At 42.1% G+C, this 60,948-nt stretch overlaps 2 protein-coding genes across 3 annotated transcripts; both read left to right on the top strand.

The window, feature by feature from the left end:
• Positions 1-450: 450 nt before the first annotated feature.
• On the top strand, positions 451-33,257 carry LOC137290158 (monocarboxylate transporter 14-like). 2 transcript variants are annotated; one of them, XM_067820906.1, is made up of 7 exons: positions 451-723; positions 24,917-25,387; positions 25,983-26,126; positions 26,604-27,566; positions 30,527-30,706; positions 31,256-31,381; positions 31,676-33,257. In XM_067820906.1, exons 2-7 carry the CDS (start codon positions 25,117-25,119, stop codon positions 31,954-31,956), a joined length of 1,965 nt encoding a protein of 654 aa, XP_067677007.1. In that variant the 5' UTR covers positions 451-723; positions 24,917-25,116; the 3' UTR covers positions 31,957-33,257. The 2 variants fall into 2 exon arrangements, with proteins under 2 accessions (XP_067677007.1, XP_067677008.1); XM_067820907.1 differs by lacking the exon at positions 451-723 and adding an exon at positions 18,025-18,230 and having other exon boundaries at positions 31,676-33,256.
• Positions 33,258-38,289: 5,032 nt separating this feature from the next.
• LOC137290197 (tetraspanin-18-like) lies at positions 38,290-50,002 on the top strand. Its single transcript, XM_067820920.1, has 7 exons — positions 38,290-38,538; positions 40,635-40,886; positions 42,406-42,480; positions 43,667-43,774; positions 47,260-47,448; positions 48,557-48,640; positions 49,189-50,002. The coding sequence occupies exons 1-7, from the start codon at positions 38,479-38,481 to the stop codon at positions 49,255-49,257; spliced, it is 837 nt and encodes a 278-aa protein (XP_067677021.1). The 5' UTR covers positions 38,290-38,478; the 3' UTR covers positions 49,258-50,002.
• Positions 50,003-60,948: the final 10,946 nt, after the last annotated feature.

Genomic DNA, 60,948 nt, shown 5'->3' with positions numbered 1-60,948 from the left:
CGACCCTTGCTCCGCCTCAATGTACTGACAGATACCACTACTACGCAACGAGGAACTATATTCTGTATCTGAATAAATAGAGACAGAAAATAATTACCACGAGTAAGCTAGCAAAGGCATGAAATCAATGAAATGTGACGACATGAGGAAAATACATACAATTCAGGAATGCATTTAGCTCGCTTGAGCTGATATGATCAAGTTGTGTTATTCCGTAAGACAATCACGCCATGGTTATCGTTAGTTGTAAACATCAAATATTCATTTTACGTGGGTCCACAAACATATGTATCCAGCGGTCGCGAGTGCAAGATAATCATGTTGTCAACAAATGCGCCCTCTATTCAATAATATTCGCCCTATATACGAAATGTTCTTGTGTTGCGCAGGTGTAAAGTGAATCAACATCCTCGCTATACCGCACGATATAGCTACATCTCTCTGCGAGACATTGGCAGATAGTTTCTCTTTACTTGCACCACCACCTATTCGACACTACAACGAGACTGTGTAACCCACTGCTTACGCTTGACATGCCGACACTCCTGACCCCTTCTTCGATATACGGCGGTGCTGATAGTTGCTCTATAAATAACTATCCAGGTCAACTGGCTCTGCGCTTAGTCTCAATCAGCTGTTTGGCACAAAGACAGCTCCGATCTGTAGCAGAGGACTATCATGCCCAGATGCGCTTGAACTATAAACAAAAGACACAGACATAAGGTAAGGCTTGACCAGCACGTTTCTTATGTTGCCTATTTATATATTTTCCACCCAAAGCTGTTAGAATAAGATTTCCAGCGAGTTCATTGTTTCGTTGGCTTTGTTACGAAACATATTTCGACCTAGTCGGTTTGTTTTGATTTATGTTTCATAGAACTATGTGGGTGTCGAATAATATAGGAGTCAGGGTGTCCTTTGTCGCATGCAGACAGGATCACCTATGTATCTAAACAGGGTGCAGAATGCGTGTGCGTTCCTGGAAATCGTTTCCCGGGTCTCCCTCAGATGATGTCTTCATTTTCATCGCCGACCTCACTGAGAGGAATAAAGTACATGGGGTCTAAAGATCGTTTAATGCACTTTACACACGTCAGACTAAATATATTTCTGCATTACTTCAAGGGCTCGGTGTACGTGTTATTTTCTATTGCGTTTCTAGGGCGAGATGGGCGAGTGCATTATGGAACTGGGGGGAGGGGGTGTGCGCGCATGAGTAAGACTCGTGATGTCGGTCGATAGGCAGACCTGAACATATTGTCAGTAATATTGTCTTGTCGAGGTTGTATTTCTGGTATATAATACCATAGCTAGTAATCGGAGTAGTTGAGTAATGTTTGTGTCTGTGGGGATAATGATGTAGGTATGTGTCAGTTTGTTTTTATAATCATCTTGGAGTATCAAGTGCATGGTAGCCTGATTTTTATGAATGTTTACGTAATGCGTCACGGTGATAATATTTTGTATTACCGTTACGGAAATATTTTACAGGACTCAGCCAAAACATGTTTTTCTTCACGTGATATATTCACATCCTCGCTGAAGATGAGGAAACGTCACCCAACGTATATTATCAGGGCGACATTTGTCGCCCGCAGTGACCAAGGCAGTGTAGTTAGTACACATCGGTACTTATTCGGTGAGGGATTTACACGTTGTTCGCCTTTCATCCGGGTCACTCCTTGCTTTGTTCGAGGATAAATTTTATAACCTTTGGTACTAAGAGGTCAATTGCTACTTGTGGATTAGAACAGATGGTATTGTTTCCAGAGTATCGAAGTCACATTACTTTGTTAGAGAGACCAGCTACCGGAACATTGTCCCTGGTGTGGTGGAACACGATTGCTAAATCGACCAGGCTAATTCTTGGTCTTTGTATATGTATAACTGTGACAGTTAGTAAGGAGTTCCAGTTCGATGGGTGAATCTGGGGGAAATCTAGACTTGCTTCATTTAGCACTTTAGGTATTTCAGGAAGGCCTGGGCAGTAGGGAAAATGACGCTGCAGGAACTGTGAGACAGACTATGTATCGAGTTGCATGCTTAACGCAGGTTTTAAATGGAACTGGATGGTAAACAGAATTGCCAATATGTTACCAGCTGGATTAATGTTTCCCCAACCTCGTTTACCCGATTTGTGAATTAATGAATATCCTGTACATGATCCAAGCCATAGTCAATGTTAGTTTCAGTGTCAGTTCTCTGATTTTCTCTTACACTACAATCCACATGTTTAAGTATTTTTGGGGTCCTAGACTAACTTCGAGTCTCTGACATGAACATGTTTTCGGTCGGCTATTGGGATATTACACCCTTTGAAATTCTCTCTGGACGTCTGGCCGCAGACTACTAAATATTGCCCAGGACAATATTTAGATTATATGGCCTGTGTGACAAGTACGACATAGCGGTGTAATTCTGAACCAGTTCTCAATGTTTCTATTTTGGTACAAACAGGAACTGGAACTGTCAGTTGTATACACATGTGTCTCATATCACCTACAAACGGCAATGTTCAGGTCTTATCGAGGCATAATAATACATAATGTATATCATAATAAGCACTTTGAATTAAACATGTGGTTATAAAAATCCTGATTATAAATGTCACAGTGTTTGTCTGCCTAGCTGCTGCAACTGTCCTCCCTTCCCTCCCACAGATTCCCTCTCCCACTAACACAGGCTTCCGACCTTGGTAACTGGGATAATTATGACATTTATGACGACTGAATTTCCGATATGGACACGAGGACGCTGGATGCATGACAGGATGTGTGTGTTATATCATATTATGACACATAGGGGGATGGGATTGGGGTGGGTGGGGTGGCTGGGTAATGTGAACTGGTTATCATCAGTTTCACATCAGCTGCAACCTTGACGTTGAACGAAAATCGAGTTGTTAAACCAGCAGAGCCTTGAAACCAGCTGTCGAGACCTAAAACCAACTCTAGAACCTTGAAACCATCCGTATAGCTTGGAACCAGTTGTAGAGCCTTGAAACCAGCCGTAGAACATTGAATGAGTGAGTTTAGTGAACAACGCTGCACTCAGAAATCTTTTTGGCGGCGGCCTGTGAATAATGGAAACCACGCCAGAACATCCACTGAGCAATAGCATGAGCATTGATCTACGCGATTGGGACACTGTGTCAAGTGTTAATCAAGTCAGCGAACCTGACCACCCGATCCAGTTAGCTGTCTCTTACGGCAAGCATTGGTTATGAAGATCAATCCCAACCCGGATCTTCACGTTCCCGTAGAACTTTGAAACCAGCCCTGGGGCCATGAAACTATGTTGAAGCATTTTGACACTTGGTGTTAATCCGTGAAACGATATGAATGACCTTGACACAAGCTGTAGTCTTGATACAATCTAAAATGCCTTGACACCGGATGTTCAGCCTTGACACCAGCCGCTGAGAATCAAGATTCACGAAGCGTCCAGTACACTTCGACAGTCACCCGCCAGTGGTTAAATATGATATTCCAGGGTGGGTTTAGTTTAGAGGAACAGAACCCTAGATTCTTTTTGTGAGTGAGTGAGTTTAGTTTTACGCCGCACCCAGCAATATTCCAGCTACATGGCGGCGGTCTGTAAATAATGGAGTCTGGACTAGACAATCCTGTGATCAACCACATGAGCATCGGTCTGCGCAAATGGGAAAAGATGACATGTCAACCAAGTCAGCGAGCCTGACCACCCAATCCCGTTAGTCGCCTCTTACGACAAGCATAGTCGCCTTTTGTGGCAAGCATGGGTTGCTGAAGGCCTGTTCTACCCCGGGATCTTCACGGGTCCCAAATTCTTTGAAGATCACATCAAATAGCTTGGTTCGAAGAGCAGTATGTTTAGCAGGTTCTGTTTACCCATTTCCCGTCGATATCCCGATCCCTTTCGTCAGCTGTAGTCTCCACACACCCAAGTGTTTGGTATGTTAGCGACTGGGTGAGTGAGGATGGTTTTCCACCGCTTTTAGCAATATTCCAGCAATATCACGACTTGGGACACCAAACATGGGCTTCACTCATTACACTCAAGTTGGGAATCGAACCCGGGTCTTCAGCGTGACGTGCAAACGCTTTAATCACTAGGCTACCCCACCGTTCCGCGGTATAATAGCATTTCTTGCCTTACAATGTAAAACCTAATATAAAGCCTTTTCTTTAAGCACAAATACTTCCCATGCTTCACCGTTATCATATTCCAGTCACTAGACGTAAGCTAGAGGTGTGTAAATCTCTACATCTAAGGTTAGAGACAAGTTTACACTGTCAGCCTTGTAACTCCATGCATTAATCAGTCTTTTTGAAACTGCGTATTAGCTGAATATATCGGTCAGGCCGATCTAACCTGTTATCACTGGCGTTGTTTACAACAACCACGGTGTCGCTTGGCACATGTCGTTCATGTAGTCACTCCTATTCATTATTATGGGAAAGGAAATGTAATAGCTTCCTGTTGATATATTAATGGATTTTACAGATCTGTTTGGTATTTAACGCTGTAGCTAGCTGCATGGCGATCTGTACATAGAGGAGTCAGATCAAACCAGTGATCGATATTATGAGCAACCACCTACGCAATGACATACGTACAAACAGGCATATATTTGAACAGTCAGCCATGTGTGACTGATTGATTGATTGTTTAACAACGCACTCGGCAATATTCCAATTGTTTGTCATTGGTCATACAATATAGACTAAGACCTAGTCTCTGAATATATAAATGATTTTGATAGTAACAAACAAACCCAGTTTAATTGAAAAGGAGCGCTAGGGAGACCAGAGCCGAAATTTGAGGAAATCTAGACATGCTTCATTTAGGGTTTTCCCACTGCAGAGAAGGTTTATCATTATTCAAAATCATGTGGTTCAGGGACTGTGGGACAGACTACATACAATCCAGTGATCAACATCATGAGCATCACGATCTACAGAATTTGGGTACGATGTCATGTGTCAAACAAGACATCAAATCTGACTACCTGTCGGCTATATACGACATAGCGAGGATGTCACTGACTACAAGATTTATTTTCCAGTGAACAAGATTCATTCTCCAGTGAGCTATACCCCACTGTGGTCGTTGTAATCGTTTCTCAACATATCTAACTGATGCAAACTGCACGCAGGGTGTGGAGGTTGATGAGGAAGGGTGCTTAAGTGATGGGTATGGAGGCTTAGACCCGACGCTGTAAACGCCGAACGAGGATTAAGGCCTCGGGCGCGCATTGTTGACAGCAAGGGTAGTATGGGTAGAATGTTTGAAGACGGTGCTGTAGTCGAAGGGAAAAGAGACAAGGATAGGGCGTTGTAGGTGCCGTGTATAGAGTGAGTAAGTTTAGTTCTACGTCGCTCTTAACAATATTCCATTAATGACATTGTGAGGGACACCGGAAATAGGCTCCAAGAATTCTACCCACAGATTTACCCACATAAGTAGTACAAACGGACAAGAAGTTTGCTCTTCATGTTGACACGTGACGAAGGAAAAAAGAGGGACAGAGAGGGACAGAGAGGGAAGGGGGGCGGAGAGGGAAACAGAGTGACGCCGCCGCGTTGATAAGTATTTACGGGGTGGGAGTAGGTGAGAGACATGACTCCTGTCCTTGGTGTTTATCTGTATGGTATACTGGCAACTAGGGCCAACGCTCAGAAGTGCACCCACCCATGAAGGGTCAGCATGACACGTTTAAAAGGATCACGTGGATGGAGATTTGAGTTGGAAGTTGAGAACCTGATATATACCGTGCGTGAATACGTTTAAACATGCTGCATCATCAATGCGACATTTCTAGAGCAATGAGGGGAACCGGGTGTCACGGGACGGGTCCATCATGACTTTTTTTGGGTATGTTTCAGGTGTCCTAACCTAAACTGTTTTTATGATGTGACCTTGTGGTGAAGTGTTCGTTCGTCATGAAGATCCGGGTCCGATTCCATACATGGATCAGTCATGACTTTGATATGAATCTGCAAGGTATCTTGTTGTCTGATTTTAAACAATGGCCTTATGATTGAAGTGTTAGTTCGTCACGAGGATCCGAGTTCAGTTCTTCAACTATTTAATGTGTCTCCTTTTTATTATAATGATAGAAGTAAGACGCTTTATGGATGAAAACGTATGTATTTCGTATTAAATGTACATTCTCCCACCGTTGTCAGTCTAAAATCCTCTTGCATCTGTTTTATTACTAATCAACTTCTAAAATGCCATTCAGATGGTCATGACTGGATATTTAAATGCACTGCTTAAAATTATATTATTCCTTCACGTGTGTAGGGATATTTTATTCAGAATTATCGATATTCCTTGAATGTATCAAACCTAAAAGCCCTTACAAACAATTATCACATTGCATAAGACGTTAAAGATTATGACTCATATGACGACATGCATGCGTATGTATGTATGGCTGCTTGTACCAACCCTTAAGCTGGTTATACAGTGCCAGCTCAGTGAGATGCCATGTCGCAGTTAAGGATGAATACCCTACTCAGACACATTATACTGACTCCGAGCCGACCAGTCCTTGTTGTATGTACCTAGTAATGACGAACCCAAAGCAGGCACCGACAAGTACGTTGTTTTAAGGTCTTTCGGTATGACGCGGCCGGGAATCGAACACGCAACCTTCCACTCTCCTGATCGACACCACTATACACCACGGAGGCGGTTGACGAAGGTACGAGGCTACTACATTGTTATTGAACCGGCCAGCTGGTCCGATCACCGACAGCTGGCGTACGTTCCACAGACTATTCCAACACTCGAAAATCTATGACGAGATAGAGTCCCTGAACCTGTATTCTAACGTTGTTTACTTCAGAAATGAAGGTCATTCGACCCATGTATCACAAACATATATATAAACCACCGCACTCGGCAATATTCCAGCTATTTGTCATTGGTCTGTAAATATTCGAACCACTAATACATCTATCAACATCATGAGCTTCACGATCTACGCAATTGTGATACGATATATATATTCACATACACACACACACACACACACACACACACACACACACACACACACACATTATACTACATTCTTTTCATAGTTTGATAGTGACGGTCCCATTTAAATTTAAAAGGAGCCACAGGGAAACCCAAGATTGAACCTGAGGAAATCTAGACTTGCTTCATTTAGGACTTTAGCTTTGCAGAGAGGGTAGGGCAATAGTGAAAATAATGCGGTTCAAGGATTGGTAGACAGACTAGTTAATGATTTAGTACCAAACGAGAGAAAGTGAGTCAACACTTACACGGAAATACACGGAAGGTCGTTTAGTATCCTTTGTATATCTGCATGTACCTGTGTGACATAAGCTGTATCATCATCAGTTAACGTTACGCCACTCTGGAAATGCCGTGACGTCATGATAATTGGATTACGTCATTCCTTTCCGAGCAAACAGGTGAGCTTAATAGATCCACATACAAATAAACTCAATTAGTCGCATTCATTGTACACAAGTAACTGTGGTATTGTTAACCGCCCTTAACCGCCCTAAATTTTAACGATGAGGAAAAACTTCGAGTTGCAGTTTTTTAAGTTGAATAGGTATGGCACTATGTTGAGATAGAATTAAAAGATTAAATTTGTACGTTAAAACCCTTCCTTATCACATGAGGAATGTATATTCTGCTGATATCATTTGACGGGAATGAAATTTAAGAGGGGACACGGACGGAAGTCTTTCCACATATTTGCAAGTCATAATTGTTTCTAATTTTCCTAACACCCACACGCAATTGCACCAGGCTGTACCGGCAGTGCCATACACAAGATGATAAATAAAGCTACATCTTTATTCCACGTAACATAATACATGTAAAAAAGATTTTTGTTATCCGGCTATACTGGTGCATGCGTTGTTTTGACCGTTCCGTCGAGTTATTCGTGCCGGTTATGTCAGCGCTGATAGTTACGTGTGCACTCACTGACCCGCCTGGTCGATTACAGTCGCCTCCAGCGTTGAACACATATACATAACTGTGACACCCTCCATACGCAACAAGCATTTGACAACGACACTCACGCAAATGTATCAGGCGCCTATTTCAGTATGAGTAGATGTATTTCTGGAGCAACATCCTGTATCTGAAATGAATGCATGTTACTGAAACATGGTTCGTAAATTATAACCATGAAATATGGTGAGAAAGAGCCCAGAGACTTTCTTCATTTCCGTGTCGAACTATGGTAGTCTGGGCTTGATACATATTCTAGACTTGCATGAGTTTTAGTGGATATATATGGGTTCCAGGGTCTGTACGACAGGCTAATATAATTCTCTCTTTCATGATATTTTCAGTGACGATGGCTACTTGAGTCATACTTGAGTAAGACAGACCCGTCACCAAATGACATTATGGCTCGAGTCGTGAACCACGGATGAGCAACTCGTGATCATGAATGTGTTCTGCCTGATCCATTGTTAGTCAGCCATGCGTGGCCAGCTGTTTCCTCAGCGGGGATCATGTTTACTTTCATTTTTATGTAGTTCTTGTCAGTGTATAGACCAATGGATAGCGTCCAGCAGAGAGTACATAAACCTACATGGTCCCTGGGCTCAGCAAAGTGGAAGTCATCCTGCCTCGTCTTAACCTGTATGAGATCTACAGATTGGATACACAAGCACCTTTATGATGGGACAATTGGATCAGAGTTATATGGTAGTAGGATAGAAGGGGCGGTCAATGTATGTATTTATTTGGGTTATTTTTGTTTATTGCCGTACCCAGCAGTACTGCGGCTAAAGGACACGGTTGGTAAATAATGGAAATTGATAGCAGAAGCATCGGCCTGTGTAACCGGGATACGATGACAGGTATTGATCAAGTCAGCGAGTCTAATTATCTTGTCAGTTACCTCTTATGTCAATGTTAGCCGTATCTTGATACAAGCGTAGTCGCTGATTAAAGTGAGCATTATCGCTTCTTATGATGGCCACTGTCGCCCCCAACGACAAGCGTAGACGGTGCTTACGACAAGCATTGGCCCAAACAATACACATAAGGTCAGCAAAAGTATTGTCTGACAAATGACCGAAACAATAGCATTCAGGTCTGTAAAAGACAATGTCTGACAAGTGATCTGCACAACAGCGACCAGCTCTTTAAAGGCATCGTCTGACAAATGACCTAACCAATAGCTATCAGGTCTGTAAAAGACATCGTCTGACAAGTGACCTAAACAATAGCTATCAGGTCAGGAAAAGTCATAATCTCACAAATGACCAAAACAATAGCTATCAGGTCAGTTAAAGCCTTTGTATAACAAGTGATCCAAACGGTAATTCGGTCAGAAAACCCTACAGGTTTGAAGTTGTCGACATGAACATTTTCATTGGTTAATCACGTTTTGATTGTCAGGTGGCGACTGGTTCATTATGCTCAGCTGATAACCTAGATGACCGGTAATGAGTAGTACCGACTTATATCGATCAGTTTGCCGTTGTAAATTTCAAATATGTCAGCTGTCAGCTGGTCAGGTGACAGTGCAGCTATTCCTGTGCTATGCGTGGACTGTATAGGTCATGTGTCATGCTTATGGTATCGACGCTCCACTCATGAAATAAACAAAACGGTTTGAGTGGGGAAGGAATGACGCATCGACAGTTACAGTTTTTGCAGATTATCCTGCCAAGGGCAATCTCGCAAATTGTCAAAGAACGGTCACAATGTCTCTTCAGCGATGTACGTTCAACTTTCAGATTTTGTTAACCAGAAAAACCTGGCGTCACGGCTGTTTAATCGTTCATGTACCACTACGGAAATCTTGGTTTAATTCCCATCAAGGTCCCAATCTCAGTTGACCCCCGATGTATTAACAGAATACGTGTCAACCACAGCTAACACGCCCACTACGGTATCAGTCCAACCTTTCTCCAGGCTTGTAGTACGTGCTGGCTAACGGGATCGGGTGGCCAGGCTCGCTGACTTGTTTGACACGTGCCATCGGTTACCAGTTGCGCAGATCGACACTCATCACTGGACTGTCTTGCTCAGACTCGATTATTTACAGACCACCGCCATTTAGCTCGAATATTGCCGAGTGCGGCATAAAGCTAAACTCACTCACCCCTACCAGACAACAACAGATCTTTGAGGTATCAATAGAATGTGCCTCTTTTTACCAATGACTTGTATCGTGAATTCGCGTCTCGGATTCAGCGAGATTATCATTTATGATTTTCGCAAGATTCTGATTTTTCGCGTCACATCTCGTCAGGCCCACATCAAGCTGGTTTGTCTCACAGTGCATGAACCGCATTATTTTCCCTAGTGCCAAGCCTACCCTGCAATGCTAAAGTCCAAATTGAAGCAAACATATTCAGTGTCAGTACCGAGTGAGTATGGTTTTATATCACCGCTTTTAGCAATATTGCAGCAATATTACGGCGGGGAACACAAGGAATGGCCTTCACACAATGTTTCCATGTGGGGAATCGAACCCAGGTGTTATGCGTGACGAGCGAACACGTTAACCATTCAGCTACCCAACTGGCCCATCGATATCTTTAGACACTTTGATATAAGCGAATATTCCTGAAATATGTCCGACCCAGCTAACCTACTTGTGTCAATGAGTAGTGACAAATTATTCATTGCTGGCGAGTCTGTACCTCACACGGGAGTGTCGCACACTGACATCTTTATGTGAGAGGTGATATAAACGCTTGTTGACAAGGCTCTGTACTTTGCACCACTATAGATCTGTGGTGTTAGTCATCCAGACAATGCTTCACAGCTGCTGGGATGTGATGAACATCAACTCACAATACAACCGCTGGATGCTTCTAAACAAGTAGCAGTTGTAAATGTTAATTAGATTGTGTTGTGTTTAGAAGGTTATTCTTCTCTTGCAGAGTCTGGTTTTGTTTCACAGGTCGCTGCCACAACGCTAGACTAACGCTTAGTGTTTGAACATGTGTAATGTTGACAGTAATAAGTAATTCAGTTTAAACTGAAAAGGAGCCCCAGGGTTGGGAGATTCTAAACCTGAAGAAATCCAGACTGTGCTTCAAATAGGGCCTTAGAATTTTGGGAGGGCTAGGCATGGGAGACAATAACGTGGTTCAGTTGCTGTAAGACTAATTACAAGAGTTGGTTGTTTCTAAACAGGCAACCATGGATGTTAATTATTTCGTGCTTTGGGAGTTTATGATGTTCTACAGACTGCTGACACATAGCGGAAATAATCATGAGTGCTGCTGAACAAAACTGAGTTAAGTTTTACACCGCACTCAATATTCCAGGTATATGGCGGCGGTATGTAAAAATCGAGTCTGGGCGAGACAATCCGGTGATCGATGACATGAGCTAACATAAAACATAACTCACTCACCCGTGCATCGTTATGTCAGAATCATCGATCTGTCAGTGGGTTCGGTGTACCCAGCTTGTCAGCGTTCACTAGGTACAGTTCACTCTATTCTCTCTCACCATTTACTGACATTGTACTAGCTGGTTCGTTCCCACATATGGTGGTTACCCACCACACCTCCCCTCCTACCCCTCTTCCCGTCCCTCAATTTCTTCCACCGATATCATGTGCTTAATACTCTCCGAGAGTACCCTACTTCCGTCAGTAGATTACACATACCTCACATTTACACCACATCTACCTGTATTAATACCACACACTCTGACCTACATACGTGTACCTTGCTACCCGTCTTTGATCTAAGGTTCCGAGCTGTTGTGTCCACAGTGACATCGATTGGTGACAGGAGTCGACTACATTGAGTCAGTCTTTTAACGTTGTGGCGTGTCATTGCGCCCCGGTAAAGGAAATCAATGCTTGTACTTTTAGTCACTGATCTGTTCGACATCAAAGTGGTTATTTTCTAACCGCCACATATGCAATGATCTCTCATAGCGGAATGAAAGGTTTTGGTGTTCTTTAACTTTTTGGAGTGGTATGTAAAGAGCGCTAGGGTAGCGTGTCTGCGCAAGTATTTACAGACTGCCATCATATACTACACAAACGAGCAGCCAGCCATTGCGCGTCATTTTGTGTAACAGCAAACAAAATATACTTCAGTCATTTCATGAAATTTCATTTCATATACATGTGTTGGACAGGGGTTTGTGAGGTGTGACTGCTCTGCATGAACTAAGTGTGAAACAAACAGGTGTAAATGCTTCAAAGTCAGGCTGAAGTGCAACATTCGCTGCCACAATAGTTTTAACTGATACGATACTGCATATTACGTTGTTAAGTATAATTTCGTATTTCAAGCATATTGATTGTTGTTACAGTGAGTGAGTGAGTTAGTGAGTTTAGTTGTACGTCGCACTCAGCAATATTCCAGCTATATGGCGACGGTCTGTAAATAATCGAGTCTGGACCAGACAATCCAGTGATCAACAACATGAGCATCGATCTGCGCAATGGGGAACCGATGACATGTGTCAACCAAGTCAGCTAGTCTGACCACCCGATCCCGTTAGTCGCCTCTTACGACAAGCATAGTCACTTGTTGTTACACAAAATTACGCGAAATGGTTGACCCTCTTAGTTTTTTTCACGAAATGACTGATTTCATAAAGTGACTGTAACGTATATATCATATCTTGAATGTTATTGATTTAATGATCATTCAATCGATGCTACTACCCTGTTAACTATTCTTAAAGTAACACTCACACCCGCCCCATAATCACCGCCCATCTCCACCTCACTCCCAATCTCTGTGATATATGTTGACGCACTGTTTGGCAGACAAACGGACAGACAGGCAGACAGACAGGTTCATTATCATCTCACTCGTAGTACATATAAAATCATATATACTTCCATATGTACATGTACAATCTAAAGAAAATATGCTACGACCAGTCGCTCATCGATTGATGTGAGAGATCTTAATCATTATTAGAATAATGGCGATATATGTTTCGTATGTTAACTCTCATTTCCGACTGAGTTTGACGTTCTGTTGTTCTGCCTTGTTACCCAATGACAAACTACACCCAGTAATCATCAGCCCGTAATTAGTGAACATGCAATTACATCAGTCATACCGATCACATTGACGACTGTCCTGTTCAAACGTTGTGTACGCTGTTATAGCTCCGAGTGAGATGTTTATCTCTCACGGATTTGTTATAACACCACCTAGAGATGTATTGACAAGGAATCAGCTGGTGGCGTGTCACGTTACTTGAGGAGGACAATACACCGCGTTTGTTACTCTGCCCTTGTTACTCTGCCCTGGTGAAAAGGACAATATACCACGCGTGTGTTACTCTACTCTGGTAAACAGGACAATACACCTCGTGTGTGTTATTCTGTCCCGTTGAACAGGACAATACACGATGTGTGTTTTACACTGTGGCCGTGAACAAGACGATACACCACGTGTGTTACTCTGCCCAGACGAACACAACAATGCTCCACGCGTATGTTACTCTGTCCTGGTTACACAACAATACACCACATGTGTGGTACACTGTCCCGTTGAACACAATAATACAGCAAGTGTGTGTTACTCTGTCCTGGTAAACACCCTTGTCAGTGGCCATATTTACCTGGACAGTATGGTATATCACTACCTATCCCTCCTCTCTATCCCGACGCATGTGCAACTTGTGCAATCTCTTGTCGCAACCCCTCCTTATTCCATGCACTGTCAGTACCAGATGCATCCGAACTGTAAGTCTACACAAGTCCACCCTTGCTTGTCTACAGCTTGTCCCCTTTCTACACCCTGTCAGTGACAAGTGTCAGTACTGTAGACGGACAGTATGTTGCCTCTCATACCGCCTCACTACCCACGGTTCAGTGACCAGATACAACCGGACTGTATGTTATCAACATTGCCTGTCCCTATCATCTACAGCTTGTCCCCACTCCTCCCATTTCTACACCCAGTCAGTGACCAGATACAGCCGGACGGTAAGGATACGTCATCACCCACCCTCCTCCCTACCCACAGCGCATGTGCAGCTTGCCCCTCACCCCTCCCCGTCCAGCTGATGTAGGTAATATCTGAAACCACGTGCGCTGTCCCAGCTGATAGCCAGCTGACGGGTATCGTACACTTGTATGTCAAGGCTCCCGGGTCACCTCGAGCTCACTGATTGTACTAGGCTGTAAGTACCTGCTAAACAGGCCTCACATCTCGGGAATTAAGTTACAGGTAAGTGTCATTGTGTCGTTACAATCATAGATGCCTCCACCGACAAGGCGGGTATGTGACAGTGTCGTCACAATTAGTGCTGGATTGTTTGCAGATCCACTGCATACCATCTGAGGTGTTCCACTGTCCCCAAAGCACACCTTCAGTGTCGTTTTATTACCCTAAAACATATTATACAGATGGGGTTTTGCAGCCGTCAAGGCATAATAATTTCATTGCACTAAGAGCACTGAGAGAAGTTTCACTGCCTTCTGAATATATTTTCATCGTAGTTTTATAGCCCATGGTGCGTATCTTGTAGGGCAGTAGTGCAGTGGTGAGGCGTCTGCTTATCACGCTGCAGGTCTGGGTTCGATCCCCGGTGGAGACACCTATTTAGCGAGCCCCGAGGTGGACACATTTGCGTAGTATACTTGATAGTCAAGATATTTTTTAAACCCACTTTGTCTCAATTCACACAGCTGTGGAAAAGGTACCCGTGAGGATGGATTGGCTATGTGTATTTAGTTTATTGTGCCCAAAAGGCAACATGACTGTATGATCCTCATGGAGTTGAAAAAGTATAGGAAAATATGATAGTACCCTGCGGCCGGGGATAGCAATGTAGGGGTGGCATGAGCATGCAGGGGTGCCTGGATATGGGCGCTTATAATTAACATTATTATTACCATTGCTTTATTGCCTCTTGAGTATACCCGTCACAAGATACCTAGCTCGATGAACATGAAGCTTCCATACCTTCTAAACCCATGAAGGTTCGGGTTATAATATAGGCATTCAGTAACCCATGCTTGTCGTAAGACTAATTGGGTCGGGTGGTCAGGCTTGACTTGCTTGACACGTGTCATCGGTTACCAGTTCCACAGATCGATGCTCATGCTGTTGATCACTGGATTGTCTTGTCGAGACTCGATTATTAACAGACTTCCCCATATAGTTCGAATATTGCTGAGTACGGCATGAAACCAAACCCACCACTCTTAGCTCTCAGAGCTCACCTGAAGAGAAGTTACTTTGCCAGAAGGCCATACTGGTCAGAACATGTGTCATGGCAGTACCCTGGCAAAATAGCAATATTTTTGGAGGGTACCAATACCCAGGGACGAGAGGTAGTATAGAGGTAGTATACTGCCGCTGGCACCATACCGACTACAGTGCTAACATAGCTTGTTGCAGGATCAGTGATGCGATGCCAGCTGTTCTTGTTTTGGCCGTGATTCCACACATCCTTGCCGTTGTAACACCGTGACAGTTTCACCACCACATGGCCGTCTCTGTAGTAAACAGTGTGTGGGGTAGCCGTGTGCTTAATGTGTTCGCCCATCCCGCCGAAGAAGCGTGTTCGATTTCCCTTATGTGTACAATGTGTGTGGTCCATCACTGGTGTCCCGGCCTTGATATTGCGGAAACACTGCTAAAGGCGGCGTAGAACCTTATTCAGTCTGCCTGTCTGGCACGATATGAGGGCATACATTTGCTGTGTTGACTGGACGCCGCTTTTAGCAGTATTCCCTCAATATCACCACAGGGAACACAAGCAATTGGCTTCACACATTGTACCCATGTGGGGAATGGAACCCCTGTCTTTCGCGTGACGAGCGAAAACTTTAACTGGATGTATGGTCCAAGGTTCGAGTCCATATACAGATGCTTTTAATCACTTTCAAATGGCATTGATGCGAGGTGGTAGCAAACAGTTATAAAATATTACATCTGCCACCAGACACTAAGTGCCATCCCCTTCTGATAACACACACACACATATATATATATATGTATATGTATATGTATGTATATATATGTATATATATGCTTTGTTGCTCCCCACTGACAAATGATCTGTGCGACAAGTTGAGTTGTTGTGTAATGCCGCACTCGGCAATATCCCAGCTATATTGCGGCGATCTGTAAATAATCTAGCCTAGACTGACAATCCAGTGATCGACAGCATGAGCATCGATCAACGCAATTGGGATACGACGACATGCGTCATCCAAGTCGGCGAGCCTGACCGCCGATCCTGCCTCTTACGACAAGCATGGGTTGCTGGAGATCAGGGCCTGGATTTTCGAAGCTTAGTGCTAAGTGACTTAGCGCTAAGCTTAACTTAGCGCTAGGAGAGCTTCGAAAAAAGTATAGGCCCAGTTCTAAACCGAATCTTCACGGTGCTACAAGCTTAGGGTTGTTGTTGTTGATACTGTTCCGCTCTGATTATAAAACATAACCCTGGCTTATTAGCCTGCACCTGTTCTTGTCTAGAACAAGTCATGTCTCTGTACTATGTTTGAAGTCTTGTTGAGTGAGTGATTATAGTTTGACGCCGCTGTTCGCAGTATTCACTAAATATTCAATATATGACAGGGGTGAAAAGGAAATTGTGGTGTAAATAAAAATGGAATTCGACTGGAATTCAGGACACGCTTGCGTAAGTAGATAAAGCTGTTAGTTGTTTAAAGTGTTGAGTTTAGTATTACGTCATATCTAGCTATATTCCAGCAAATTCTGGGGACACAAGCTAGGACTTCGCACATTGCACCCATGTGGAGGAATGGAACCCCCGGTCTTCGGCGTGTCAAGCGAAAGCGTAACCGACTGCCCCATGCAGTAAGACATTCAGGGACACCAAAAAAGGGTTTATAAAATTGAACTCATGTGGGGATTTGAACCTTGGTCTTCGGCAAGGCGAACGAATATTTGTACGACTGGGCTACCGCACCGTCAAGTCAACAAAAGATTAGGTTTACTATAAAAGTCATGCATTCCTGCATCCCTACCAGCCAGCAATCATACCTGGTATCGTCAGATGTAATTTGACATCTTGTGCTCCTTGGTAACGTACTTTACCTCTTACGTTTCAATTTTAACTGTACCAGCCTTGACCTTGAATGTTCTGCAGCTGTTGTGCATAGGGTCACTTGTTTTGCAGTTTTACTCAGCGTTGTATCTCAACGTGTTTCAATAGCTATTCACCCAAGCATGTTTGAGTTGGCGCTTTGGGCTAACACTTAGTGTGAAAATGTCTAGCTTTGAAACTAGCAACTAAATATTGAAAAAGAATGCCACCGAGATATATGAGTCCGTGAGTATGGCTTTACGCCGCAGTATGTCAACAATACCATGGCATTGGAATTGGGTTTCACACAAAATAACCCAAAAAAACAAACAACAACAAAAAAAACAACAACAAACAATGTACCCATGTGGGGAATCGAACCGGATCTTCGACATGATGAGCGGACGCTTTAACTACTCGATACCCAACTGCCCCGTCTGTGAGACGAGATACTGAACCTTATTAAAAAAAACCCCCAAAAGTCCTTTATTTGTGGCTTATGCATGAGAGAGAGAGGTAGGCAAATGAGATCCTAGAGTGGTCCGGGGACTGGGAGACAGTACACGTTGTTGTGCACTGAGAGTTGCAAAGCCCTGGAGTATGACGTCAGCAGTGTAATTATCTGGTAATAGCGACAAATGGCGTTCAGACACTTTATATAATGGGAACAAGGGTCGAAATGGTGCAGGCTATCATATTCACCACCGGGTCTTCATGTCAGCCATACCTGAATGTCTGAGGTCCTAATGTGGGACTGTGTACCTTGATGTCAGGTATGTGAGAAGTGTAGTATCTGAACATCTCTACCTTGATGTCACTAATGCGAGACCTGTATAATGTGAGACTGTTTGCCTTGATGTCAAGAATGTGAGAAGTATAGTACTTGAAACTCGATGTCAGCAATGCTATGACAAAGTGTGTGAGCTGTCGGTGGTCTGCATTGTGCGAGAAGCAGAGACACGGTAGCTGTCCCCATGCGTCATCCGAGGTAGTAGACCTTGGCCCGTAGCCGGTAGCTATCCGTTCACAATGAATAGCAAGAAGCCGGGCCTACCCGGAAATATTAAGTGAGAACATCACATGGTTAACACGTGACTATCAGCTGAGCTGAGCATTTACACACTACTTGTACTATGCATAGTAAAACATCGTCCGTCACAGGTGACCATCAGAGGAGATAACCCTGGACATCCATACGTTGCATTCTGATACTGCCCTTGAATCACCTCCAGGTAAGGACCTCCGGTGACACTGTAATGTTACTGTGGATTTGTACATGGGCTCCGTCCCATAAGACGATCTGAGTGCGAGTTGGCTGTTACCCTCATGGGAGCATCATCGCCATTGCGTTACGGTGGCTCTGTGGAACATTCCCTGGCTTATTTCATGTGTGTTTGGGGACCCAATGTGAGGCTAATACAGCTCACACATTATATGGGACGATACACATGCTTTTTGCCTCTGGTTTGTCACTATCTTCTCGGCAGCTATGCTTTGATTGAATATGTTTCACTGCGGCGTATAGCAACATTGCCCTTAATTCCTTAAAATCGAACTCACAGTTTTATCTCCGCGCAACCATAATCCGTTGCCTAGTGTCAACGATGTCGGAAATACACTGGTCCAATCTCAGCTGTGTCCTAACCACCACATGTCTCAAGCTTAACCACGTCCCAGCCATTAAGTGCCTCAGTCTCAACCATGTCCCGACCACCACACCCCAACCATTAACAGGCCTGCCATACAAACGGTGAACAGATAATCAAAACTGAACGCAAATACACCAAAACAGAAAAATGACCAAAATAAGAAGATAACCTCGTAAAACTGCAACCTCCTCTACAACCGAAACAAACGCTCATAATAAGTGTGTATGGTCTGAGTGTTCCGACAATATTGCTTGCTGACGACACAACACTTGTTAGTACTTCACCGAAAGCTCTTCAAATGACTCTCAATACTGTTCATACATATGCCAGTAAATGGTGCTTAACATGCAATCCTGCTAAAAGGGACCAAACTATGTAGAATCGCATGCCAGAAGCTGAGACGTATGAACATTATGCTTGAAGCGTAATACAATAGGGGTTTGATGCGCTTCATCCCGATATAAAATTTTCAAGATTAGACTCGTGGTGACGAAAACTATTATTGACCAAAGTCTGTTCTCCCCTCGCCGCCATCTTTGACGATGTTTATGCCGTTTCGAGATGCTATGGTTGTCTTTTTTGGATGCTATGACTGCCGTTTTGTACGCGTGGTGACAGTTCTCGGGCGCTGTTCTGGCTGATACGAGAGATTTGTCTCAATTTCAAACGACTAGCTTTCCGTTATAAAGCGTTTTATCGGTTTTAGATGCAGTTTTAGAAGTTTATTTTCCTGTTTTGGTGTTTTTGTTCTGTTTTGGTTCATAAGGTTTCAGTTTTGATGATTTGTTCACCGTTTGTATGGTAGGCCTGAGAAAGTATCTCAATTTCAACTAAGTCCCAACCACCACGTGGCCCAATCTCTACCATGTCCCAACCACCAGAGGCCCCAATTTCAACGATGCCCAAACCACCACATGCCCCTATTTCAACAATGTCCCAACCACCACATGGCCAAATCTCAAAGATGTTTGTCCCAACCACCAGGTAGGCAGATATCAACTGTGTCCATATGACCGCGTCGTTCCAGTCACCTCGATCAGACCAAGGGGCGGACAGGTAGCCTAGTGGTTAAGGCTTTCACTCGTCACGTCACATGGGTACAGCGTGTGGAGGCCATTTCTGGTGCCCCCTGCTGTGATATTGCTGGAATATTGCTTAAAAGCGGTACTGAATCAAAATCACTCACTCGATCAGGTCGAACTTGTGTCACACAGCGTTAGGTTTGAGATGAGGCTCGGCCTCAGGTTCTGGTGAAGGGAATTTGGATGGGTAGGTCTTTTTTTCATTTACATTGTGACGAGGTGTGCCAATGCACTCTGTGAATCATGTGAACTCAAAGTGTAAACCAATGACCCAAAGGATTTACCGGGGCACAAGAGGTCACCTTGATCTGCAAGGCGAACTTTGGACACTTACTGTGATAGTTTTGGTTAAGTAAATGCCAGCGTCCACACTTGCAGCGGCAGTCGTCTAAAGTGAATTGGAGGGACACACTTGGCCATTATTTCAAGTAGATGTACATCCTTGTTGCTGAAGTTATGTCTGAATACATTATATTGTCGTAATCGCCTACTCCTAGTGACGAGTTGTTTCCCTTATTTGTGTCAGGATTCAGTGATGTGGGCTCAAGTTCCTATATCGCTCTAGTTATGTTCCCTTGCATGTTCAACATTCGCAGACCCTGCTGGTACTCCAATAGACCATCATACTGCAATGACTGGGTACCCGGCAGGATTAGAACAGCATACCGTGTACCCATTCATTGCAGTAGCGTGACGATTTTTGTTCTACAAATACCGGTTGCTGCGCCAGCAGTATGCAACTGCGTGTCCCTTCTAGTATCTATCTGGTAGACCAGTGAAGATCCGAGTTAGAATTGGTCTTCAGTAACTCATGCTTGTCGTATGAGGCGACTAACCGGATCGTATTGGTCGGGCTCGCTAACTTGGTTAACACATGTCATCGGTTTCCATTTGCGCAAATCAATGCTCATGCTGTTGATCACTGGATTGTCTGTCCCAGATTATTTACAGATCGCCGCCATATAGTTCTAATAATGCTAAGTACGGCTTAAAACTAAACCCACTCACTCACACTCGTAGAGAGCGACATAGCATCGCGTTTCCGTTCCCTGAAAACCGAATTTTCAAAGAAAATGCATTAACCATGAAACCATGCTGTGTATTGAGTAATGACCAGTGTTTGTCGTTTGTTTGTTGTTATTCATTGTTTGTGAGGGTAGTGTCGTGAGTGAATATGTGAACATGTGCAACCAGCAATAGTACAGCGACCGGGCAATGTTCTATCAGCGTAGCAACACTGTGACATAACATTGTGATAGCAACTAGTCCAGTTTATGTCTATGTGACATCTGGCAGACTACATGTAACCTTGTGCGGTTTCTGGGACTGATAATACATTCCACCCTTATCTACCCCCGTATCTATCTCACATCTGAAGCAGCCTCTCTTGTCTGCTATAGCCGCCATCTGAAGTCGTCTACACTCATTCGACGAAAGGGTAGTTTTGTGGATAACGCGTTCGCTCGTCACGACGAAAACCCGAGTTTGATTCCCCACATGGGTACAATGTGTGACGGCCGTTTCTGGAGTCCACCGCAGTGTTACTGCTGGACTATTGCTAAAAGCAGCATAGAACTATAACCACTCACTCACTCACGACACAAGCGACATTTACAACGCCATTCTGTGGGTCTATGCCGATCGTCTGCAGCACCATCTGTCTTCAACCTTATACCTAGCGAACCTAGCACCCGGTCAAGGCTTCTACCCTCGATGTCTACAGCGCACTGTCTAGGCCTGTGAATCGTTTTGCCAGTCTGCATTAGGCAAATTCCTTCTGAAAAAAAACTTGTCCTTAATATATATCCTTTTATTTTGCTAAATTCTGTAGATGTTACAATCTGAATCATTAAAAATGAGTAATAAACATCTGTGCAGTTATACTGCCGAATACGTCTGAAAGCGATGCTTGACAAACTCAAATCCTGGATGTTACAACAGTATGCTCTTTATAATGCAATCTACACGTTCAGTATTACATACGTGAAGACCAAAATTGTTACGACACTTGGAGCACGTGCCGATTCTTGTCACGTGACATTGCTATCTGCAACACCTGTCCATCAGCTGTCGGGTCGCATCCTGATATGAACGTGATTAGACTGAAACTGGGGACACTCGAAGTACAGTCCCGAGGTGTCGCAGTAGAATATACAATATTTTTTTAAAACTTATCAAAAGTGTAAACCATCAACTCTTGACGGCAATTTGAACACCACACTCCCTCGTCTCTATTCCTGTTTCACATTCAGAATTTGACGTGACGGAGGGGTAGGCTAACAGTTAAAGCGTTCGCCCGTCACACAGCCGAATACCCAGGTTCGATATCTGAAGCGTATTTCTGGTGTCCCTCCTCCTTCCCACCCCACCGTCGTTGAACTGCTGGAATATTTCTAAAAGCGGCGTAAATCTAAACTCACTCACTTACTGAATGTTATGCGTCTCCCTGCCTACGAGTAACTCTGTACTCTACCATCCATAGAAAGGTTTGACTCTCTACTTTAAATGTACTCACTTACTTCAGTCAACTGTTGTAAACTAGGTTTTGCAAAATGTTCCATCCTCCTTAAAGGTGTTGTTTACACATGAACTGAAGTATTCTAGAACAAATTTGTAATTGAGAAGATTATTGTCATGACTTCAATAAATGATGAAACTCAGTGAAAAGGCTAATCCTTACACCACAACACATGATATTTGTACATGCTTTTCGGCAATTTAATGCATGATCCTCGTGCAGTTCATCTGTATAAGGTTTGCAGTTGTCTCCCCCAAGGTAGTGGAGAAATTCGTCTTTGATCTAACCATACAGAGAGTGCCTTCACGTTTGATGGATGGTATATGAAGGCGAGGGGTATCCTGGTTAAGCTCTGTTTTAATCCCTATCTGGGTTCATTCACCATGTGAGTGCAACGAGTCCCAAAGCCGAGTTGTTGCTGAAACAAAGAGAATTTTCAATCAGTTAATTCCTCATACGGGTTGTGTGTGTATGTGCGTGTGTGTGTGCGTGTGCGTGTGCGTGTGCGTGTGTGTGTGCATGTGCGTGTGTGTACTTACATACCTGTGAAACACGACATCTAGCTGTGTAATCAGACATCACCTGTTAACCTATGTAACAAGACATCTAAGAAAGACCGCTGCCTGTTTAATGAGACATCAGCCTATGTTGAGGGACTCCTACCAGTGAATAATAAGTAATCTACCTGTCTTACAAGCTATCGAGTTTGTGATAGTACTTATGTAAACAAATATAGTTCGTTGAACCTTTCTAATGCGACAATTGTTCAGTAATACATCTATTTATGCGACATAGCACCAATCTGTATTGCATAAGATCACCGTTTTAACATGAGATCAGTCGATGCAACAATCTTAATAACTCTATTCAATGGGAGACTTGTGGCATTCTCAGAATATTGGGACTTGTTATGCGTTATCGGGAGCTGTATAGGAGTACGAGTACAATCCATAACGTAAGCTGTGGCTTGTAGGTCATGCATTATCTGCCGACTCAGCAGTTTGTGGTATTGTCAAGTGTATTGTCAAGTGAGACGTGACGTGAATGTATTGTTGGAGAGGTGTGACCAACTCACATATGCGAGTTGGGTATTACAACAGGGATGACACAAGCAAATGACTAGTCGTGACTAATCAATGAGAGGTTCACACGGCAGATGGCTTTCCTAGGTGCGACTATTTTAGAGACAAAAGGTGGGAGAGATGGAAACCATGGGCTTTGCGCACGACAGGACTTTTGGGCTTCGCGGAGAATGGGCAATGAAAGGAAAGTTTTTACATTATAATTACAAGTTAAGGGCTCTTCTGGGGGAGGGGGGAGAGAGAGAGAGAGAGACAAAGATTGAGAGGATGTCTGAGTGTGGGAGTTAATGTGTGTGTGTGTGTGTGTGTGTGTGTGTGTGTGTATGTTAGTGTGTGACAGCGTGAATCTGAGAAAGATGAAAGTTGTTCCATCAATAGTGCAGCAAAAGGTAGAAGTGGTTACATGCAGCGAATGAGTACAAGCTTATCATCTGCTGTGTATGTTCCAATAAAATCATTTTGTCTTTTTCATATCGATGTGAACCACCAGTTTGTACAGTACAACATGTGTTCAAGGCGATTTTTGCTCGACATTTATGATAATATATTCATGTCTTTGTGAGCTGAATTGGCCACCTTGAGTTACGACCTTGACCTTTTGAGATATACAGTGTAATTGTTACCTGCCTGTGGGACTTCACCTGAGACAGGTGCGGATAGATCACGTGATAATAAGTATCTCACACAATCAGTCATATTTCAGTTTGAAGCACGTGCAGTTTGAAGTAGACACTCGTAACAGATTCCCCCATTGTCTTCGCACAGTTCGGCAAGGGCAACGTACATGCTTCGTGAACCTGTCAGATTACGCTCCACCTTCACATTGAAAATACCTTCCAGACGATCAGCCTACAATGACATAACCAGCTTTAGGTTCTCCTCCATCTACCCCGACCCCTAGCTGTATCACAGAAAAGACAGCTGAATCGCATTCTGATGTACCGCACGTCAAGTTCTGCCACAAGTTTATGATGACGTTGAAGGTCACGGTCTGAAATAGTCCTCATTTTGTCATCTCCATTCAGTTGGTAGTTTTGTAGATGCCGCATGTAAAGTGAGTGAGTGGTTTGAGGGTTGTAGTTGTGTGAGTTACGCCGCTTTTAGCAATGTTACTGCATTATCCCGGCTGGGGTCACTTGAAATGGACATAACACATTGTATCCATGTGGGGATTCGAACCCGGGTCTTCGGTGTGACGAGCAGACTTTTCAACCATTTGTCTCACCCACCTCCACTACCCCCCCCCCCCCCATATAAACACACACACACTCACACACATGCACACACACTCACATGCACACACTCACATGCACACACACACATGCACACACACACACATGCACACACATGCACACACACTCACATGCACACACACACATTCATAAAAATATTTGACATTCTGAAAAATAGTCACTGCGTAGTCGGGGTACACCAAGCCAGCGAGTGTGAATGTTTGGAATATCGGATTAATCCAGTGCGTCCACTCTTGACCTTTGTCACTAGGACTTAACGTTAGGGCTTGACCCTCAAAGACAGCACGTGACATGGTGATATATTGCTACAATATTTATCCATCTTCTTTTGCAGAAAACTGTCTACGCCATCACGACTCCGAAAAGGACATGACGTTTGGATGACTGCACCTGCAAATCTCGTTTGAACGAGATTTCAGTTTTTGCCGTTCGAAATCTCGTTTAAATGAGATTTGAGTCCTTTTAATCAACAATTGTTCCATGTGAACGTGAATCTCGTTGAGATTATATAGAGACACAACCCAAAGAGACAATATGTCAAGCAAAGACAAAAAGAACGGGCTACAAAATGGCCAAGATGAACACTTAGCTTCAATTAACGACGTCGATGCGTACATTCCGACGCCACCGGATGGAGGATGGGGCTGGGTAATCGTGGCTGCGTCTCTCGTCTGCAACATCATCGTGGACGGTATCGGGTACACCTTTGGTATATTCCTATTGGAATTCACAAGCTACTTCAAAGAGTCCAAGAGTAAAGTCGCTTTGGTAGGATCTGTCCAGGTTGGGACATACCTGTGTGTAGGTTAGTAAACGGTCATCTTCCTCTCAACAAATTGTTTCTTTTATGACCCTGGATTTATTTCTAAGGAACGGGTTAGTGCCGAGAGGTGACGTCATGGGAAATCGCCGGAGACAGTAAATGCAGCAACTGTTACGATTTCCCGAAAGATATGATGTTGACAGGTGTGGGATCTGGGTTAGAACTGGTGTTCAGCAACCCAACTTTGTCGTAAGAGGCGAATAACGGGATCAGGTGGTCAGGTTCGCTGATATGGTTGACATGTGTCAACATATCCCAATTGCGTAGATTCTTGCTCATGTTGTTGAGAACTGGATTGTCTGGTCCAGGCTCGACTGCTATCAGACCACCGCCAAATAGCCTGAATATTGCTGCGTGTGGCGTTAAATAGGAAACCAACCAATGTAGATCTGTCATTATACGCCACAAAATGAGCATCGCATCGCCTCTCCATAGCACAAGGCCTTAAACAGGTCAGATTTAAAGAGGCTGACCAATTAGATTTCGCTTGACGTTCGAGTTCTGTTTTAATAACATAAATACTGTTAACCACATATTGAAAAACATTGAGCTGTTATGTGCTTCGTTTTCGTTCTAGGGCCAATCGTTAGCGCCCTTACAAACAAGTTCGGATGTCGCCCCGTGTGCATGGCCGGCAGTCTCGTTGCAACCATAGGATTTGTTGTCAGCACGTTCTCTCCAAATGTTGAGATACTGATTCTCACATATGGCGTCATCGGAGGTAGGTGTGATCGTATTCTACAGCAATGTGCTGAAGATATGTGCTCAGTTCAGCAAGAAGGAGCAAATGCCGTAATTAAGATTGTCTGTGATGACATTACAGATGACGTCATGTTTGTTTAATTCAGTGATACTTTTGCAGACTGGAATCTCGTAGGCGGGAGGGGAGGGAAGTGTGGGGTGATGTGTGTGTGTGTATGTGTGTGTGTGTGTGTGTGTGTTGTTAGGGGAAGAGAGAGACGAACACACCCTACCCTTCTGAACTCTGCATCCCCCCTCCCCAACACACACACAAACACCCTTCCCAGAAAACAGTGTCCACCTCTGAATCTATATACAGAGAGTAGATATATCCATCTTATGCCCTGTCCCTAGTTTTGATGTGGAAGTTTATTTATCCGGGTAAAATATATCACCTCTGATGTTTTTAGTTTCGCAGCTTCCCACAGTTACGTTATCTCGGTCTGTGTCGTTTCAGGCTTCGGTTTCGGCATGATGTACCTGCCCGCCATCGTTAGCGTAGGCTTCTACTTTGAGAAGAAACGCGCCATCGCCACCGGGATCGGGGTGTGCGGATCCGGAGTAGGCATGTTCATATTCGCCCCATTCTCGCGCTTCCTACTCGACGCCTTTGAGTGGAAGAGCGCACTTCTAATCCTATCAGGAATTGTATTTAACGGAATGGTGTGTGGGATGCTCATGCGACCCCTGTCTGCGCCAGGCAAGAAGAAACCAAAGAAAGACAACGTGACTGATATGATTTCCAAATCAAAACCAATAGTAAAAAATAAATTCTTAGTTTTGGACAAACCAACAGGTGGCGCTGCTTACTCCTCAGTTCCAAATATGGTAATGCGTTCAACTAGCACAGACGACAAGGTGCCATCAAAGAGTAGGGACAAGCCTGTTGATGCTTCCAAATACATTGGAGCCATTCCTGATGACAATTTGGACAAAGCGGAAGTGGAACCTCTTGTCCACAAGATGAGATTTTTGGACGTGGAGGACAGGATCCAGCACAGCAGCCCTCGTCGTGCGCACGACCTGACATTTATATCAGAGGCCAACTTAAATAAGATTAAAGGCGACCTGTCTCGCCCGATGTACCGAAAGGACATCTTCTACAGTGGCAGCATCATGAACATCCAACAGTTCAAGTCTCAGCCGGATATGAAAGACTACATCCGCAGCGTCACGAGCATACCCAGCGTGCACATGGAGAAGACGTGCTTCACGTGCGAGTGGATACCCAAACCTGCACGCGACACGCTGTCGGAGATGCTTGACGTCAGTCTCCTGAAGAACCCTACTTTCCTCCTCATCTGCTTCGGCAACATCCTGGCAATGTTGGGCTTCTACGTGCCTTTCGTCTACCTCGTGGACCGTGCTATCTCGCTAAACATTGATGAGGGAAAGGCAGCCTTCCTTCTGTCTATCATAGGTAAGTCTGATAAGATGGGGGGGGGGGGGGGGGGAAGGGATAGCCCAGTGGTTAAAGCGTTCGCTCGTCACATAAGTACTATGGTTCGATTCCCCACATACGTACTATGTGTGAAGCCCATTTTCTGGTGTCCCCCGCCGTGACATTGCTGGACTATTGCTAAACTAACTAAACTCACTCACTGAAAAAATGGCAGAATGATATCCCTTAAAGGGTGACATGGTTTTTCGGAGACTTACAACTATAGTTCTTTAGTACTACAGTCTAGGCTTACAGCTGTCGTAACTTTTAGAGGGTTATAACTGTCGAAGTATCAGTACGCACCTCACCTTACTCTATTGCACAGGGCTATGGGTTCCACCACGACTGTCGTAAATTACTGCACAGTTTCAGTACACTTACGACTGTCGTAACTAGTTTCTGCTGTAGTAGTATATGACTTTCAAAGTAGCAGTACGCACTATACACCGTTGACTGTCGTAACTTTAAGACTACCACTCAACTGACTTTCCTTAAACATTAAGATGTATCTGTTGAACGAACACAGCTTAAATGATTAATGAGAACAATTTTATGAACATGCAACTTCATTATTCTGTATAGGTGACGTTTCGACATAGATTCACAACGACATTTTCGAATCTATGTCGAAACTTCGCCTATCAATAATACGCCGCACTCAGCAATATTCCGACTATATGGTGGCGATCTGTAAATAATCGAATGTGGTCCAGACAATCCAATGATCAACAGTATGAGCATCGATCCGCGCAGCTAGGAATCGATGATATGTGTCAAGCACGTCAGTGAGCCTGACCACCCGATCCCGTTAGTCGCCTCTTGCGATAGGCATAGTCGCCTTTTATGGCAAGCATAAGAAGACGTATTCTACCCCGGACCTGAACGGGTATAAACATAATAAAGAGGTATATCCATAAAAGTGTACTGATTTATTATCTCCCCAGTGCCAGTGAAAGAAGACATATCTTGCACAAAGGATGATTGTATTTTTTTATATTTCTGTTGTAAGTGACTGTGAGTTTATGTCATCTGTGGTTCACTCACTCATGTCAGTAGAGTTTATGTATTCGTTGTTGATGCTGCACTTTGATAGGGCAACGTTCAAACCATACCTATCCAATTCAGACATATTCATTTTGTAATCCGCCCCCTGACTGGAACCGGTAGGGAGCATGCCCAAACTGTATCAGGGCGGGCCACACTTCCAACTGTCAAAAACACATCCACAGCAGTCAAGATACAGGTTAGCAATCCACGTATGGGGTCGAGTGGTCAGGCTCAGGCCGATTAGATTGACGCTTGTTCATGCTGTTGATCTCTGGATTGTGTGGTATAGACTCGATTGTTAACAGATCGACGCCACATATCTGGACTATTGCTTACCGTTAAACAACAAAACAAACAAACAAACAGATCACAGCAGCCTTAGGTTGTTGATCAGCGACAGTGGAGTTACTTTGTAAAATAGTCCCACAAGAGTTGCCTCCCCTTAACCTCAAGTTTCGGTGCGTATTTGTTCACTCAAACAACTACTTATTCAACGAAAACCAATCCGTGTACATGTATGCAGCGACTCATCTTAATCTTGCAATAAAATCACACATTTTACCCACTTGGGAGGCTCATTTTCAGATCACAAGAAGCAGAACAAAAATAAGTGCAAATTTGCAGCCAACGTTACCTAGAAATATCTATGATCATCTTAGATCATCGGTCTGAAAGAAATAAAATAGTAACACGAATCACTACAAATCACAGTCAGATGTAATTGCTGGGTGGTCTGACACTTTGGTCAGTGAGTGAGCATGATTTTAAGTCGCCTTTAGCAAAATTCCATCAACGGCGTGAACAATTTAAAACTCAGTTTAATCTAACACAATATCCTCCAAGCACAGATAAAGAATTTCTGTCAGCAAGCATATCAGTAAATGATTATAACACAAGGTCAGCCGAGTGGATTAGACGGCTGACTTTGCATCCAAAGAGGTGTCTGAATCTGATAACGTTAGTTCCAACTCCAACCAATAAAAGTTACTTGAAACCTATTGAACAACTGAGTGTGATTTAAGTCTTTGAAGCGCATTTAGAAGTGAAATACATAGGGATGAAGATTTTTATGGATATCAACTTCTTTATTATGAGAACACAACGTTTCGGAGTTAATGCTTACTCCTTCATCAGGTGAATGCGAATGGGGTACAGGGCTATATTTATATGTACAGGTAAAACAATAACAAAGTAACAAGTGGAATGAATTAACGAAAGCTGGAAGCCAGTATAAACAAGCACTGATAGGAAGAGTGTGATTTGGTGATTGTGAACCTAACATGAACGTGAGATTTGAAATACTTCCTTGATTCCAAGAATGAAAAGTTTCTCTTTTTACGATGGTAGGATTAATGTGTAGTAATTATACTTCCAAATTGCAACAAGTGTTGTAAACACCTGTAAATTCGTGTACATGGCAGCCATGTAGATGATTGTTTTTAAAAAACAAAACAAAACTGATTTAATGATAGTCTGATTTAGAGCTGTGGCCCTCAGAAGCACCGTGATCCGGTGACAAGACTTGTATCCGTCTTACACCACTTCGGGTTTCCCTCCCAGATTGACTTGGTATGCTGATCAAGACCGCGTCCTTCGCTCATTCAAGTACGAACGCACTGTCGCACCCATCCATTCACTCACTCACGCAGTTACTCACTCACTAAGACTAACAACGTGTCTATGAAACGAACTTATTTTACGAAAAGAGAGTTCACAATAAAAATCTGAGATATAATGAAAGAAGCCCGTGACTTTCTTCATTTTCTGAATATGTGGAAATCTGCGTTTACCACATAATCTTCACTGTATTTGTTTCAGGGTCTGTATGTCAGGGTCCCACTCTCTCTCACGTACGCACGCACATACCTGCGCACTCGCTCATTGTGTTTCAGGAATTACCAACACTATAGGCCGTGTCCTTGCCGGTTTCTTGGCTGATCTCCGGAAGATCGACAGTCTCATCATCAACAACGTCGCGATGCTGCTACTGGGGATAGCAACGATGTTGGCCCCATTCTGTACCACCTACGCCTTGTTGTGTACATTCGCCGCAGTCTTTGGTCTATGTGTCGGTAAGTCGACCTTACGTTTACATCATGACGAGTTATCTCCCTTATGGCCTCGGTATCATTTCGTCTATATTCACTTCTATTAGTATGGCGGCATTATGTCCACTTCAGTAAACATCTATGACCGTTCCCACTATGTCTTCGTCAACCTGTAATACGGTGTGACATAACTATCCAAACTGACGTTGGATAAACCCATTTATTTACGCGATAATATTACTCCCCTTGATAATTAGGACCACAATAGGTATTTTACAGCCCGCTGTAAGAAGGGAGTACGTGTAATGGGATAGGAGGCTCACTGACTTGTTGACACATGTCATCGTTTTCCATTTTCCATTTGTGTTTGTTCCAGTTCAAAGACTGGATTGTCTAGTTTCGACGCGATTGTATCAATCACCGTCTTACATAAGGAGTGCTCTGTTAAACAACAAACAAACCTCCATAGGAACATTTGCCAGAATTCCTTAACATGTGAAATATGAAAATATGGGCAGGTTTTGTTGAAATGAATGCATAATATTCTGCATATATATGAATGTCAATCTCCAGCTGCCTACATCTCCCTCACATCCATCATCATCTGTGACCTACTGGGTCTGGAGAATCTGACCAATGCCTTTGGCCTGCTCACCTTGGCACGTGGAATATCATCTACAGCCGGCCCACCCCTCGCAGGTGCGTACGTTCAGAAACACTCGGTTACATCGTGATCAACCATCCTGGAGTCACATACAATGGTCGTACTGTAGTCACAAACACTCGACTGCCATCGGCATGTTTTGCCTGTTTGCTCTCCCCAAAAGCAAGTGTTGAGGCTGATTTGAAATGAGACGGAAGCGTTTGCCTACTCTGAGTGTGAATTCCAAAGCATTACGTTTAGGATTAATGAAGATGGAGGATAAAACATCTTGCATCTTGCGGCTGAAAATTAATAACAAGATTAACTTTGTACGCAATTTGTAATTTCAGGTGCCGTGTATGACCTCAACGATTCGTACGATACCTCGTTCTTCCTAGGTGGCGCTTTGGTGATAGCTGGCGCCCTCTGCCACTTCCTGCTCAGCACTCCTTGTCTGAAGTCGTCAGCTAAAAGCCGAGTTGTGGAGATCGGTTTGGCGGATGATGTCCCTGAGTCAACGATTCACATGGAAGAAGTCAGATCAGAAGTTGAAGTTGCCTCCCCTCCTTCAGCTTCAAAAGTACCGGAAATTGTCATTGACAGTTCCAGTGACAAAGAGAAGGACAACTAAAGCGACAGTATGGATCGAGGAACGGCAAACTGGCGAGCAGTCGTACTGGAATTGCGAGCGAATCCAAGCACTACATTTTGCCATGTTGTTGGGGGCGCTGGGGTAGCCGAGTGGTTAAAGCATTCAGTCGTCACGTCGAATATCCGAGCTCGATTACTCATATGGGGAACAATGGTGTCCCATTTCTGGGGTCTCCTTTCGTGATATTGCTGGGAAAGTTGCTAAAAGCGACGTAAAGCTATGTTCACTCACTCATTATATCCATGTTGAGGTTACTCAAGAAAGATTATCTTCAGCATGAAGCGGCATAGGTTTCTTTGAGTCAGAGTACAGAGTTTGTTGTGAGGCGAGATATATACCCCCCACGAACATCTACACATATGTGTCTACCTCAATATTCACACACATTTGTTCGTTGATACATCGTGAGTGTTGACGACGGATGGAGTGACGGTGACGGAACTATGTCTCAATCTAAGTGCCCGTTGCTTCTGAGCGAACCCTGTCTGGCTCAGGTCAGCCCAGTGGCATGTGGCTTCTCGGTTACTTCAAGATCCTGATCGCTTCATTCGTGTTTGTGCAGTCTTCCTTTGGCTGCAGAATTGTTGTATTTTAAATGTTGGATTCACTAACTCACCTCTCGTCATATTCCCGTGATAGATCGTTTAACATAGAGCACACAGGGAGACAGTGTGTGAATGAAGAACCAAGAGTTCAATTGGGAGCTGTTTATCGAGTTGACGAAATCAGCTATGACGTCACCAGTACCTGTAATGTTTCAGAAACACTACGTCTGTCTCAGCTGCCTGTATGTTGGATGTTTTTTTGCTGTATCTGACGTGTGATATGAACGTACAGAGAAGACTATGTGAACTGTCATTGTTTCTCTTGTGGAAAATGTTTTTGTCGATACTGTTGATATAAATAACTGATAATCCTGTGTTCCCGATTATATAATATCCCATTATAACTCTGTCTGTAGATCCTGTAGATGATTGTAGTTCTGTTTGAATATAGATTACGTGTTTGATAATGAACCCATGTGTCCGATAATAACCCGTGTGTCTGATTATAGCTCATGTGTTTTATTATAGCCCACGTGTCTGGCTATAGCTCATGCGTCTGATTAAGGCTCACGTGTCTGAACATAGCTCAGGTGTCTGATTATGACCCATGTGTTTGATTAAAAACCCTAGTGTCTAATTATAATCATGTGTCTTATTATTGCCCACGTGTCTGAATGTAGATCATGTGTCTGATTTTTGTCTATGTGTTTGATTAAAACCTTTGTCTGATAATAGCCCATTTGTCTGACTATAGTTCATACCTGATTATGACCCATTTGTCTCATCATAGCCACGTGTCTGATCCTGACCCATGTATCGGTTCATAGCCCATGCGTAGGAATGTATCCCATGTGTTTGATTAAAACCGGTTATGGCCCATTCGTTTGATTATAGCCTAGGTGTTTGATTAAAACCTTTGTCTGACTATAGCCCATATATGTCTGATTACAGCGAGTGTTTCTGTTGGAAGTCTGTATTTCCGAGCGTAATCCACGCTTCATGTTACAGCTCCGTGGGTCCGATAGCAACCCGGTGTCTTCATCTCAGCTATGTGTTTCTTAGCTCAGATGTACCAAATGTGAATCCTCAAATCCTCAAATCTCAACGTCCACTTTATGTTTCTGTTGACTTTCAGCTGATACCCTTTGTTTCCCATAGTCTACCATGCTTACATTAATGTCTGTGATTCTGTATCCCTTGTTTCTATGACAGCCAGCGACTGACCAGTCACGCTACTCCAACACAGGTATATCACAATCTGTCTCAGGAAAAAGGTCTTCTACAGAGATAACTGTTATACCACATGGTCCAAGACCTTAAATGATGGTCTCTCAAATGTTGTGTCGAACACTGATGTGCAGAACTCACGGCTACCTCGAAGTTTAAGATTTACATACTTATCAGCAAAAGGAACGCAATCCTGGCTTTTGTCACGTTTTTAAATGCTTAAATGCTTAAATGAGATTTTATTTTTTTCGAAACGTGCGTTTCTTTTGCTGTTCAGTATAGTGCTCCTTTCCCCGTTGTAACGAACATAGAATAGTGGGAAATACAATCGTAGGTACGCGTTTGGCACAACGGTGTTTTTTTTTCCATAGATGTGTTTGTCATAACGGTGTTTGGCAGTAATATTTGATCCGCGAACCACGGCTGGAGGGTCATCGACGTGTGGGAATTTCTAATCCTGGTGATTCAAACCAATAGTATCCGTCAAGATCAGGCATAGAAATTGATCCTCAGTAAGCCATGGCTACAAGCGGGATCAGGAAGTCAGGCTCGCTGACACATGACATCGTATCTCAACTGCCTAGATTGATGCTCATACTATTGATCCCTGGATTGTCTGGTCCAGACTCGATTATTTAGAGTCCGCCAACATATAGCTGGAATATTATTGACTGTGGCGTAAAACAAAATTCACTCACCCACATGGGAACCTGCTATAATGTAATTACCTTAAAAGTGAGTACCTGCATCAGGGTTCAGCATAATGTGTGAATAATTAACATAATTAACATCTGTACATGTGTTTATGACAAGTGCCACAAATACGGCGCATGCTCACTATTTTTCGGACAGCTGATATCTTCACTATTAAATAGGGTTTCAAAACACCATGACAACGTCTTTGAGCGGCATTTTAGAAGTTGGGAAGTACAATAGTGACGAACAACTTCTTTTATTCCGAAATTGGTACGTTTTGTTACAGATTCTTGTTAACTGTCAATAATGCTTATGCTTTATATAATCAATATCGTGAAAGAAGTTTCTGTATTTGAATATAGTTTGTGGAAACATTTCTTATGAAAACCAAACATCAGGAGCCAGTTGTAACTCCGCCTTACTCTAATTACTTTGAGCGCTCAGGAAATGTCGACCATCCTTCTATATACGTGCACAAAATATTAACTTTTAGCGATCGTGTTTAATGGTGCTCAAACAAACACCTGCTCAGCTTGAAACATGGCCTTTCTTGAAGACCAGATCAAAATCATTGCTCAGTTTTGATCTGTTTGATCTGTTTGATTTTCATTTGAAGTTGGCGAGTAATAAGATTCTTTATAGATAACAACGTCTTTATTATATATGATGCCACGTTTCGGTACGGATTCTTATACCATTGCTCATTTTTATAAAATTCTTGCTCAATTTTGCATCTCGGTATTATTGTGAATATTTTAACCTGAAAAAGTGATACCCAAAAATAATCGACGGTAAGAGAGTCTCCCTGTACTATCCTGACATACATTCCTAGTGACAACATGATGTTTGTGCGTCGTCCGATTCAGTGTGAGTCCAGTAATTGTACCTTATTTGAGCGTACCTTATTTATGCGTACACAAACGTATATTTTGTATCGTGAGCGCAGTCCAGTGGACGTAGGTGTTTTGTGCGACGTCTTGGACATGTCACCGTTGGTGTCATCGCCAACTCACAATACCACGATGAACGCAACCTTTCTTATGATGTTCATTAACGCTATAAGTATTAGTACTATTAGATAGTGCTGTCAAGCATGGATCACAGCTTGTTTTACTTATCATGGATCATTGTACTTATCATTCTTGCAAACCAGGGGCCCGTTCACGAAGCGATCGTAGTGCTACGACTGTCGTAAGTCTATGTTAAAGTATGGGACTAGTTCACCTTAGTGCTCCGATCGCTTGGTAAAAGGGACCCAGGTCTGTTCCATTATTGCTCTGATTACACAAGTATTACTTATTTATTTACCATATTGCTGTCGAGAATGTGGTCACGCTCTGGCCCCGGGATCATGGAAGTATCTTAAGTCTGAAAATTGCTTATCACGAAATTTGTCATAAGTCTACTCAGGGACAATCTAAGGACGTAGATTTTGTAAAAATATCGAACTTCGTGATCCCCGATAAGGACACGATTTAGTCTTAAGTTGAAATGTGAACAACTAAGACAAAATATGAGCTTAAAACATTTTATGATGCCGTGGCCAGGGTGCCGATCCACAGGCCGTTCCTAACTTTACGACCTGTCGTAACTTTACAGTTTACCATATGCTTACGAATATCGTAGCGCTTCGATAGCTTTGTCGATTGGGACCATTGACCCTGTGTCACAAGGCGATCGTGTCACTACGACTGTCACACCTCCTTTGCTTTAACTTTGATTTACGACACCCTTATGGTTTGAAAGCTTTGTGAAGCTGGGCACTGTGAACTGGAGCACCCTTCAGCCATCGGACGGTTAATGTTTCACGAAGTGCTGTGTGTGCTGGATTCGTCTGTAACTTGCTGTCAGTCTTGTTCTAGAGGGGTTTCGAACTTTACACCTTTCAGACAGTGGTGGGTGTATCACTGTCCGAGACAGTCCAAGCATTGAAGTTAGCGTAGCCTAATGGTTAAAGCGCGTCTCGCGGAAGACGTGGTTTTGATTACTCTATGTACAATGTATTACGTCCATTTCTCGCCGTGAAGTAATGCTAAAAGCAATAGCTAAAAAGCGGCTTAAAACCATGATAACTCACTACCCGTAGTGAGTCACCTCATACTGATTAACAAAATGGTGAGGTTAAATATGCCAACCTGAATTAGAGATGTCATCGTTAGGCCCATGTCGGTATGAGGATGTTTCGTTATATGTAGCGTGCCATCTACGCCGATATGGAACTCGGGTTGGGCCGGAGAAGATGTTTCCAAACGTCAACCCCTCTTTGCTTATGTCTGAATGTATCGTATTTCATAATGTTTTAATGTAAATAAGCATTGATGGCGTGTTTTAATAAAAGATAGTGTCATTAGATGTGTGTTGTTAAGTCTTATTATGATCAAGTTGACCTTTTCGACTTAATAACACCATAGGTGTCTGCACCCACATTGTGTTTTTGTCTACAAACCTGTGTATAGAAGAAATGCATGGGTATCAGGGATCAGCTGTATCACGCTAGCGTAACTTACGACAATGTACTCAGACATTCACAATGCGATGGTGAAGGGATAGATAATTACAATATTGCTTTTAAATTACAACTTGTTTCTGTGGAGTGGGCGGGGCTTGCCGAATAATGGACGAATAAACTAAAAGGTTACAGTGACACTAAAACGTGGCCGGATACAACATTAACACTTTACAACATTCGCGAACACTTCGGTAACACGGCAATGTTTCTGGATACTACAGCAACACAATATCGTGTCCGATCACTACAGCAACACAACAACGTGTCCGATCACTACAGTAACACAACAACGTGTCCGAACACTACAGTAACTCTGCAAAGTGCCCGATCACTACACTAGCACAATAACGCGCCAGAGCTCTACAGTAACACAACAACGTCCCAGAACACTACAGTAACACAACAACGTGTCCGAACACTACAGTACCACTACAATGTGCCCGATCACTACTGTAACACTAAAACGTGCCCGACCACTACAGTAACACTAAAACGTGCCCGATCACTACAGTAACACTAAAACGTGCCCGATCATTTCTGTAACACTAAAACGTGCCCGACCACTACAGTAACACAACAATGAGTCCGATCACTACTGTAACACCGCAAAGTGCCCGATCACTACCGTAACACAACGACGTGCCAGAAGACTACAGTAACACCAGAGTAACGCCACAACGTGACCTGATTACTGCCGCCATCCTGATAATGCTTATCTGAAAATAAAATCCAGGTTCTGCGAGCTCTATTTTGCCTTCACGACCTTCCCGAAACCGGAGTCCAGATGTAGGTTATCTAAACAATGTACTTATTTCGACTATTTGCAGCTGCTCTGCTACATCATGGGAGTAGTACACTTTCCTTTCTCACATAACGAAAATAATCATATCGACAACAAACACAACAAAACCAAAAAACCGTCAACAATGATAACTGTATAGAAATGAATTAATATTTATGTACATGTTTTCCACCAATATTTAATCCTAAAAGCTGGAACTACAAAAAATATCCTACAGATACCATATACACAATGCAGTAAGCAATAACTGCAATGGACGGTGGTTATGATGCAATTTTATACTAACAACATACCGGTAAGAATAACTATAAATACCGGTAATAATAATTAAATACTATACCACATAACATATATTATTATACCATAATAGTAGCATTGATTGTAAATGTCCGTCTTAAAGGGACAACACGAAAATAAATAATGATAATAACGATAATAATGATCATAATAATGAAAGTAGCCAGCTGTGTCGCGAAATGGACATGCAGACCTGTTGAAATGGGTCACGGGACTAATTTATGTTCTAATCCATTGTTCCTAGCCGTGTCGCATGTGGTCGATCTGTAGCACATGTTGTCACGGTCGTCGCCATGGTGTGCGTGTCTACCCCAGCAGTTAGATCAGCATGGGGAACGGTGAGGCACCACCCACAGGAGCAAGGTGTCCTGAAATTACTGTGTGATTATTTATCTTGTACTCCGTAGCACATTTAACCTGAGACAATGGGATTTTGCGCCAGCTTCGGACAGTGCATTCTTGTACTTCTGAATGTCGTCTTTCTGGTGAGTGGAGTTTCATATTGCGAACACATAAGAATCGAAAAGTTTCAGCGATTATTTTATTTATTATTTAGAATTTGAAATTGTATCGACCTGAAATATGTTGCCAGCTAAAACGGAGCTAGTACTATCTCTTGAATAGTCTTGTGTGTGTCGGTGTTATCAAGGCTGGAAATCGCACATCTGTTACACTGAACGACACCGTGACAAATATTACAGACATGAACAGGTAAGCCCGTAAAAAGTTATAGTATTGTCAGTATGCTGTCTATTTTGAAAATATTTCTGTGTGTATGTGAATAGACATTATAGGTTAGACATATAGAGAGAGAACAGTACCTTGTGTAGCATAATGAGCTGTGTAAACAAATACACTTAAACATCATTGATTATGCTACGGACCCGTGAAGATCCGAGTTAGAATTTATCCTCAGTGACCCATGCGTGGCGTTCAGGGCTACTAACGGGAACGGATGGTCACAGTCGCCTAGATCGATGCTCATGCTCTTGATCACCGGAGTGTCTGGTTTAGACTCGATGATTTACAGATCGTCGGCATATAGCTGCTGTGTGCGGCATAAAACTAAACTAAACTCACTCACTCAGCTCACAATAGTACTGCGAAAACTGCCGAACGTCGACACAACCGCAAAGGATGACTACAGAAGGAATAATCATTGATCATGGTATTTCTTCGAGACAACCATATGTTCGACACATCAAAGTTAGAGCCAGTAGTGAATGTATTTACCATTTGTTACGTCTTTAACATATTGCTGACATCCATAAATTCTCAAGTGTATGTATCACTTCAGAATACCGTTCAAGGATGAATTGTACCCCAACGGATTAAGCATAATAACGAGTCGCGTGGAAATTGCACGTTTTCACATTATTGGCATGTTTGTTGCGTACAAAACATGCGTTAACGCAGCAGGATAATATAAGTGTAAGACTTTGTCCTTCAAACAAACAAAACACTGAAATAAAATCGCTTTCTGGCCGTGAAGTGATTTTGGTATTCGGGTGGTGGTCACCGTGCACACTGAGTAGGCAGATCTTTGGGGTTTTGATTCCCAGCATTGATAGCCCACCTTGCCATGTTGGAGACTGCTTCGAGCTTCTCACATTCTCGCCGAGCCATTGAGAAATCGGAAATCATTATATCTGTGGATTCAATGATCATTTTCGCATTTCCCAGGTCAGATCAAAGCTAAATATACATCTCTCAAATGTAGTGATATACAATAGATGTGAAGAAATTATGCGTCTTGGATTTGAAAGCAGTCACGTAAAGACAAGAAGAGAAACAGGAAATGGGTAAACAGAAATCGGGCCTATTTACCAACGTCACTTGCATGTCATAACGAAAACATGTGGCTATTATGAAACGGGTATTGAGCTGATATGCGATATATACTCTTGTATACCCGTAAGCTGTCACGGTGACGAGTCACGGCATGCTCTAACGATGTGGATAGAGTAATTAATAGTGACAGAGTGTGAGTGAGTGAGTGAGTGAGTGAGTGAGGTTAGTTTTACGTCGCACTTAGCAATATTCCAGCTATATGGCGACGGTCTGTAAATAATCGAGTCTGGAGCAGACAATCCAGTGATCAACAACATGAGCATCGATCTGCGCAATGGGGAACCGATGACATGTGTCAACCAAGTCAGCTAGTCTGACCACTCGATCCCGTTAGTCGCCTCTTACGACAAGCATAGTCACCTTTTATGGCAAGCATGGGTTGCTGAAGGCCTATTCTACCCCGGGACCTTCACGGGTCTGTGACAGAGTGTTATCTATCGGGTAGAGTGAATATGGTTTTATGCAGCTTTTAACAATATTCCATCAATATCACGACGGGAAACACCAGAAAATGTGCCTCACACATTGTACCCATGAGGGGAATCGAACCCGGTCCGAGTGGACACTTTAAACATAAGTCTACCCCACCGCCCCCTACCGGGTAGACATATTGGTAACGTTTTGACAATGACAAAAAAAGATGGCGGCATAGTGCCCTATTTTTATAGTAGAGAACAATACCATTTGACGTCATCATCCAATAAGATAACATTCCTGTTTCTTCTTTCAGTTGATATCCTTGGTACTGATCGTTGCTGGTGTCATCTTGAAGTTCTTTCCAGGGACGTTTATGAAGTTCCTGTTTGAAGGTTTGAAAGCAACTGTACCGTTTACACTTCCGACCGGATCAAATGACCTTGACATTGTACCGTTGGTAGATGAAATCGGCCTCGCTCTGATCATAATAGGCGCGACGTTGTTCTGCCTGTGTTTCCTGGCTTGTTGTGGAGCCTGTTGCAGATGGAGACTCTTCCTCATCTTTGTAAGTTGCCGTACATTGATACCACCGGTAATTAACCGCCTGTGCCCTTAAGACCTGTGGAGGTCCGGGGAGAATACGCCTTCATCGACCCATGATTGCCATAAAAGGTGACTATGCTCGTCGTAAGAGGCAAGTAACGGGATCGAGTGGTCAGGCTCGCTGACGTTGTTGACACATGTCATCGGTTCCCAGTTTTGCAGATCGATGCTCATATTGTTGATCACTGGTTCGTCTGCTCCAGACTCAATTATTTACAGAAAACCGCAATATGGCTGCAATATTGCTGAGGGCGGCGAAAAACTAAACTCACTCACTCATCGTAAAAGACAAGACTAGCACAACAATAAGATATTTTTCTGAAGTTTATTTTTATAAACTATTTACAAAATAATGATAGTAATATAAAGTAATGAGCATTTCATGATAACACAGAACTAGCTCACAAATATACACTGTACAGATAATACAAAATACCTCACAAAACTGTATCATTTGCAATACACGCAATATGTACCGAATAACTATCAATATTATACACAGTAACCTTTACAATATGCATTTTTGTCTATGTAATACAAACGTAGCGAATTCAATATGCACTTTTATACAAAGCAATATACACTGTGTCCATTTCAATGCAGATATTTACACACATATTTTTGGTTTTATTTTGAGTTTCTAATATTTCCCGCTAAACTGACATCCCCCTAAACCGATAGTCTTCACTAGTCCGAGCAATGTCGGTTTAGGTGGAGTCCACTCTCCAGCAATGTACACTGTATTAAATACAATGTACACTTGTATAGAATGCAATATACACACCGTGCAAAGGAATATAAACTATCCAATTCAATAAAAACTTTATGCAATGTAACATAGAGTGCACCCCATCCAATATGCATTCTATTCTACTATACATGCACATGATATAGATACATGTCACTTCAATATTCACTTCATCCTGTGTGATATGTATTGTACCCCGTGCAACTATTTTATTGTGTGGAACATACAATCTATCCTGTGCAATACAAACCTTAGTGAATGCAATAGACACATTTATCCACTGCAACGTACGCTGATCTAATAAAATATACTCTCTATGCTATGTAATATACACCGTTCTAGTTTAATAAACACGTTGTGCTATGTTGCATACACCGTTTAGAGTGCAATATACACCTTATGCTATGTAACATACATTGGATCCATTGCAATATACAGCTATTCTCAATGCAATATATGTTATGCTATGTAAGATATGCTGCCCTTAGTGCAATATACATGCCATGATGTGTAACATACACTGTTCGCAGTGCAACGTACACGTTGTGCTATGTAAGTTATGCTATTCTCAGTGCAATATACATGTTATGACACGTAACATGCACTGTTCTCAGTGCAACATACACGCTATGCTATGTAACATGCACTGTTCTCAGTGCAATGCTTCATATCCCTGCAATATGCAAACAAGGTGTGTCAACTGGAATGTATGATGTATGTGCTCTGTCCACAGTACTGTATCTGCATGATCCTGTTGATCCTGGCTGTGGCGACTGTAGGTGGACTGTTCCTTGCCACAGACTCACAGGTAGGTGGCCCTGTACCTGGGGAGGTGGTCCTTTCCTCGAGTAGGTGGTCGCGCTGTGCCGTGCACATGATGCTGTGTATGTCATGGTGCGCAGCGGGATATAAACTATTGCTCATCGTGACGCTAACGAACAAAAAGGTTTATTTATTTATTTATTTATTTACCGTACATATTTAACAAAACTGTTTTAAAACAGCCATGATCCTTGAAATTATGCCAACTGTTTTTATCTAACTTATCTTAACTTAGTGTTTTTATCCCACTACACGGAACAAATCAATTTAACTGATTTAAAAGAACTGTGGGTACTGTATAAGTATACACATGGTCTATGTTCGGATAGTTACCTCAGATCCTGGAATGAATCAGTCCTCGTGTATATAGTGGTCGTGACTGATGAGTGAAATGATGAACATAGATGACTACTTTTGATGCGTTACAGGTACGCGTGTCGCTGCATCTCCCTGGAAAACGTGTCCATTCTCAATATTCGTTTCTCGCATAGACCACTGTATAATTATTACCTGTGCTTGTATATAGCTACAGCAAGAAGCGTGTTGGTCCACGATAACATCGTCTAGGATGCTACATATTTCATTTATCTATTTATTGCGAGATATTCAGTGCAATGAATGCAAAACATATTCCCCATACTAAGCACAATTTCGCTGCAGTTGTTTGCGTGTAAGTGGTTCCCAGATTGTGAACAGCTATTAACAGCCATTCAATATTTGCACGCCCCTTGACGTCTTGGCGTCTGTTCGTCAAACTTACGCAGGTATATACAGGGTTTGGCGGTATTGTCATCTTGTTTACTTACTACCACTGACAGCGACGACTGTAACATGATCGCTAAGCCTCCCTACTGTTCAAACCATGGTGTAAGTCTGCGTGCAATATTGGAGTGATAGATGGCTGTGGAATGAATTAACTGGAGACTCAACACTCTTCACATATATTTATTTTGTGCGATTACACTCTTAGTCTAAGGACTAATGCAATACCCTGTCATGCGAGTGTGTTGAGGAATAATTATTTTAGACATAGTACAAACACGTTGACTTCAGCTCCATGACTCATCGTTAAAACTCACTCACTCACTCACTCACTCACTCACTCACTCACTCACTCACTCACTCACTCACTCACTCACTCACTCACTCACTCACCCATTCACTCATTTCAGTTGCATGCCAGTATCAAGGAGCAGCTGCAGCAACGTGTCCACGACGACTACAAGGGCCCAGACAGCAGTGACATCTTCACCCTCGCCATCAACATTCTCTCGTACTCAGTGAGTAGTTCATACATTACGAGTGAAAGTGTGTGAGTATCGTGTTTGTGTATTTCTATGTGTGTGAGTATCGTGCATGTGTATTTCTATGTGTGTGAGTATCGTGCATGTGTATTTCTATGTGTGTGAGTATCGTGCATGTGTATTTCTATGTGTGTGAGTATCGTGCATGTGTATTTCTATGTGTGTGAGTATCGTGCATGTGTATTTCTATGTGTGTGAGTATCGTGTTTGTGTATATGTATGTGTGTGAGTATCGTGCATGTGTATTTCTATGTGCGTGAGTATCGTGCATGTGTATTTCTATGTGTGTGAGTATCGTGCATGTGTATATCTATGTGTGTGAGTATCGTGCATGTGTATTTCTATGTGTGTGAGTATCGTGCATGTGTATTTCTATGTGTGTGAGTATCGTGCATGTGTATTTCTATGTGTGTGAGTATCGTGCATGTGTATTTCTATGTGTGTGAGTATCGTGTTTGTGTATATCTATGTGTGTGAGTATCGTGCATGTGTATTTCTATGTGCGTGAGTATCGTGTTTGTGTATATCTATGTGTGTGAGTATCGTGTTTGTGTATTTCTATGTGTGTGAGTATCGTGTTTGTGTATATCTATGTGTGTGAGTATCGTGCATGTGTATTTCTATGTGCGTGAGTATCGTGTTTGTGTATATCTATGTGTGTGAGTATCGTGTTTGTGTATATCTATGTGTGTGAGTATCGTGCATGTGTATTTCTATGTGTGTGAGTATCGTGTTTGTGTATATCTATGTGTGTGAGTATCGTGCATGTGTATTTCTATGTGTGTGAGTATCGTGCATGTGTATATCTATGTGTGTGAGTATCGTGCATGTGTATTTCTATGTGTGTGAGTATCGTGTTTGTGTATTTCTATGTGCGTGAGTATCGTGCATGTGTATTTCTATGTGCGTGAGTATCGTGCATGTGTATTTCTATGTGTGTGAGTATCGTGCATGTGTATTTCTATGTGCGTGAGTATCGTGCATGTGTATTTCTATGTGTGTGAGTATCGTGTTTGTGTATATCTATGTGTGTGAGTATCGTGTTTGTGTATCGCGCATGTGAGTATAGGTATGCATTGTGGTGTGTGTGTGGGTGTGTGTGGGTGTGTGTGTGCGCGTGTGCATGTATTTGTACGTGGTAGCATGTCTGTGTGTGTGTCAGTTCGTGTTATTTGTGTGTACATGCGTGTGTGTATGGATGTAAAGTGTTTGTTGTATGTATGTACGCGTGCGTTCTTCCCCCCCCCTCCCCCTCTCATACCATGAAAACATGTTGCCAATATACACACCAAGGTTACCTTGTACATCTTCCAAGTTTTCTCTGTTAAACAGCACCGTTTCTAATTTGACAGTTTACCGCCATTTTTATGAACAGCAACTTTCTTTCAGTTCTTACATTAAGTTCATGTTCAAGGCACTGGCTTTACAAGAACGTAATACATCTTTACAATTTTGATCTGTACAATCTCCACACAGCTGTCACTACTGTATTTATAAAGAACATGAACAAACATGATGTTAGTATACAACCCTGGCGTAGGCCAATCTTACAATCAAATGCTAATTTGACATACTTTCACATTGTTATAAGTTCTGTACTAGGTTTATCGCAGTTCTACTCAAGACGTACTTTGTGAAAAGCTCCAACGATTTACTCCTATCAGCTGAATCGAATGCCTTGGCCAACTACAAACAAAGTAGAAAATCTACCCCCTTTACGTGACCTATCACGTTGTGCAAGGCTTTGAAAAATGAAAATATCATCTGCCTGCTTGTGATTCGTGAATTTATGTATTTTGTTATATATGTTTTGGAATCTAGTTTATTAATAGTGACATGCCCGAAAACCTTACTGAAAATACCAAGTAATGAAATAGCCCTGTAATTATTTGCTAATATATCGATCCAATCCCTTAAACAGCGGAATGCTGATACGGGTATCCCACGCATGTAGAAGGGTTGCTTTGCTAGTACATGTATAATGCTAGATACTACATGCATTCTTGAAAGAGAATAATAATATTGTCTATTCCCGCGGATTTGTCATTCATCAGATGTTGTATGTTTTCTCGTATTTCAAACAGTGAAATTGTGAACTCATTCGAAAGTTTTGGAATAGAGCTCTCTGTAAAATTCGATTATGAGTTGTGTATCACTTCCCCAAAATGTTTAGGATTGTTAAGCAAATCTTCATGTAGTTGAGGTATATATTAATGATATTGTTCTCTTTTAACCTGACAAATTGCATCATACTAGTGTCTTGCGCCAAGGTACTCGTAGACAGAAACGATACCGTTAGTTTTTTCAGAATTTATTCAAAATTCTGCTGCTTTCTTTTTAAATTCACATTCTGTAAATACCACAACGGGAAATATTCCGAATAGTCATTATACTTTATCAGAATCCAAACTATTGAAACTACTTTACAGAAAAGTCCACATAAATCTAGAAGAAAAATAATATTTGAAATATCCCCATCAGAACCAACACAAGTGTTAGAGCTTGTTAAGTTGAAGCAAGTGGATGATTCTTGAAGAGAAAGTGCATTAATTTGTCACAGAGTTGAAATATTACATAACCACACAAGCTTGCATGGAGAGAATTTTACATAATCAATTTACAGTTTGCACAGCTCCGGTGCGCATATTACATAATCAATCTAACTACATGCATGCTCAGTCAAGCTTGCACCATTCTGGAGAACATATTACTTCATCAATACACCTTGCACAGCATCGTCGATATTATACAATCAATCAAACTTACACAGCTCTCGAGACGTTCGTATTACACAATCAGTAACACTTAAACAACACCAGATAACACATTACACAATCAGACAATCTTGCACAGGTCTGGAGAACATATCACAAAATGAATCAAACTTGCACGGCTCTGGAGAACATATTGCACCCTCAGTCAAGTTTGCAAAGCCCCTAAGAGAACATTACATGATCAGTCGAGCTTGCACAGATCCGATGAGCGCAATACACAGGCAGTCAAGCTTGCACGTCCTGAGTGTATACTAAATAATCAGTAGAGCTTACATCATGAGCACCTTACATAGACCAGGAGAAGATATTACATAATTAGTCTTTACAGCTCCGGAGAGCACATGATCAGTCAAACTTGCACAGCTCTGGAGAGCACCTTACACAATCAATCAAACTTGCACAGCTCTACAGAACATATCACACAATCGATTTAGCTTGTGCAGATCTGGAGAACATATTACATAATCAGTCAAGCTTGCACAGCTCTAGAGAACATACCATACAATCAGTCAAGCTTGCTCAACTCTGGAGAACATATCACAAAATCAGTCAGTCCGAATATTTACAGACAGCCGCCACGAAGCTGGGATATTGCTGAGTCCGCAGTTAAACAACATAACCAACTTTATGTATAGATACTGCCACTATAACTGTGCCTACTCTGCTAGCTGCCCGTTGCATCTTCAGATGCAGTGCTGTGCGATGGGTGGCCCAGACGACTTCAACGACAGCGCACCATGGACCAAGTACACCTATGAAGGTAACACCTTCACCCTGCAGGCCTCCCCTGCTTGTTGCACAGACGACTATCTAAAGGACCAGAGGTTGGACGAGTGCACTCAACGACCATTCACCTCCAACAGAATACATACAGAGGTCAGATCATCCTTGGCAGTGCCGGGAATTATGGGGCTTCAGATATTTATATTTGCGTAATAATATTTAACCATCACCAAAGTAGCTATAACTCCCCTACATATAATGACGGTGGGGTAACCCAGTGTCAAAAGTGTTTACCCGTCACAAGACCCGGGTTCGATACCCCACGTGGGTACAACGTACAATGTTCGCCGTGATATTACTGGAATATTGCTCAAAGCGACACATATCCCAACTCGTTCACTCCCACTCTCTCATTGAGCACATACCCTCAAGCAGTTAATAGTGTCACTCTACTATGCGTTAATATGCAATACAACCTTAAGCTTGATTGCGCATCTGTGTTAAGTGTTTATTTGCATTACTCATACGTTTAAGGGGGCGGTAGGGTAGTCTAGTGGTTGCAGCGTTTACTCGTCACACCGAAGAGCCTAGTTCCATTCCCCACATGGGTACAATGTGTCAAGTGCATTTCTGGAATCTCGTACCTTGAGATCACTTGAATATTGCTAAAAAGTGGCTTAAAACAATACTCATTCACTCACTTACTCACTCACACGTGGGTTGAGATGCAGCAGACATAGTTGGGTCAGCGCACGAACTTGTCAATGCGATTTAATCTTACGTCATTACGTCAGGGGACACCAGATATGGGATTCATGCGTTGTACGTTCGTAGGGAATCGAACCCATGTCTTCGTCAAGACGAGCGAGCCCCCACCCCCCCCCACCCCCCCCCCCACCACCACCCCCCACCCCCCATCCCCCCATTTCATCATGTGCTCAATAGGTTCAGGGTTTAACGTCGCACAGGTTTTGCAGAACATTAGCGAAGTCGAGCTAACGATAAAGGGGGTGACTGAGTATGGCTTAATGCCGATTTTAACAATATCCCCGCAAAATCACGGCGGGGTACACAAGAAATGGGCTTCACACATTGTACCCATGTTTGGACTCGAACCCGGATCATAGGTGTGACGAGTGAACTCTTTAAAAACTAGACTACCCATAATGGCAAGGTAGCCCACGACGTGAACGTCATGCCAGTTGCTACTAGGCTGGCAGTTTTTGTTTCCAAATGTGTCTATATCGTTCCTCTGTTTCAGGGCTGCTACAAGAAGCTGCTGAACTTAATCAACGAACAGCAACCCTGGACGATCCTGGGTCTGGTGGGGGTTGTCCTGCTGCTGGTAGGTAAATACACCTCACCCAGGACAGGAAAACGTGAAAGTACTTACTGCGTGACATTATCTCTGTACATCGTGACATTAGCTCTGTATGCCGTGACATTAGGTCTGTACACCGTGACATTAGCTGCATGCACCGTGACAGTAGCTCTGTGCACCGTGACAGTAACTCTGTGCACCATGGCAATGTAGCTCTTTGCACCGTGACAGCAGCTGTGTGCACCAAGGCAGTAGCTTTGTGCACCGTGACTGTAGCTCTGTGCACCGTGACAGTACTTGTCTGCTTCGTGACAGAAGCTCCATGCACCTTGACACTAGCCCTGATCACCGTGACATTAGCTCTGAGCACCGTGACATTAGCTCTTTGGACAGTGAAAGCAACTCCGTGCTCCCTCACACTAGCTAGCTTCGTGCACCGTGACAGTAGCTTCGGGCATCGTGGCAGTAGTTGGTGATCAATGCATTGTTACAGAAACTATGTGCACTAAAACAATGCACGTGTTGTAATTTTACTCTGTTTTGTCCAATATGTGTACCTAATTTGTTTTCAGATTGTGCAGGTGATATTAGCGATCGTGTTGACAAAGGACATAGGAGACAAGAAAATCTCCCCTGTTTAAAATATCTCTCGAACGAAATCAACCAACAATGCTTCGACCGTCCTCATGATACATTTTGTCGAATCTAACCTCCTCCTTCCGAAATCTAAGAAGACGGACCCGGAATTGCACGGCTAGGCCTTGATTTTGGGTGTCGCCTAACCGAGTTATCTCCCTTGTGATTAAAGAGCTTTCGCGAAGACAACGTTTGAATGCAAGGATAATGAACGCCAAGTTGTAAATAGACGAAAGCTTTATTTTTTTTAAGAAGCATGGTATTGTTCAGAGGCTTCAGCATCTTGACGTCGGTTGTTGTTTAACAGAAATACGCGTTATTGTTTCTTTACGTTACTATGTAAACGTCTCCTCTGATTGTCATCTATTTTCAAAGAGTGGTACTGAACATGGTATATTGCAACCGTCAACGTTACGTTGTTCCCAATCATTGTGCATTGAAATCTGACCATGTTTGATTCAAAACCATGATACTGTGTTCTTTCTCCTGTTCTTGTATTTAATAGTGTTGCAATCTGTGGTAGGTCTTGACTTAATACAATTGTGCATCACGGCACTATACAATCAACATCATAGACTGTGAAGATAAAGGACTAATATCCATTTATATATTTAATTTATGCCTTATTCAGCAATACTCAAGGTATATGAAGCCGGTCTGTAAATAATCTAGTCTGGACCAGACAATCCAGTGAACAGCATGAGCATCGATCCATTGGATTATGACAGTTCAGTAAACTTGACCATCCGATCCCTTTCATTTCCTAAGACAAGCTATTTAAGCATGGGTTGCTGAAGATAAGTTCTAACCCTGATCTTCACGGATGATATCACGTTGTGGGATCTGACACATTCCTCCCAGTGTCAGTGTTGCCATGTTATGTATTTAAGGTCTTTTGGTTAGTTAGTGAGTGAGTATGTGTGGTTGTACGCCGCTTTTAGAAATATTACATCAATATTAAAGCGAGGGACGCTGGAAATGGGTTTCACATATGCACCCATTTTGGGGATCGAAACCGGGTTTTCGGCGTGACGAGTGAACGCCACTAGGCTACTCCACCGCCCATCTTTTGATAAGTGATGGATGAGAAAAACGGCAGTCAGCAACACAAAGAAGAAATTTAGCTAATCCTGTCCGTTTAGGTAACTTTTGGGTGCACCCGCCTTGAATTTACTTGCGGATGCACAAAGAAACATAACGCAAAGCTGTAGTATTCCACATGGTTCATTTGTATGAAGTTATTTATTCGTATCATTGTCACTCAACCCCTCCACGACATTGATAACATTCACCAACCTCACGAATTACCGACATAGATTCCAGCCAACAATTTGAAACGCCCAATATGATCACAATTGAAAACAGAAAAAAAACTGTTAGTCACATATAATATTTAGTAACCAAAATAGAATGTAGCATTACGTAATATTTTTGAACATGTGTGTTAGGATTAAGTCCCCGAGAGGGCACACCGTACATCGTACACTGTACACCGTGTGGTATTTTATGGCGCTGCAAACAGTGCTTTGGCGGCACGTTCATATGACAAACCGTTTTCACATTTACAAAGAAGTACTCGAGTCGTAAATTGTTTTAAAGATATCGTGAATGAAAATGGAGATATCTTGAACTGAATTGAAGATAACTTGAACTGAATTTAAAATGTATTGCACTGAGGCAATTATAAATATCTGCAATAAAATTCATGGTATCTCGAAATGAGGACATGATGAATATATTAATGTTATCCTAGAAAACACTGCTGACATCATGAATTAAATTGAATTTTTCGAATACAGTTGTGTACACAATACCTAATTGTTTTACTGATATCTTAAACACATGTACACATATCGTGATATCTCTAAAAGATTTTGAGATATCAATAAATCTATTTGGATATGGGAAATTAATAAAAGATATCCTCATTTATATATTGATATGGTTAAGACATTATTGCTCCATTTAAATAGGATGCAGATATTTTTAAAACAGCTAATGATATCTTTAAATTCATAATGGATATGATAACTGCTTGCCATACATGCAATGTATTGCTTAGAACAATATCAGTGAGATTTGTCACGGTTGTCTTTGGCTACCCTAAGTTGTTCATATGCTGATTATTCCTCCAAGCACTTTGACTTTGACATCTAAGTTATTTTCCTTCAGTAAATGTTATTGTTTTAGGTTTGGTTGTTATTTAACGTCGCACTCAGTAATATTCGAGATGTATAACGGCGACCTGTAGTTCGGACCAGGCAATCCATTGATCAACAGCATGAGCGTCTTTCTACGTAATAGTGACGAGTCAACCACCATCGGTCAAGTTAGTCACTTCTTTCAACAAGCATGGGTTACTGAAGACCTATTGCTGTACCACGGTATCTATCATCCGTCCGAAAGATTCATGTTCACAATGTGTGCTCATAACTGCAAAAAGCTTACACGCATGGATCCAGTGATTTCCAATGGAATATGACAGCAGTAAATCAGCATGTGTCCAATGCTATGCTGACATACGTCAACATGTTCTTGCTTATTGCTTAATATTCTGATTTTTCACGTATGTGGAAATGAGGTATACGTTCCACGTGCCATATGTTATGTCTCGTGTTACACTTATGTGGAAATATGAGTTCCACGTTCCACGTTTCACACCTCATGTAGCTAGGTTTCACGAATGTGGAAAGGCGATATATGCCCACGTTTCACATGTCATGTTGGCGTGCTTCACGTATGTCGAAATGAGCTGTACGTTCCAAGTTTGACATCGGATGTAGCTAGGTGTCATGAATGTGAACTTGAGTTATATGTACTACGTATCATTAGGCATGCTTCCCGTATGTTGAAATGTGTTGCTTCTTCAACGTTTCACATCTCATCTAGCTAGGGGTTCATTAACATGCTTTTTACCATGGCTGGTCATAGCACGTCACTAATGTATGCTGTGATTATCCTCAGTGTTGGAAACATTGGAGGTGGTCGGACGTCTTGGAGAGCTGGACTTCTATGCAACTCCATCACGAACACATCCAAGACGTACTTCAGTGTTAGCAGTATGTCTAATAGAAACAACACGATGAAGAACCCAATAATAACGGTCAGTAGACGGAGAAAAAGGAGAATTACCTCCCTTATACATTGGTCCAGGATCGGCGATATGTCCTTCGTCAGCAGAGTGATTTCCTGCTTCTGCAACATAGATGATTTACTTGATCAATGTTCCCATATTCCCATACCCCTCTGACTCTCTTCCCTCTTCCACAAAATTGACCACCCAATAACATTTCTGCAATATTGCATACTACCATACCAGCTCACCTTGCACACCTGTAACTGTACCACGCATGTTGACAGCATGGTGTCCATGCTTGTATTAACCTGGAGCAGCTGTGCATTTAATGAGATACAGTGTTTCGATATCTGTTCATTACAGCCAGCTTGATCTATATGATGGCGAGACTACTATCGGTCGTATCTATCAGTCATATGAGAATCGATAGAGGCGTCAGCGTGATGTTGACTTCAGATCTTCTTAACTGTATTGTTTACCAAATTTGCTGGTTAGAGAGGGATGATGTTAATGTTCCTTTCTTTGATGGCATACACCTGGTCGTCTACATGACTTAAAAATGACGACTCTATACACACTAAAGGCGTTACCCTCCTACCCTTTTGAATTACTGAACTATCAAAGACATGTTAGAAAGCATTAGTTGACAAGAGAGCTGAACAAAGCAACTTAAATCAAATCACGAAAACGAATTCTCAAATGTATTCACATTTAGGCGAAATGCATCTTTTTCAGAATAGTTAAATCGTCCCATTTTATACCATGCCGAAATAAACTAGTATATGTCAAAAAAAGGATTGAAATGTACTTCTGCTTTGAGACAATGATAAGCCATTTAAATCACCATTTTCAACTACTAAAACAAGAACACAACAGTCGTAGTGTTGTAAAAGAATCATTTCTATGATTTCAGTTTATTAAAACATTTTCTGCTGATCTGCATTAGTGAACACAATTAAAACGTGTCTTTGATATTGTGTAGTGTCGGGAACATTTCAGTATATCTTTGTTAACATTCATAATTGCTTGCACAGTAACATTTTTCCACTCTGTTTACACACAGCAGCATCATTCCGCATCAAAAGTATCAAAAATGTAGCAATATTCAAGCAGTATTTGCACGTGTAGAATGAGTATATGGGTATAAAGAAAGACTGTCATGCTTGATATGATTAACAAGTACGATTAACAAGTATGATTAACAAGTATGATTAACAAGTATGATTAACTAGTATGATTAACAAGTACGATTAACAAGTCTGATTAACAAGTATGATTAACAAGTATGATTAACAAGTGCGATTAACAAGTATGATTATCTAGTATGATTAACAAGTATGATTAACAAGTATGATTAACAAGTATGATTAACAAGTATGATTAACAAGTCTGATTAACAAGTGCGATTAACAAGTATGATTATCTAGTATGATTAACAAGTATGATTAACAAGTACGATTAACAAGTGCGATTAACAAGTACGATTAAAAGCTGAAGAGAAAGAAAAAGACCAATTGAGACGGAGCAGGTTGGGTCAACATACCAAACTGCTGCCAACGCCTTTTGATGCCACCGAGATAACAGTTCTAAGATTTATTCAGTGATAGAAAGAGACTGGGTTCACCGCAGACGAAGGAGTGCACGTCCAAGCCTCCCAAGGGTATCTACGTTATGTACCTCCGTCATTGAGGAAGGAAGGAAACATTTCTATGGACTTATTATGATGCAAAAGGTGAGATGAGAGCACCTATCCACTTAGGTACCTGCCTGCGTGTTTTAAACGCAGGCTCAGCAAATGCAAGACTATGAAAGTCGAGTTTGGATCAGACAATCCAGTGACTGGGATCATGATGAACTATTTTGAGTTGGCATGCGTTGAAATTTGGTTAGGAATATCAACCAGTCTGACCACAAACCCTGAGTGTCGCCTCATACGACAAGTATGGGTTTGCTGAAGACCAATTCCAACCTGTATCTTCACGGGTTGTGCCCAACCCCACTGGATGAAATATTTAATGTAGTAACTCTGGCTTGCAATAAGGTATAGAAGTGTTGACTGCTTTGTCCACAGCCGACATTATCAAAGAACACTATACCGCCATGTGTAACAATGGCTATATTTGCAACAATGACTATATTTTGTTTCGACGTAACTTGTACTAAAATGTAAACTGTAATGCCTGCTGCAAACCATAATAGCCCTTGACGTAAGTTATAATAAAAACTTAAATTGTAATAATTTAACTTGTGATGAAATATAATAACTACTTACGGTAATTGTAATAACAGTTTAAAGGTTTAGAAAATACGCGAGTGGTCATTTTTCGCTGCATTTCGTACATCATACACGCGTTTTAGGGCGGGAAAGGAAAAAGAAATGATGGATTGTGTTCACATTTTTGGAATCAAGGTGTCTTGGTGAGATTCACCATGAGATAATTTGCAAGGTCACAGCAAAAATCTGAGGGTTTGCACGGGGCGTTTCATTTCGCCCATTTTTCGCATTGTCGTGATGTCGCGTGTCGCGTGTCGCGTGTCGCGTTTTGAATAACATTTTCTCTGTTCCTCCAAAGTGCGACACGCGACATAGCGACACTTTTCAAGGTCAAAATATGTCGCGTTGTCGCCCTATCTAAGATGTGTAAAGAAAAAACTAATCATTTACTAAAACGCCACACGCGACAATGCGACATATTGAAATGTCGCGTTGTCGCCCTTTTCGATTACCGGTGCGCATGCGTAGAAAGTCAATTGTAGTACGCATGCGCAGGAAAAGTCAAACTCTATTTCATACTTCACTGGTCTTTTTGCCACTTCCAATGGTTTTTAAAATGAAGTAGTGCCCGAAATGGCAGTTGGGCTGCTTTTCTTGAACTCAATGCAAATCTTCATTGTTGGTTTGCAAACTATTTTATGTATGAGTGTATTTAACCAATCAAGTGTGTTTTAGCAGCAAGACAATTATTTGCTCAACTTTCCATTGTAATCACGGCACACGGTTGCCCTGTCATTCAAGGCGGGGCAATTTGCTGTGTAGAGTTAGCCTCTTAGCCACACCAGATACCTATTATCATAACTTCGAATCCCAGCAAAATACACATTAATCACTTTGGACATTTCGCCAATATCAAGATGACAGGTTGTGAGAAACTGAAATATTGTTAAAATTCAAGCCACAGCGACAGAAACATCAGGTGATGTCATCGAATGGATCACTATTTTCCATAGAGAGGCTCCTGACAGTCCTATCCGACGCTGATGAATTTGTTCGAAATCTGCCTCTGTTCAGCCAGCAGTGGATGGATACCAAGTAGAATGAGATATCACTTAACCACCCGACACCTCAAAGACACTTTAGGTCGGCTTTGAACGTGATAATGGGAAAACGTCATATAAATGGACTGTTATCATTGTGATATACTATCCCAATAAATAAACGCATAGACGAGAAATATTTGGCGAAAATTTTCAAACATGTATAACTCGTCCATACATAGACTTTAGAGCATGAAATTTTACATGAGTAATGACTGCATGAGCTTAGAGGAAGGCAATGTCTATAAAACAAATATTATACATCTTGATAGCGAAGACGTTGAGCACGATGATGGCGACGTAGCACGACCCTGACGTCGGGTTTTCTGTCTCTCAAACGAATCTCTTTCAACCTGTCCCGTAAGTTTGACCTGACATCCTCTGAAGTCCAGGTGCCCTGGCTGTTGTGCTCTCACCCATGGGAGTACGATTACTCAACTGTAATACCTTATGTACCGATCTTGAGCCGCAGTGGTAACTCGAGGTCTGCCTGCACGGGGCCGGTGATTTCTTATACCTGTTTGGCTGCAACGAGCTGCAAGTCATTATATCTTGATCAGACTAACGTATAGACGCCTGGCAACAGAAGATTGGTAATCTCCAGCATCTCTCAATGGCGATGTTCCGTGTCGTGTCGAGTGATTTGACCTTGACACGCCTTCAAAACGAATGCCAATTTCGGATTTTTATTGCCAGTAAGTAAATTGTGTAAAATCATGTTTTCAACACTTTTGTTACATATTTTGACGATTGTGTGAACACAATAGGTAATTACTAGAGTTGTTAAAATACAAATCGCCTATGCGTTTCTTCTGGAGGGATGGTTTATTAGAAACGATGAAATCGCTTGGTAGTGTTGCGTACCCTTGAAGTGCCAGACACCAACTCTCCCTCCCTCCTACTCTGCGACGCTCCACACCACACCACACCACACCACACCACACCACACCACACCACACCTCTCCTCTCCCCTCCTTCCCCTTCACTCCTTCCGTCGCTCCGTTCTACTCCACTCCACTCTAGCCGTCTCCTCTCCGCTTCGCTCCGCTTTCTCAAGGTTTAGGAAGCTTCGGAAATTAGCGAGGTATTTCATGCCAATAATGCGTTGCGACGTCTGTTTTTAGTTCTTGGTGAATCCTGTCTTATTAACCCTTGGGCGGTGGGGTAACCTAGTGGTTAAAGCGTTCGCTCGTCACGTCGAAGACCCGGGTTCGATTCCCCACATGGGTACAATGTGTGAGGCCAATTTCCTGTTGTCCTCCGCCGTGATATCGCTGGAATATTGTTAAAAGCGGCGTAAAACCAAACTCACTCACTCTGGTTAACCCTGCACATGAGAAGATTCACAGTATATCTCATACTTTTCTCACATGGATACTATATCCAGCGATACGTATATACTTGTATCGTTTCAGACATGCACGTACTCAATCATAATATTCTTCAGCAAAATGGACAGTTTGAACACGCCATTCCATTAACCACGCACTCTTAACCCACACACTACACGGCAACATGGACGTTCATTTATCATTGTTCTGAGTTCCATTCACGGGTATCTCAGCTCTTAAAAACATATAAAAACAATCATGTTTGTGACACTTTTTAGATTCCGTCGTAACTAATAAAACGCGACACGGGACAATGCGACAACGCGACATTTTGACGAAATGTCGCGTTGTCGCATTGTCGTGTGTCGCGCTTTGGTAAAATATTGACCAATGTATGTATTGTAGCTTAATGACTAAAACGCGACACGCGACATGCGACACGCAACAATGCGACAACGCGACATTTCATCAAAATTTTATTAGTCACGGCGGAAGGTAAAACTATCACAACCATGATTATTTTTCGATATTTTTGAAGGGTTCAGACACCCAGGGATCGAAATCAGAACAATAATGAATGAACGTTCATATAGCCGTGAAGTCCAGAGTGGTTGAGTGTTGTTGCTTAACGGGATGGTTCTATTCAGGCTGACCATTTTGTTGAAAATTATTCTGATATAGCAGCCGTAGGTTTTAAGCGATAGAAGTACATGTGTATGACTGGATATAGTATACGTATGACAAAATTACGTATACTGTGAATCAGACTATGTGCAGGATCAATAATATAGGATTCAAACAGAAATGAAAACGGGCATCACAATACAGTATTGTATTGAAATACCTTCCTATTTACCAATACACCTTGGGCGAGTGGAGTGAGCGGCGGAAGAGTGAGAGGAGCGGAGTGGGGTGGAGAGTAGTGGAGCGTCGCGGAGTGAGAGGAGTAAGGTAGTTTAAGCTGGTTTCTGACACTGCAAGTGTACGCAACTCTACCAAGTGATGTAATTGTTTCTAATATCCTACCGCTAGCAGTCCATTTGTAAGACGTTTTCCAATTATCACGTTCAAAGCCGACCTAAAGTGTCATTGAGGTGCCGGATGGTTAAGTGATTCAGTGATTCATTCTATTTGGTATCCATCCACTGCTGGCTGAACAGAAGCAGATTTCGAACAAATTCATCAGCGTCGGACAGGATTGTACCATGAAACTGTCAAGAGCCACATTATGGAACATAGTGATCCATTCGAGGACATCACCTGATGTTTCTGTCGCTGTGGCTTGAATTTTAACAATATTTCAGTTTCTCACAACCTGTCATCACAACTTGTCATCACAACCTGTCATCGAAATGTCCAAAGTGATTAATGTGTATTTTGCTGGGATTTGAATTTATGATAATAGCTATATGGAGTGATTAAGACACTAGCTCTGAACAGCAAATTGCCCCGCCTTGAATGACAGGGGCACAGTGTGCTGTGATTACAATGAATAATTCGTTTTGTTGCTGGTACACACTTGACTGGCCAAATAGATTTGCAATACGTAAAACAATAAAGCAACAAAGAAAGATTTGCATTAAGTTCAAGAAGCGAAGGCCTATTGCCATTTCGAGCACTACTTCATTTTGAAAACCATTGAAGGTAACGAAAGACCGGTGAAGTCTGGAATAGAGTATAATATTTGCTGCGCATGCGTAGATTAATTGACTACACATGCGCACCGGTAACAGAAAAGGGCGACAACGCGACAGTGCGACATATGATTTGTCGCATTGTCGCGTGTCACGTTTTAGTCAATTTGTTAAATGCATACTATGGTCAATATTTTAATAAAGCGCGAGACGCGACAGCGCAACAGTTGTCGCATTGTCGCGTGTTGCGTTTTAGTGAATTCTTACATATGTTAGATAGGGCGACAATGCGACAACGCGACATATTTTGACCTTGAAAAATGTCGCTATGTCGCGTGTCGCACTTTGGAGGAACAGAGAAAATGTTTTTCGAAACGCGACATGCGACATCACGACAATGCGACAAATAGGCGAAATGTCGCGTTGTCGCATTGTCACATTGTCGCGCTTTGGTTAATTTTCACCTCATTTTGCTTGTTTTTGAGAGGGCGACAACGCGACAATGTCCCTTCTCGGATTCCATAATTTTGTGCTATGAGACTTATGTTTTCCTTAGTATTCCCATTACAATTAAGGGTCAGCAAACATTTAGTACCTTACAGTTTGACTTTACTTTGATAACGAACACATATAATCGATTCCTTGAAACAACTTGGTATAATACAATAGCATTTCTACATTATATTTTAAAATGCATCAACCAAATACAACAAACAAGTAGACAGAGTGACTGTGGCTTGGAATAACCAGGCGCCAGCGATTCATTGTATCTTTAGCAAATATAACATAAATTTCCCCTCATATAATTTTAGTAATATGTAGTAATATGATGAAGACAAAATGCGAACCAGGTAAAGCGGTATCCAAACATAAATCCAAATATATCACACACAATAGAAACATCAAATTAACTTCAGATATGTCCTTGCGTCAACATCGAAACGATTTCCAACGTGAAGAAGAATAAACCTACTGTTCTATTCACAAACAAGCATACGTCATGAACACCTTCAAAATGCAATAGAAATAACATGAAAATATTGAAAGCTATTGCTCGTAAAATATGCTCTTGCTTCAACTGTGAGAATACCTTCATAATTAAAAACAATTTCATGTAGCTTAATTTTCAAAAACAAACACAAAAAAATATCTTGTAGTTTAAGACGTATGACGAGTAATTTCACAACGTGGAATTATGGAAACCAATTGCTAAGAAAATTTTGAAAATCACTAATGACAGTTTTTTTGTCAGAAACACGTGTGCAGCTATTACACTCAATATCGGAATATCTTAATAATGCTCTGTGTGGCCTTGCAAATTACATAAACGTTACGAAAACTGTCACCGGATGCGGTGAAACAAATTCCATCCATTAGTTTGGAGGGATATCGGAAGACTACATGCTGTGACCTTGAAAATTATCGAAAGATCAGTGAATTAGACTGGCAGGAGACGATCCGCCCAGAACATTTTGATGCTACGTTTAAGCAGAATATATTAATTCTTTCTTGTGTACTCGCACTAAAGAGTTGAACACGTGCCAAACAGTACAACTCAAAATGAGCACAAGTTCCCCAATCGACTTGTGTAGGGAAATTCCTGCCGATACACTTTGGTGTAAAATTGGATCAAAATCTGTTATTTTTATTAGGTTTATCACGCTAGCAAATCCTCAGAATTTTGCTGTTACCTTTCAAGGTCACAACATTCAACTGATGTAGGCGAATCTCTCAACTGGTGTAACCGAATCTCGCGACGAAACTTTCTTACCAAATTTGAACAAAATCAATTATTTCTTTTGTTGTCGTTCTTGTTGTTGTTGACTTATCGCTCGAACAAGCTTAAGCGTATATGATGTATGCAATGCAACGAAAAACGCACACAAGCGTATTTACGACTGATAAAATGTTATTACGATTTACGTAAATAGTTATTACATTTTACCGCAACTAGATTATCACAATTTACGTCAATGTTTATTACAATTTACGTTTATACTACACGTTACATCGGTTTTTGCTTTAATTTACGTTTTAATTACAATTTACATAAAGGGTTATCACAGTTTTCTGCAAGTATTACAATTGAAGTCTATATTACAATTTACTTCGTAACACTCAAACTGTGAGGCACAGTGCAGATCATATTTGTAAATTGTGCATCATGCATGTAATATATTTTTGCAAAAAATACTGCACTGCCTAACGACAGTGTACAAACGAGACTTTTCTAAAAGGCGACTTCCGCAATCTTGTCAGTCACAATGCAGTCAAAAGAGACTTCAGAAAATTCAATAGCGTAAAATTTAGCTCATCACAAGCTAAAGCTTGTTGTTTGTT

The sequence above is a fragment of the Haliotis asinina genome, chromosome 1, assembly GCF_037392515.1.
Source record: "Haliotis asinina isolate JCU_RB_2024 chromosome 1, JCU_Hal_asi_v2, whole genome shotgun sequence".
NCBI classification, from domain to species: domain Eukaryota; kingdom Metazoa; phylum Mollusca; class Gastropoda; order Lepetellida; family Haliotidae; genus Haliotis; species Haliotis asinina.
Note: the sequence above shows the minus strand (reverse complement) of the source record. Positions and strands in the feature narration are given on the sequence as shown.

Coding starts and splice junctions, on each gene's coding strand:
- LOC137290197 (XM_067820920.1), top strand. CDS start 38,479: ATGGGATTTTGCGCCAGCTTCGGACAGTGCATTCTTGTACTTCTGAAT. Junction 42,481..43,666: donor TCCTTGCCACAGACTCACAG/GTAGGTGGCCCT, acceptor CACTCATTTCAG/TTGCATGCCAGTATCAAGGA. Junction 48,641..49,188: donor TGGGGGTTGTCCTGCTGCTG/GTAGGTAAATAC, acceptor ATTTGTTTTCAG/ATTGTGCAGGTGATATTAGC.
- LOC137290158 (XM_067820906.1), top strand. CDS start 25,117: ATGTCAAGCAAAGACAAAAAGAACGGGCTACAAAATGGCCAAGATGAA. Junction 26,127..26,603: donor CACATATGGCGTCATCGGAG/GTAGGTGTGATC, acceptor GTGTCGTTTCAG/GCTTCGGTTTCGGCATGATG. Junction 27,567..30,526: donor CTTCCTTCTGTCTATCATAG/GTAAGTCTGATA, acceptor ATTGTGTTTCAG/GAATTACCAACACTATAGGC.